Source organism: Meriones unguiculatus (assembly GCF_030254825.1).
Source record: "Meriones unguiculatus strain TT.TT164.6M chromosome X unlocalized genomic scaffold, Bangor_MerUng_6.1 ChrX_unordered_Scaffold_31, whole genome shotgun sequence".
Taxonomy (NCBI): domain Eukaryota; kingdom Metazoa; phylum Chordata; class Mammalia; order Rodentia; family Muridae; genus Meriones; species Meriones unguiculatus.
In genome coordinates, this window is record NW_026843707.1 from 40,634 (window position 1) to 112,722 (window position 72,089).

The following is a 72,089-nucleotide window of genomic DNA, read 5'->3' on the forward strand; positions in this document are numbered from 1 at the left end:
TCTCCTCTCAGAGTAGCATCATAAACTTTAGACCCAATATCGGCCATATTTCTAATCCATTCATTTCTTGGTGCTGATCTTGACTTTGAAGGCCTGATCACCCCTTTGCATTCTGAATCAGTATTTCCAAAAGCCAAAAATTTGATTATTTTCTTTTTTTCTGAATCTGATACTATTCTATTTATAGCTGAAGTAAAAAACAAAACAAATAAACAAACAACAACAAAAAAAAAAAACAGTGAATGGGGCTGGAGAGATGGCTCAGAGGTTAAGAATACTGACTGTTCTTCCACAGGTCCTGAGTTCAATTCCCAGCAACCACATTGTGGCTCACAACCACCTATACTGAGATCTGGTATCTTCTGGCAGAATGCTGTATAAATAATAAATTAATGATATTTATTAAAAATTCATTGAAGGCTTCTTTTGGGCCTTGCATAATTTTAGTAAATGACTCAGACCTTTTTCCTGATCCTTCAACCTTTCCTTAAGCATTTAGAGTTGCTTAATGTCATAGCGCCAAGATGTGATTATCAAATTCATGCTGCTTTGGAAGTCAGCATATGGACCTTCACCTAGCAACTGATCCTGGGAAATATTAATACCTCTAAACTTATGTTTTTGTCCAATGGCTCTAGCTTCCTCTTTCCATGATGTTCACCATTATAACTGAGGACCAGCTCCCAATATTGCTGTTGCCATATTTTTGTTCTGAGTTGCTTATGTATTTGGTATCTGCTTCACATAGGGTGAATGTGTATCATATGAAACTATTATTTCCTTAAATCTCCTCAAATCTTATATGTCTATAGGATTCTATTTAATGTCTTCCCAACCTTGGGGTTCCTTTCTTGTTAGGTCTTGTATAGTAACTGGATACACTAAAGGTTGGTTTGCAAGAACCTTGGGCCACCTTTCTTTACTTTCATCACACGGTGGCACATTAGGAATTTGTGTCTAAATTCCTCTGTCTGTGTCTGCGTATTTTTCTCATTTTCATTTGTAAGTCTCCCTAATTTTTCTTCTAAGGCTTGTATGTTATCAATCTACATTTTATATTTTTATTTTTCCTGTATCTCTAAAGCTTTTTTCTTGGAGTGTATACAGAAAGCCACAATGGCTATTTTAATTTTTTTCTTTTCTTTTCATTTATTTATTTATTCAATTTCCATCCAGGTCATAGCCCAGTCTCTCCTTTCCTCCCGATCCCACCTTCTCTCTCTGTTCCCTCTATCCCTCCTCCCTTACTTCTCAGAGAAGGGGTGATCTCCACTACCAACCCACCCCAGCTTATCCCAGTCAAATTAGGATTGAGTGCATACTCTTCCCCTGTGGCCTGGGGAGGTAACCCTACCTGGGAAGAGTGAACAAAAAACAGGCAACACAGTCCATGTCAGAGTCAGCCCCCATTCCTCTTACTAGGGAACTCATATGAGGATTGAGCTGCCTATTGGCTCCATCTGTGTAGGGGGCCTAGGTCCAGTCTATGTATGGTCCTTGTTTGGTGCTTCAGTCTCCACAGGTCACCCTGGGCCCTGGGCTTTTGTCGGTTTTCTTGTGAAGCTCCTGCCCCCACTGAGTCCTTCTATCCTCCCCACCCCACTCATCCACAAGACTCCCTGATCTCCACCCAATGATTGGCTGTGGGTCTCTGCATTTTTTTCCATCAGCTGCTAAGTGGAATTCTCAGAGGACAGCTATATAGCTTTATTTCTCGGTCTTCAATTCAATTCCATTAATCAACCAGTCTGTGACAGTACCATGCAGTTTTTATTATGATTGTTCTGTAGTACAGCTTGAAAGGGAGGGATGGAGATACCTCCAGTAGTTATTTTATTGTATAGGATTGTTTAAGCTATTCTGTGTTTTTGTTTTCTTTTTTGCTTTTCCATATGTGGTTGAGAGTGCAAGGTCTATAAACGATTGTGTTTGTATTTTGATGTGAATTGCATTGAATCTGTAGATTGCTTTTAGTAAGATGGCCATTTTTACTATGTTGATTCTACTGATCCATGAGCATGGGAGATCTTTCCATCTTCTGATATCTTCTTCAGTTTCTTTCTTCAGAGACTTGAAGCTCTTGTCATACAGGTCTTTGACTTGCTTGTTTAGAGTAATACCAAGATACTTTGTATTATGTGTGCCTATTGTGAAGGGTGTTGTTTTTCCTAAGTTTTTCCCAGACTGTTTGTTGTTTGTATATAGGAGGGGTAAATTTTTTTATTCACTTTGCTGAAAAAGTTTACCAGCTGTAGGAGTTCTTTGGTAGAATTTTTGGGTCTCTTAGGTATACTATCATATCATCTGAAAATAGGGTTACTTTTACAATTTGTATCCCCTTGATCTCCTTTAATTGTCTTGTTGCTCTGTCTGGAACTTCAAGTACTATATTGAAGAGATAAGGAGAGAGTAGGCAGCCTTATCAGTAGAATTGTTTTATGTTTTTCTTCATTTAATTTGATGTTAGCTATAGCTTGCTGTATACTGCTTTTATTATCCTTAGGTATGTGCCTTGTATCCCTGATCATTCCAAGACTTTTATCATGAAGGAGCATTGGATTTTGTCAAATGCTTTTACAGCATCTAATAAGATGATCATGTGTTCTTTTTCTTCTTTCTGTTTGTTTATATGGTGGATCACATTGATAGATTTTCATATATTGAATCACCCCTACATGTCTAGGATGAAGCCTACTTGGTTATGCTGGATGATATTTTTGACACATTCTTGAATTCAGTTTTCAAGTACTTTATTGAGTATTTTTGCATCAATGTTCATAAAGAAAATTGTTCTGAAATTCTTTTTCTTTGTTGGTTCTCTGTATGGTTTAGGTGTCAGGTGACTGTGGCTTCATAAAATGAGTTTGGGAATGCTCCTTCTCTATTTTGTGAAATAGTTTGAGGAGTATTGGTATTAGCTCTTCTTTGAAAGTCTGGTAGAATTTGGCACTGGAATCCTCTGGCCCTGATTTCTTTTTGAATGGGAGAGTTTTAATGAGTGCTTCTGTTTCCTTAGGGGTTATAGGACTATTTACCTTGATTACCTGATCTTGATTTAACTTTGGTAAGTGGAATCTATTAAGAAAATTGTTCATTTCATTTAGATTATCGAATTTTGTGCAATACAGGCTTTTGAAGTATTGAAGTATTGAAGTATTCCTAATGATTATTTGGATTTCATCAGTGTCTGTTGTTATGTTCCTCTTTTCATTTCTGTTTTTTTTTTTTTCTTTTTTCTTTTTTTAATTTGGAAACTCTCTCTCTCTATGCCTTTTATTTAGTTTGGCTAAGGGTTTGTCTATCTTGTTAATTCTCTCAAAGAAACTCTTTGATTCTTTTATTGTTATCTTTGTTTCTCATTAACTGATTTCAGCCCCAAATTTAATTATTTCCTGCCATCTGCACTTCTTGGGTGTGTTTGCTTCTTTCTGTTCTAGAGCTTTCAGATGAGCTATTAAGTTGATACTATGAACTCTTTCCAATTCAGTTAGTGATGTGAACTTTTCTTTTAGCACTGCTTTCATTGTGTCTCAGAAGTTTGGATATGTTGTGCCTTCATTTTCATTGAATATTAGGAAGTCTTTAATATCTTTATTTATTTTATCCCTGAGTAGGGAGTTGTTCAGTTTCCATGAATTTGTAGGCTTTCTGCTGTTTCTCTTGTTGTTGAAGTCCATCTTTAATCCATGGTTGTCTGGTAAGATCCAGGGTAAATTATTTCAATTTTATTGTATCTCTTCAAGTTTGTTTTGTGACAAAGTATATGGTTGATTTTGGAGAAGGTTCCTTAAGGTGCTGACAAGAAGGTATATTCTTTTGGGTTTGGGTGAAAAGTTTTGTAGTTATCTATTATGTCCACTTGATTCATGACATCTGTTAGTTTTATTATTTCTCTATTTAGTCTCTGTCTCAATAATCTGTCCATTGGTGAGAGAGGGGTGTTTGTGATGCTTACCTCCATAGTTCCTGTTCTTTTTCCTAAGTTTTCCATGTCCAGGATTTCTTCGGTTTGTGTTTTCCTTATGGATTCTATTCTGATTTTCAGGTCTTGAACTGTTTTATTCATCTCTTTTATATTTTTGTTTGCATTTTCCTATACATGTTTGAGTGATTTATTTGTTTCCTTTTTAAAGGTCTCTGTTTGTTTGTATTTTTTTGTGTATTTCTTTGAGTGATTTATTTGTTTCCTCCTTAAAGGCATAGATTTAAGGTCATTTTCCTGTGTTTCAGCTGCATTAGGATATCCATGCTTGCTGGGGTTTCTGGTGGAGCCCTATTGCCCTGGGTTTTTGTTGGTTGTGTTCTTATGCAGGCCTTTAGCCACCTGGCTGTCACAGGCATTGACTGGCTGTTCCTGGAACCAGCTAGAATGTTCAGACGTGGGGGAGAATCTCTGCCTGAGTTGTGTGCCAGGGGCTAGATATCTGCAGCTTTTTTCTTCTGGTTGTGTCCCAGTTGGACCTATAAGCAGGGAGATTAGGATGTGTGTGTTTAGCTTGTGTGAACCTGAGGTCCAGAAGGTCAACTCAGGACATTTGGTAGAGCTGTGAACCATAGGCTGGATCTTTCCATCTCTGAAATCTGGAGTCATCCTTGGGGTGTCAGGGTTAGCCAGGGAATAGGGGATGGTGCATGGGGGATGGGGGACTGAGGCCATATGTATCTGGTTGCCAGAATCTCCTCCTTTCTCCAGGGGAACATGGAGGGATGCTGGCATCTCAGGGTTACCAGCACAGCCACTTCCTCACTCACAGTTCCTGCTCTCCCAGGTACATACTCAATTTCTTGCTTGCTGGGCTCTGCCATCTTGGAACCAGACTTTGTATGCTCCTATTGTACAGCTGGTCCCCAGAAGGATATGGGTAAAACCATGAGCTAGAAGATGGGGATTGTGTCCCTGGTGTCCGGCGGCTGCAAGGTCCTCTGGGAAGCGTGAAGCAGGAGGAGTCTGGTACAGGACAGGGTGGAGTTGTGCATCCCTGGTACTAGGATGTTTTGTTCTGGGAGGGGGGAGGCGATGGCTGACCAGGTGTCCCTTGGGACCAGGAGTCATCCAAGATGGTTTGGGGTGAATTTTGGGGAGTGTGTGTGTGTGAGAACTGTGCTTCCCTAGCACCCTGGGATGCCTCCTTTCATCCAGGAAACATGGATATTGGTGTTTTCAAGTTCACAGCCTGGCTACACACTTGGTCCACAGTCTCTGATCTCCTGCTTCCCAGATACTGTGTGCATTGTGTGCTACCATCTTGGAGTTTCCCCACTATTGCTATTAAGGATAAAATATAAAATATCAAAATGATAATAACCCTAACTGGTATTGAGGAAAATTTAGGTAAGTCATTTAGCTTTTCATTTTCTGCTTCTATTTTAAGCCATCTAAAGTAGCACTCCACAGGGTCCTAGTTCCTTGTATTATGGTACCTCCCATCCTTAACACTCTCCTTGAGGACTTCCCAGCTGACTTACCAAATCTGAAGGCTTTTCAGTTTGCCTGCTGCTGGCCTGATTTCTCTGTTGTTGTGGTCTTGACACACAGGAGTGCCAAATGTTGTCCTTAACAAAATCTCAAACATCTAATTTTACCAATAAAAACTCGGGAGTCAGATGCTGTGATGAAAGCCTGTCAGCTCAACGAGGCAGAGAAAGCACCCAGCTGACCTTCCTCCTCAGCAGACGTTCCAAAAGGAGCTCTCCTTCTCCACAGAGCTTTAAAAAAAAGAAAAGAAAAGATCCTCAAACTCAATGTCCCTCTTACTCTCTATGGTTTTCCTACGTTCACTCCTTATCAACTGGTTTCTTGCTGCACCTCTTGAACCAGGGCAAACTTTATTTACAAACTTTATTTATTCATTTATTTACTGTTTACAATACTTAAGCAGAAAGCTCTTGGATTATAGGTGTGTACTAGGGTTGAGCCATACCACATATAGAAACAGGTTTTTTTCCTATAAACAACACAATTGGAGGTTCACAGTATGTTCAAATATCTCACAACAGCAGGAACTGCACCAGATCACTTATCTGTTGAGTTAGGGTATCCTGCAGAGTTAACTCAGGATCCTCCATCTCCCATCCTTGATTGTCAATGGCCTCACCAGATGATGCGACTACAATGGAGCCCATGGCAGTGGGATGAGCGGAGGCTCCCTTAGCACTTTAGTGAGAACTGGGTGTTCCTTAAGAACACACCTCCTACCCTCATGCCTCAGCCATGGAGACCCGGGCACCCTCTACGTCCCTTTCTTTCCTTTGGGCCCGAGAGCTCTCTGGAAAGTTGAAGCTCTGGCTGTTCTCAGGAGTGTCCATGCTGAGTTTCCTTGGACACCAGGCAGGTCACAGGGATGCCCACTTACAGGCTTGAGGGAGAAAGGTAAATGGTGAGTAGAATCTGACAACTGTAACTTGAGCTGCTCTCAAAAATGCCTTTCACAGGATTTTGCTTGGGTGTTGTTCTAGGTCCAAAGGACTCTATTTATGCATGTCCCTCCTTGAGCCTGAAAGGGAACAGACAATGGCTCTTTGGGCGAAACTTTGTTTTTGCCTGTGGCAAATTCTCAGAAGATTCTGTCTCTGAGATGGAACAGAAGGCAGGGAAAGTGCCTCATACTCCCTTAGGCCTGTTCTTGAACACTTGCAAGAGGCAGCCTGATTCATGTGGCCCATTAGTACAATGATTTGAGATCAGCCTGATCCTCACCTCACATGGTAAGGTCTTGGGAATTGCTGATGATCACTGTGCTCAATGCCCTTAAGACAAATTCCTCTTTCTGAGAGATAGGCTGAAGAGGAGGAGAAGGAAATCTACCCAAAGGGCCTAGGCATTCCCACAGCCAGCAGGAGGGCAGGGAAGGGACTGGAATCCTGAGTTTGGCCAATGAAACTTCCTCAGGTCTCAGCTTGATTTTTGACACCTCTGATATTTCCTCAGGTGACCTGGGTCAAATTGGTCTTAAGAAGTCTGAAAACAAAGCAGGGGGCTCAAACTGGCAGCCCTGCCCAGGGCTGGTTGAATGACAGTGGTTCTGGGAAACCTTATGTGAGATCCCTGCATTTGTGCTGAACTGGAGTTTCTTTAAACAGTCTCTGGAGTTCTCACCTAGAAGTGTCCAGATTGAGAACTCATGTGCCTCACTGAAGTCTTCAGCTCAGGTCAAGTTCCTCACTTCCCTGAGATCCTGAACTCTTCCAAGAGAAGTGAGCTGTGCCATATCCCTACGACCACCATGTGAGATCTTCAGTGATGCCCAAATGACCTAGGTATATCTCTTCTAAGATAGGGTTTCCTTACGTACACCTGATGTGCATTCATCTTATCTGTCCTTGACGTTTTTCTTTTCCATCTGCCAAAGACTCACTTTTCATCATGTGGAACTTTAAGTAAGAAAGGCACTGACTGCCTGTGAGAGTGGACTCCAGGACACAGCCACCCATTTATTCTTTGCTTCAGACAGCCAGTCTTTGGGGAAGGTCCAAACTTTGAATCCTTTTAGCTCTACAAAGATGGTCCCATCTGCTGATATGATACAAATCCTAGGTGCGAAGCAGTCTCATAAAAGACCCCTGTGCCCAGATATATTTGGTCCTTGTGGAGCTCCTATCTTCTCCAGGTCATATTAACTCCCTCTTCTTTCATATGATTCCCTGTACTCTGCACTCTAAGGAGATTGGTTTGGTTAAGAGTCTCAGTATCTGCTTTGATACACTGCTAGGTAGAGTCTTTCAGAGGCCTTCTGTGGTAGGCCCCTGTCCTGTTACTCATTTTCTCCTACATCCAATGTCCATCCCATTTGTCTTTCTAAGTGAGGATTGATCATCTTACCCCGGGTCCTCTTTCTTGTTTATCTTCTTTAGGTGTATAGATTTCAGTATGTTTATCCTATCTTATAGGTCTATATAAGTGAGTATATACCATGTGTGTCTTTCTCCTTCTGGGATACCTCACTCAGAATGATCTTTTCTAGACCATGTATGGATATAACCTAGAACCTCTGCTTGGATGTAGCCCATGGTAGCTCAGGATCCAATGTGTTCCCTAGTAAGGGGAACAGGGACTATTTCTGACATGAACTCAATGGAGGGCTCTTTTACACCCCCCCCAAGAAAGGAGCAGCCCTGCTAGGCTACAGAGGAGGACTTTTCAGACAGTCCTGAAGATACCTGATAAACCAGGGTCAGATGAAAGGGGAGGAGGTCCCCCCATCAGTGGACTTGGAAAGGGGCAGGGAAGAGATGAGGGAAAGAGGGTGGGATTGGGAGGGAATGAGGGAGCAAGATACAGCTGGGAAACAAAGTTTGTAAAATGTAACTAATATTTAAAAAAATGATAAAAAAGAAATTAAAAAGAAAAAAAGAGAAAGAAATGTGATATGTTGGATTTAATGGAATAAGAGCAACATAGTAATAAAATCAATTAATTTGAAAAAAATCCTAGGTGCAAGTCATCACTACCCAGAGATGCTTCACTCCAGTTTGAGAAGCAAAGAAGAGGCCATCCAGTACCGTCACCGAATCAGAGCTCCACTGGTATCAGAACAGGGGCATGCAGGATCTATGTGGGAGGGGTTGATTTGGCCCCATCACAGGTTCAGTTCTTACCCTGGTTGCTCACCTGGATGGGAGGCAGATCCTGGACACCTCCTCTGGTAACCTCTTATGGCTCCCCCTCTGCTGCTTTGGTATGTCCTTCTTTCACTGTTCAGGTTTAGCTTCCTCTGGGGAGAAGACAGGAGTGAAAATGGAGCCCATCTGAATATCCCTGGAGTATTTCTCAAGACTGGCAAGAGAAGCAGGGGTCCTCCTTGTCTTAGGGATTCTGAAGGATTTCCTATCGACTCCTCACAAGGACCCTGCTGACCTCCATCAATTATATGTATTCTTCAGGCCCAGCTCAGCTTTGATCCCCACCTCAGGGGAACTCTGAGCAGGAAGTCAGAGATGACATTTCTGGTCCACAGTCTTCCCCACAGCCAGTGTTGGCTGATGGTGGGGGTAGCTTTTACATGCCCTGTCTCAGAGGTCTCCTTGCTCTTCTTTCTGGCCCTGGTTCCTTACTTTTACATATCTTAGACCTTTCTTCGCAGGATAAGTCCCACTCCTCCCTCACCTCAAGTACTGCAAGCTGAAGCAAAGGTGTGCGTAGTAACAACTCCAAGGTTTCCCAAGGCTGATGTGAATATGGAAGCCCTCCTATGCTTTGTAGGCCGAGAAGTTGAGCCCCACTTGTTGCCAGGTTATATTGCCTCTATCTAGAACCTCTATCTAAGGAGTGTTTCTCCAGTCCAACTTGTGCTATCATTTGACCTTGACAGCATATACATCTCACCATCAGCACCCTCGTGGATGTGGAAGGGTGGGTGAGAGGCTCATTTCTGTAAGTCCACACTGAGGTACCATCTAAACACTTAGAACTCCAAAACATTGCTTAAAACCCATCCTCATGCCTTGCTCTGGAGTCCCACAAGGCAAATGTTGAAGCTTGGTGAGGGGAGCATTCATACAGGTCAGCATTGGATTGGTTCACCATGGTTAAACATATACAATGTAACCTGACTATCTCTGTCTGTGTGTCTGTCTGCCTGACTGCCTACTAGCTTGTCTATCTGTCTGTCTGTCTGTCTGGGGTATAGTTTCAGGGAAGGACTCAGAGTTCACAGCTTCACTGACAGATACTTGGTCACCTCCTCTTTCTGAAACCCTCAAAATGGCATCATTCACTGAATGCTTGCAGAGGGTGTGGGATAGAGTTATTCTTCCGAGTGCACACCAGTAGAAATACCATTTGGGTACCTTCTAAGATGGAGAGGGTCTTGTGCAGTCCTCTCTCTGGTCCTACATACATACTGAATGTGAAGCCACTGTCAAGGATAAATGGACCTCTAAAACCAGATATTGTGTATTTGTCCACAGTGATCTACTGGGCAAAGGTTCTGGCAACTGTGCCCCCATTTGAAACAGTGATCAGTCACCACAAGAGTACAGCTTAAATATTGTGGTGCCCTCTCTCTGCAGTGTGTCTTCTTCCATACACTCTCAGACCTGATTTTCACCATGGAGTTGATGTGATCCTCCTTCAGGGAAACTCCAAAACTCCTGTGCTAGGTCCCCAAGGAGGAGACAATGGCCTCAGGCTTCCCTTGCTGTCATGCTGACCATGGGATGAAGCATCATTATTGTGGCCCATCTGTCCTGAAATGTTCCTTTTCAATCCACCCTAAGCAGTCACCTCGACTCTGAAACTGCATCAAGGCTGTCTCGGTTCCAGAAATCTCACATAATGGTTCTGAGTAACCACCTACATGCCCAAGTTCCAAGATGCAGTGGGAGATACAGAAGCTTGGGGACTGGCCCTTTATCACAAGACAGTGAGAAATTTGTGCCAGACCTTTAACAGCATACAATGTAGTTGATTGGCCATGCCTGTGTACATAGGTTGGAGCTTCTGAGACCCAGTCCCAGCTTCCGTCTTGACTAATTCCTGTGGCCCCTTTCTTTCTGGCAACCTCTCAAATAACTTCTATCCCAGAGTCCCCAGAGTTGGAGGGGAGGGCCTCATTGCCACAAGGGTCAGATTGCCACAATCTGACTCAGATTGTGTGAAGTTGTTGTATCTGGAGCAGAGCTTCCACAATACACCCCCCAGCCCTCTGTTTACCCTGCAAGCTACTCGCCCCTCTTTCCCTCTGGGGATGTCAAAATTTGATGTCTTTGCATGGTTCCCAAGAATGGAGAGAAAGGGGGTTCATCTGTACAAGTTGGTCCCTTTTGAACTAGGCTGACCACAGGGGATATAGATGCATGACTTTGAGAGCCCCGGTCCTCAAAGGAACTGTTTGGGTCCTCCCCCAGTGCCTACCTTAATTCAGAAAGTTCAGAGTAGCCTTCTACCTTTCACAACCTTCACAAAAATGGTTCACATCCCCAACCCCACCCCAGATTCACTTATGTGGAGTTACATGTGGAAAGGTGGGCAGGGATTCATCTTTGAAATTAGTGATAAGGCATCCTCGAAGCCCCAGACTTCTCACAATTTCAGTGTTGTTCCATTGGTAGGGTGAGAATCCCTGGTTTCCTTTCGACATAGCAGTGAACCTTTGCCTGTGGTTCTCAGCTGTGCCACATCTGTCCACAAAAATTTTACAAAACACCTCAACAGGTGCATTGGTCAGTGTGAAAGACAGCCCCAGGGGAGGGCAGGGTCTCCATTCTAGCCCACAAAGGAAGTGTCAGGTTCATCGGGAAATGTGCAAAAGGTACAGGGATAGAACAACAAGCACATGGGGACATGGTCTATTTAAGGGACACAGGAAATGTGCAGAAACTTCCACACCAGGACACTCAGCTCTCCAGGATGCACTTGGGGACAATCTGTAAATCATGCTTGACTCATGCACTTACCTTTCTTCTAGGGCTGTTTTCAGTAGGTAACATTGGCCTCCATGAAGGTCCTTCTGGTGTTTTGTCTGACAAGATATTACAAAGAGCCCTGTCTTTGTTAGAGGGACGGACTTGGTCTGGTAAGTGTGGGAACTGCCTGGGTTACATGTGCATACAGACTCCTGGTCTCCTCCCAGGCCTGCCATTTGTTAGGCAGGAATCAGGGACATTCCCAATCCTAGGAGACTCTAGGTTGTTCACCTGGGAAGTAGGTCACACATCAGGATGGCTGGAATATGTGTGCTGCCTGTATAAAGCCCTGGTGCAGTTCCTTGTGTGGGGAGAACTGGAGCGAAAGGTGGGATGGACACAGGACAATCAAGGAGCCAAAATGAAATTTTGTGAATAAACTTCACTGACTGCCCCCCCCTTCATTGGACACATGTTAAAATCTGGGTCAAACTGAGCTAAAATGCTATCTTATGGCTGGGGAGATGGATCCCAGGATAAAAGGTAAGTAGCTGCTCATGCCTGAGGATCTCCTTTACTTCCCTGTAACCTACATAAATGGTAGGACGCAGCAGTTCATGCACCTGGAATCCTAGCGCTCCTTTGGCAAGATGGGAGGAGAGACAGGAGAATAGGCCAGAGTCTTGCAGGCCAGCCAGCCTGGACTACACATTGCAGCAGCAGAAACAAGTGAAGTCCTGCCATCACCAGGTGGAAGGAAGAACCAACTTGAATCCCCAGCAGCACTGAGATATGCATGCATCCTCCCCCTCACACTCATGTATACATGTACACAAATTATTTTTTTACAGTTAAATCTGCCTGGGGCTAGCGCTTTGGCTAAGCACTTGCTGCTCTGCAGAGGAGAAAGTTTCCAGCACTCACATGGAGACTTGCAACCATCTGCAACTCTGATTCCATGAAATGTGCCACCCTCTTCTGTCCTCTGGGGACACTAGGGTCACATGCGGTATGCTTCAACATGCAGACAAAACATTACAAACACTTAAAGTTATCTTAGTGGTCAGCTCAGTCTCTCCTCATGACAGAGTTAGAAGAGGCCCTGCCTAGGGGTTAGTTCCAGACCTCCCACACATTAGACCCTATGTGTGAGGAATCCCTTGAGGAAGGTGGAGGTAAACCATGCCCTACATGTGCTGTGTTCATCTGTGACTCTAGTGCCAGGACAGGATTCCTCACTGTATGTTTTTGGTTTCCTGTTTTGAGGTGATGGAGATGCAAACTTCCTGACTCTATGTGTTATCCAAGTGTTCAGTCCTCCAGGCCAAGTCCAGCTCCAGAAGTGATGGGAGCTCAGAACAGATTTCTCTTATCTCAGCCCTAAGTCATTTACACTGCCCAAGGGCCTGATCCTGGCTAAATATTTCTGAGAACCATAACTGCTTTGGTTTATGCCCCTTAGGGGACGCCTCTGGAGAATTACTGTACTTAATCTTGGGATATAAAGGGAATTCTTATCTTCTTGACAGGGCTGTTGCACTTCAACTTCACCTTTTCACAGAAAAGGGTGGACAAGCCTGTTCTTAAGTCTGCTTGCTAACATAAACCTCCCACAGAACAGCTGTGATATTTTAGGGAAGAGATCACATTCACCTGACACCTATGTTATCTTTCATTTTAATTAGTTAACCACAACAGGAGATTTAAAAAAAAAGGAGTAATCAGAAATATTTTTATTCTGTTTCTCACGAAAATGCTGAGTTTTTCCCCATTGCCTCGGTAGTTCCAATTAGAACGCCATGGTATCTTGAGAATAATTACACATTAGATATAAGTCATTGTCATATGTTTAAAAAAAATTATCCTAAAGTGGATCAAGAAGAGTAGATACACCTTTTTTTTTTTTTTTCAGTAGGTACATCTTGAAATAATGAAAAAAGTAGCAACATTTTATAATAACAAGAAACCCCCAGTTGCCTAGACAGGAAGAATGGAATGGTTCACATTCTCCTCCCACCAGCTCTCAGATGAGGGTATGGTTCTTAGATCACTGACCCTGCCTGACCTGATGTTGGATGGGAACTGCCAGTGCACTAGAATGTGTGCTGGTCAGAGCAGCCTAGGCCCTCTCTATCTCATCTCTCAATGCTTCTGCATATCTGAAGGGGTAGTCTTTGGGATCCTTGTAAAAGATGCTGGCAAAAAACCTCAATATATGCATGTTGGTGTTTTCAGCATGGGGCCATGGACCCCACCAGAGCCCATGGCCAGAAGGATCAGTACCTGGCACTTGGCTGTATTACATGTACCCTTCCTGCAGAAAATGCTCAGTGATGAGTCTCCTAGTTTCACCATATATGAAATGGTCCTGCCCCGCATACAGCCCCATGTTATTTAATGTACACCACAACACCTCCTCACTGACACAGTTATCCTCTAAGAAGATGATGCATAGTACAATGAATCCCAGGCCTGTCTTGTGTATACATGGAGGACCATGTTGAATCCAATCATAGGTGATCCCTAGTGCAGTGACAAGACAGTAGAAGTAGACAACGGGGTTCACTACCATGATGTCAATGCCAAACAAAAGCCACACTCAATCAGAAGCCTTGGTAAAGATCAGATGGTAGAATGGCGCATAATGTCTATTGATCCTATAAAGCAATTCTGCCTTAGGAACCATTGGGCTCATTTGATACTTAGAAAGCAGGAACCACATGAGCCTAACTATTTTTCTCCTTAGTGTTTCCAGTGAGGGGAACACTAAGATGGCCACTGTCCTTAAACAGTTACGAGAATCCTGGTCAGATGGTGTCCCTCTGACAGAGCCAGTGGCAGTGGGACAAGAAGAGGCTCTCTGGCCACTGTGGGGAGAAGCCAGCATATCTCCAACTGACACATCCCCTGAGGTGGTGGCAGCCCCCTCCCCCTCCTCAGCTATGGGGACCCGGGCACCCTCCAAACCCCTTGCTTCCCTTTGGGACTGAGTGATGTCTGGGAGGGTGAAGCTTTGGCTGCTCTCAGTAGAATCCATGCTGATTTCCTTGGGAAACACAAGCAGGACTTTCACAGGAATGAAGACTCACAGGCCTGAGGGGAAAAGGGAAAAGGTGAGTTGACTTTGACAGCTGAGGCTTGAGCAGCTCTCAAAAAACAGCTACAAGATTATGTTTGGGAGGGGGGTGCCCTATGGCCAAAGGACTCTGGTCCTGCATGTGTCTCTGATGACCTCAAAGTAGAAGAGGTGAAGCTCCCCCTGTGCATGCCTCCTATTACCCGAGTTAAAATAGTAGAACAGGTTTCTTTGTCTCTGAGGTGGACCAGAAGACAATGAAGACACTTCCTACCTCCTGACACCAATTGAGGTCTCCCTGAATGAGGTGGCCCAATTCAGTGTTGTTCATTTATGCTAAAACAGTACACCAGACCAATTCTAACCTTGAAGAATGGCTAAGTCTAGGGATCCCAGTGTCCATCTTCTTTAAGGCAAGAGGCTATTTCTGTGGAGAGAAAGAACAGGAGAGGGGAAGGAATCCATCCCATGTGACTGCATTTTCCCAGAGCCCTCAGCAAGGAAAGTATGTGGTGAGTAAGCTATGTGTGGCTGAAGGTACTCTCTCAAATCTCACCCTGTGCCCTCACAGACCTGACCCTCCCTCTCATGACCTAGGTCAGGGTGCTCTTAGCAGGCTCTTCAGCTCCTTTAGACTGTTGCCTGGAAGCAGGACAGGGACTCAGACTGGCAGCCCTGCCCAAGGCTGTTTTTGTGACCATATCTGGGGAGTCTCTTGAGAGGCAACATTGTGTGTGTGTTGGAGTGGAATCTCCTTCACCCGTTCCCTGGGATCTTTTCCTGGACCTTCCCAGGTGCCTACTTAACCAAGAACTGTGTTCAAACAGGGACTCCCATTCTGTTGAAGCACCATACCCAGGGACCCTGTAACGTCTTAGGATAACTGAGACCATGGCATAGCCCTCAACTCTTCTGTGGGATCTGCAGTGATGGCCACCTGTCTTGGACCCATCTGATGAGACAGGAGTTCCCAAGGTCCACTGGAAGTGCATCATAGCTCCCCTTCTTGGGTCCCTGTTTTCTATTGCAGGAGTAGAAGCCCCTCTCCCCCACATGCAGAGCAACCCAGACATCAGAACAGGGGCATACATGCTTTAGGTATTCTTCTCCTGAGGGGACCGGGGTCCTTCTCACATATTCACTCCTGACCATGACAGCTTACCTGGATTCCTGATCAAAAATGGATACCTCCTCTGCCAAAAACCCCTCACACCCGCTGGGCTCTGGTCATAGCCCACATTCCAAAGGCTCACCTTCCTGAGAGAGAAGACAGAAGTCATGATGTATCACTGTGGAAATGCCTGGGCAGGGCCTTCTCAAGAGTGGCAAAGGGAAAGGACACTGCATTTTTTGGAGATTCTGAAGATTTTCCCTCTTCCTTCCCCATAAAACCCTTCCTGACAGTAAGTTCCACCTTTCAGTCCCAGGCCTCCTCTGAGCCCCGCATTACCACCTCAACCACATGTTAGAGATGACATCTTTGGTCTTACCATGCACCCCCACTAACAGTCTGCATTGAAGCATGGGCAGCTTCTGCATACCTTGTATCAGAGGTCTTATTGTGCCTCTTTTGTGGCCCTGGTTCTTTACCCCTATACATCTGAGGTCTTATCTCCAGTATAACTCTACCTCCTCCTCCTCCTCCTCATACCACAGTCTGATGCAATGGCACTGTGAGCCAGTATAGATTCCTCCAGTCATCTCAGGACTAGAGTGTATAGGGCCCACCTGTGCTCTGAATTGCAGCGATGCCATGTGATTTTAATTGGGCCATGCTCGGTGCCAGGCTGCATTCATTGGGAGCTCACTATCTGGAAAGTGTCTATTTAGCCTAGCTTGCAATGTTCCCTTGCCTCTGAGAGCCTGGCTTTGCCCTCCAGGAACTTCTTTTGCATGTAAAAAGCATTGGGAAAGACACATGCTAGCAAGTGAGCACTTAGCCCACTCTAAGCAGCAAGAACCTAAAAACTTGGATCAACACTCTCAAGTCCTAGGAGATAGGCATGGATGCCAGAGAAGGGACTCATCAGTCAAGTCAGCTCTGCCTTGTTTCTTTCACTCTCAGAAGAATACAATGTAGCTTGAATTTCTCTGTATCCTTTTTAGGTCTTGCTTGGATCCCTTCCTCTTTCTGACACCACAATTTGGCTCCATGCCAGTCTACTAGGTGGGAGTGTGGCATAGATGTATTCTCCCAAATCTACACACTAATGGAAATACCATTTGGGTAATGTCTAGATGGAGTGGGGCTTCTGCTCTCCTCTTGAGTTCCACATACACCATGAATGCAAAGCCATTGTAAAGGATAACCTAACCACTAAAAATCACCTACTTTTCTTTGTCTCTACAGTGACTGTCTAGGCAAAAGGCTGACTCTGTCAAATGGAACTCTGGTGCTGTGCTTTCCATAGGGTGAAGAGCTGAACCACTGAGGGACCCTCCCTCTGGAGTTTGTCTTCCCCTTATCTTTTGGAACCTATGAGATTGGCTCCAACTATAGCTTTCCCCTTGGTGACACCCTAACCAATGTCAACACTGCATTATCTAAAACCTCTATCTCAAAACTCACTTTTGACAACCCTACAACCTCTCACCATGACTAGGAATGCGCAGCATAACTTACTCTCTGCTGAGCATGGCACAAAATGGCTGTCTCTCATGTCCCCAAGTTTCAGGAATACTTATGTCACAAAATGGCTCCCAGACCCCCTGCCTCCCTCCCTCCAGGTCCCTTGGTACCCATATTCAGAAAGAAAAAAACCCTGCCTCAATATTTCTCTTCCAGAACCTCACAAAATGGCTCAGAGTCCCCCAAGTTCCTGGCTTGGGATAAAGACATGGATGTAGATGTAGATGCAGAAGCTTGAGGAGGTTTAATCGCCATCAACTTTGCTATTGTATCCTCTGCAAGATACAAACTAACTTGATCCTTTAGGCCTATGTGCTTGGGTTCTGAAGACCTGATTTACACACTGACCAAGACATCTTATGTCCCCTCCTTTCTGGGAATCGCTGAAGTAGCCCAGGGGATCCATTTCAGAGGAATAGAGGGAGGGACTAGTTCCCACAAGAAGACTTCCATTTGTGGCAGCATACACCACAGTGAATAAACTATATCTGTGGAGTCCCTCTAACCCCAGCCGACCTTCCCCAGGCCACTCCCAGGACCTACGTGCATCCTGCCACTTAAGCCACCTTCTTTCCCTTGGGGCCTGCCTGAACATGGTGCCTTTGCAGAATTCCTAGAGCAGGAAGTTTAAGGTTCCTATTTAGCCATGTGGGCCACACTTGTTTCTAGGCTGACCATGGTCACTAGCTGCCTCTGTAAGGGAACCACCTCTCCTGAAAGCTCCTTTTCATTCCTCCTCAAGCACTCATCTCCACTCAGAAAGCATGACAAGACCATCTCCCTTCCAGAAACTTCACAAGATGGTCCTAAGTTTTCCAGGAACCAGGGTGTGGCTGCTGAAAGCTGGTGGAAGGGCTCCAGTCTGGCTTTAGCAAGGATGCATGCTTCAAGCTCCCATCACCTGACAAGATAGCTCTAGGCCCCCAAATCATGGATGAGGATACAGAAACAAACATCTACAGAGGGCTCATCTTCACAAGTCAGGCCCCTGTTGGTGGAAGATCATCTGCAGGGATGTTGCTGGATCAATCAAGATCTGTCTATCTGGGCTGGGGCTTCCATAACCCACCCTCTGCTCTCATCTTATCACTGAGACAGATCAGGCCCTGTCTACTCAGGGAATGTCAGAAAATGTCTCCTGTGTGCAGAGTTCTGGGATGCATAATGGGGCTGGGACCCAAATGATTTGAAGGCATGAGGGGGTCACGGAGAGAAGTTGAGGCTTGATACTGTGACAGGCCAGGAGAGGGTATTGGTGAAGGTGAAGCCTCAGTAGCAGTTGAAGACCTAGGATTTAAAAGTCTTGGAGAGAATTTGAGGCTTGGCACCATGAAGAGAGCTCATGAGAGGCTATTGGTGAAAACACAGTCCAGTTGCAGCAGAATACTCCAGCAATTTGGAGATGCCAGTACTATGGAATGACTGCCAAGGACAGCAGCAGGTATGGAGTGGAGCTGGCCTGAGCCTAGAAGACAAGTTGTATGTGCTCCAGAGGGCAGAGTTGGAGAAATGAGCCCTTGGACGGGCCCAGATCATGAGTGAATTCCAGATAATAGGACATTGAGTTATTTAAATATTTGGAGTTTATTTTTGTTTTGTTTTGTTTTGGTTTGGTTTGCCCTAGTTCATCCCTCAAAGTAAGGATGTATTTACTTTTTTAAAAGATTTTACAGGAGACCATAGTTGAGGGAGAGACCACATTTTAAAAGAGATTTTAGGTTTTAAAAGAGGCTTTGATTAAAAAAAAAGACTGAATTTTAAAGTGCTTGCTTTTGTAAAGACTGTGGGACTTTCTAAGTTTGTAAAGTGTCTTGGATTGTGATATTGATATTAATTTGTCATCTGTAGGATGAACTAGAAAGGAAAAGCTATGGCTTAGCAATGATGTGTTTATGTGTCAATCTGACAAGTGGTCATTTGTGCTGGATAGTTTTATGTCAACTCGACATAAGCTAGAGTCATTGGAGAGGAGAGAGCCTTGAAGAAAAGGCCTCCAAAAAATTAGGCTGTAGGCAAGCTTATATGGCATTTTCTTAATCAATGGTTGATGGGCAAAGGCCCACCCAGTTGTGGGCAGGACTACCCCTTGCCTAACGGTTCTGGGTTCTATAAGAAAGCAAGCTGAGCAAGCTATGAGGAACAAGCCAGTAAGTAGCAAGCCTCCATGGCTTCTGCATCAGCTCCTGCTTCCAGGCTCCTGCCCTGCTTAAATTCCTGTCCTCATTGCTTTTGATGCTGAACCATTATATGTACTTCTGAGTTGAAATAAACCCTTTTCTCACAAAAAAGAAAGAAGGAATCTGGTAGCTGTACCCTACTCCTATCAGAACCATCCAGAATCACCTGCCCTCCCCTATGGAACCCTTGTAGTAGAAATAGGACTTTTGACATAAAGTTCACTTTGGACAACTGTTGTGGTTAAGTAAAATCATGGCTAAATAATGTTTATTATTAGCCCTATGCTTTTATGGTTATAGTATCTAACCTGCTACAACAATCGATAAAAGACTCAGACACCTGATAGTTTTTAGAATAGCCCTATCTTACCTGGTACAGGGCAGGTATTAACCCTGTAAACTACTTTTACCTCCCAGACCCATCCCAGCCTACCTCCCATCCATAATTTCATAAATACTTGCTTATTCTTCATTTGGGCCATTCAGACAAAAACAAAACAAAACAAACAAGCAAAAATAACCACACAGATATTACCTTAAAGGTAGAAATAAGATGTCATTTATCATGAGCCAAATAAATGATTATGGCCCAGGCCTGTGGATTAAGTTGCTCGGAGTTTTGTTCTAACATGGGAGTAGTAATGTGAACCTCTGTAATTAGGGAACAACAGAAAGCCATGAACCAAAGTACTTTTCAAATACATTGGAAGGGGTTCTTAAGTAAGCAGTTTACAACAAGGCAGAGGAATGTCTGTTATAGATTTTAGATACTATTTTATGACGTTCTTAATTGTGGGTAGAGGTTGATGAAAACTAATAACCTGTTAAGTTACTGCATTCCAAAGGTTTTACCTGACATTTGAAAATATGGTAGGTCAGACACAGAGGTGTAAATGTATGGCTACCAAAGGGACTCAAGATAGCCCAAGATAATTTGTTAATGTATCTGCAACATTCCAAGTGTCTTAAGTCATGAAGCCCTAATCAATCAATCAATCAATCACCCTTGTAAAACTTTTAGCAGAGGTGTGGTTTTATGAGGGAGCTTTTCGTTCACAACCGTGAATCAAAACAATGAGAAAACTCTAAGTGTGCCAAGATGAAAGCATATTGTAAAAAGTACAGAAAACTGCCATTGAATGAAGATGAATAGATGAATCCTTCCTATTGATGTTTTAGAACAATTTGAAGATTTATTTTGTTATTGATGATGTTGTTTTGAGACAAGATGTCATGCAGCCCAGGCTGGCCTCAAGGTGTATAGTAGAGGATGGGCTTGAACACCTGATTTTCCTGCTTCTACTTCCCAGTATTGAGATTACAAATGTACATCACCTCATTCAGCTTTAGAGTGGTTTGAAAAATCAATTACCTTGTATTTGAACTATCTGTTGCTTAGCAGATAGGCATTTGGGAAAGTGTGGGAATTTCTAGGCATATTTGATTTTCTCAGAAATTTCTCTGAGAAATGAAGATTTTTATCATAACAAGTCATATTAGTTGCTTTGCGTTGACCAACTACTACATAACCATTTATTTCCTCCTAAGTGTCAATAGAAGGTGATGTTCTAAATACTCCAAATCCTTATTGTAATCGGAAGTTCCCTACTGTTGTGCTCACAGCCAGCCTCCACTCTAGGCCCACGCTCTGCCTTCTATTAACGTTAAGAAGCAAATATCTTTCTGTGGTGATGTTGAAGGTTAAACCATTAATAGGAAATTGATCTTCTTACCTGAGTGACTATAAAGCTTTGCTTTCTAAGGTAGATCAGAAAGGTGCAATAGGGGTATCCTGTCAGCCACCTACAAGACTGCTAGGGTTGTGCATTATGTTCCCATAGGACCAGGTATTCCCAGATGGGATGTTCAAGTAGACCAAAGGGTATAGCAAATAGTGGATTAGTGGTCATTAGCCCTCAGTCAGTAGAACGCTCCTCCAGATGCAATTTAGGAATTAGAAAGGGCCTGGACAAGAGAGGACTTTGATATACTGAGATGGCCATGAAGAGCACTGGGAGGGTCAGGAGGAGAAACCTTTGCCAGACCCATATCAACTTTCTTTGTCTGGTATAGGGAAGGAAGTAAGGGTCAGAGATGAGCTGGAGCCCTGGAGGAGGATGAATGAAATGATCATACAAAAATAAGGGCATCTTCCTATGTGGCACTCTAGGTTGGAAGCAAGGGACCTTGCAGAAACATGTATATCAAGTGACACCAAAGGACAGGTGCAGAAAATGCTCATTAAGGAGGCTAGGGATGACAGAGCTACAAGAGCCAGGATGTCCACTGTACTATATGTGTGTGTGTGTGTGTGTGTGTGTGTGTGTGTGTGTGTGTGTGATTTCCAACATCTAGTGCCCTCCACATAAAATTGCTGGGTACAGCTGTGCCATCCAGGGGGCTGACTTGTCTAAGGCAGAGCATGTAAGAGGCTCCTTCCTTCATGGCTACCACAGGAAGATGCTGACATTCCCTGGGGGTGTGATGCCTGTGTAACCTCATTTCTGAAAAAGAACTCTGTCTTAAGGGTAAATGACCTGAGCATAAACTCCAGTTTCAGAAAGGAGAACTCACCCCCCACCAGAAAAAAAATGTGCTTCGACCACTCATCTCTGGTAATATTTAACCATCACCCCTAGCAACATCTAATCAGTGAATATCTGGAGTTTACCCAGGTGTTCTTTACAATAGGTTGAGTAAAACAATTACGGTTTGGCTCTCCAGGCAGACAATTATGGTTTGATTCTCGGGACACCCAATATTTGCTAAATGTCAATCAATCATAGAACTACCAAGCTGGAATTCTCTGGACCTTGCAGTATCTCCAATAAAAACCCTTCTCTCCTGAGCTTAGGGCTCTATACTTGATCCACTGTGGTGGCCATGGTATGGGCCCAAGTTTGAGCTTGCAATAGACCTCTGTGTGTTTGCTTTGGAATCTGCTCCTTAGTAGTATTTAGGGTCTGATAGACTTGGGCACAACAAGGGCTTATTTGAGGCCTTGAAACCATAGTCATGTGCACCTAAGAAGCATATAGATGCCTTTCCTTTGTATATGTGTGTCCAGATTTCTCTTTTCTCATAAGAATATAGTCATATTGGAATACTGACTCATTCTAATGACCTCATCTCAACTGCAAAGTCCCTATTGTCCAATGAGGTTGCTTTCACAAGTTTTGTGAGTTGGAATTAAGATTTCAATTAATCTTTTTGGAAGGAATATTTTAAACCTGTTATATTATCTAAGTTCATACAAAGTAGGTGGCTTATACTGAATATAAGCCCTCTCTCCAAGATGGTAGTATGACTGAGACTGAGTCAGTATATATCATACAATTCATATTTACATTAGTTGAGGCAGCTGTTTTTCCCCTTTAAAATCTGTTATTAAATGGATGGCTCATCTCCCATCTTAGAATTGTGCAAGCATGTTATAAGTTGTTCTAGGCCTGGGGAGATAAGGGTGTCAGTAAATTGCTTGCTGCACAAGCATGATGACCTGGGTTTAGACCCTCTGCAGCATGTAAAAAGAAGAAAGATAGGCATGATGGTGTATGCTTATAAATGCAAGTTATATGTAAGCAGACATCAGAGGATCCCTGCAATTTGTTGGCCAGCTAGTGTTGCCTATTATGTGAGCTCCAGGTTCAGTGAGATACCCCATATCAAAAAATAAGATGGAGAATAATAGAGCAAAACACACCATATTGACCTTTGGCCTCCTCATGCATTTTCACATACATGTATACATACCCACAAACATGTGAACATTCAAAATACGCATATGCACATGCATACACTATGCACACACACACACACACACACATTTAAAAGTAAGCTATTCTATAATAAGAACAAAAAGCTTCTTTGTGTCCATGACCTCAAAGAACCTAATAGGAAAACAGGACTGTATGTGCCTAGAGATAATATCTACAGTCTCTAGCAACTTTGGAAGAAAAGAAGATGTGTGATAACCAATGCATTTCACAGCATGCTTCTGCATCTATTATACAAAAAACATCGGAACTGTAAGAAGGTGGCAAGAAGCATCAGACTTCCTGAGCTGGGTCCTCAAGGAATAGAGACCTAGCCATAGTACTTCAGACACAACTACCTCATAGGGAGATCTCAGAACAGGAAATAACACTAAAGTCAGGAATGACAGGGTCTCTTAGGAAAATGCAGGTTCCACTTTTTATGCATCTCTGGCTGTCTTGGAACTTGATAGGTAGACCAGACTGGCCTTGAACTCATAGAGATCCATCTGCCTCTGTCTGCTGAGTGCTGCTATTAAAGATGTGTGCCACCACACCTGGCCCAGCTTGCTTTTTGCAAGTGGACAAAGTATTGAGATCTGCAGCAATTCTCTACTTGGTAGCACTTAGGGTGGGACTTTAGGGAACTTAGGTTAGATTAGTCTTGGACACTAGCAGCTGTGTGTTTCCTGTCTGAAGAATTTGTCAATCTCTCGCCAAGGACAGATTGACCATCTTTAATAGGTCCAAAAATTGATGCTAGCTGTCACTTCTCACACTGAAATTAGTGGTAAAACTAGTGTTTAGTCAAAGTCTATACCCTTTCCACTCTACTAACGAAGCCCAGGAAAGAAGCTCTGGTACCATGGAGATCTGGACCACAAACAACCACTTTCTTCTTACAATCCAGGTCTCCTAATTTAAGTGTCATAATGCACTACAATTCTCTCTTCTAGGTCTCTGCTCAACAGAAATCTGTCATGGGGGTCAATGTGAATATTGAATACAAGTAGAGCACAGGACTAGTCCAATGGCAGTTAACTCATGTTAGCAGTGTAACCTCTGGTTTGCAGGAAGGTTAAGTTGCATCTTTGTTCCACCACCTTCATTAGCTAGGTCATACAGAGCACATTATGCAAACTTTTTTTGTGTGTGTGTGTTAACTCTTCTGCACTTTACTCTGCATTGGGAGAGCCCTGAGGGCTAGATATTAAGCATCATCTGGAGGATGGTTAGGGAAGGAGGATCAACATTTTTGAGAGTGGGTCATAGTGTTTCAGTAGCTGAATGCTTCATCGGGTTACTCACTCATAAACCAGCTCATATAATAATATCCATTCTCAGTGGGTGTTAGGGAGCATAATCACCACTTGTAAGCTGTTTTCAAGTTTCCAGAAGAAAGATGACACATCATGGCAAAGTATGATTCTCCCAACTGTGATCTTCACAAGCTTCCACTGGGGCAAACTAACATAAAATTGCCATTCACGAAACTCTGCTATTATAAAAGACTATTACCCGTAATGAATTCAGGTTAATGTTTAAGGTATTGCTGTGCTAATGAAAACAACTCTCAAATTGGCTGGAATGGTAAACTAAGTCCTCTGCTATGAGGTTGTACTGCTCTTAGCTTTGAAAGGCAAATAGAAACCTTAAGAATGATTGGCACTTAAAAGAACAGCTAGCAACAACATTCTTTGCGCATCTAACATATGCACATTCAGTTGGCTTGTCTTTCCATAGTTTCCCTCCCTATGTATCCCTATGCATATGCGTGATCTCTCTGAACTTTCCTAACCAGGTGGAAAAGCATGTTTTTTGTTTGTTTGTTTGTTTAGTTTCCATGTTGCAGAGGAGAAAATCTGAGCTTCCAAGATGTTTACTTGCCCAATAAAACAAACCTAGCAATCCTGAATAGTATGGCTGGGAGTGGAGGAAGTGACCACTAAGTCTAGACAGGAGCTAAGGAGACTGAACTAGATTAGAATTAAGTAAGGATGAATTCCACTTCTCATACCAGTTTGGGCATTCCAATGGATAGTTGCTAAGGGAAGTGAAGACTCAGGATGAGAATATAGCTGAGAGGGTAGATGACTTTGGTGCAGGACAATGTAAGTTTTGCATGGTCAGCATATCTGAGCAGGCTCGGGGCATGGGAAGAAAGTTGATGTGCAAACTGGATTTACTGGCAATTCTGGCAGGTGTGGCCCAAGGTTCAGTCAATCTGGGGGAAAACCTCCAGACCTTGGTATGGGTCTGGGTGACAGGCGGCCAAGGTGACAGGTGTCTGCGATGATCTCATCAAAGGACTCCAGTTTGGAGTTCTCCCTCTTTATAGACTTCCACCTAATCAGGTTCTTAATCCCCTTCCCTCTTCTTTTTGCAGTCCTTCTGCTCCGCAGGCCAATAGCTGGGAGAAAAACCAAACCAAACCACCACCATCAACAACAACAAACGCCAGCAGGTAACCTCCGGCTCTGGAGAGCGCGCGGTGGGGGTGGGGAACGGAGCGGCGCTCAGGGCGCATGCGCCTACCAACTACGGAAGCCGGAAGTAGTGTCAAAGACAGTTGGTTGCTGTGGTGTCTCCTGGCAGCGCCGTTGGCGACGAAGCTGCCTTTGGCAGCATGAACCGGCTGTGAGGCGCAGGCCTAGCGGTGCGGGGGCGGGGGGGAAAGAGGAGGACGCCTCGGTGAAGTTCTCCGCCATGAACCTGAGGGGCCTCTTTCAGGACTTTAACCCGAGGTGAGGCGGTTACTTTGGCAGCATCAGACTGGGGTTTGTGTTCGGGCTGCGGCTGGGAGGGGTGAGGCGGTCACGGTGTTGCAGCCAGAGGACCCAGTCACTAGCCTGGGGCTTCTCACCGCTGTCAGCTGCTCTCAGGAAAGCAGTGTCGGCCTTAGAGTCGGTCCATCTGCTTCTTCCTCCGGCACCAACTGGAACTAACCGACCGTGGCACAAGTTGCCTAGCTGGGATCTGTGTCCTCCGGGAGGGAAGCCCGTTGCTCTCCACTCGTCCTCTTTCATTGGTATTCCAACTTCTCTGTCTCGACTTCTTTTTTCTTACCGCTCTGCCTGTCACCATTCTCTGTGCCAGAACCATTTCTCTCAACCCTGTTAACCCCAGCCACCTTCCTAGATGTTTCCTTTAGTTCCAGCTCTTGGGGTTTTTCTTACATTTATGCCTGTCCGCCGTTACTTTGCTTATCTGTCGAACTGATGTCTGAGATGCTGAATTTTTAGAGTTGTTACCAGGCTATGGTAAATCTTACATAATGTCTTTGGGGATGCTTGTTTCCATACTCATTTTCTTAGCCCTCGCTATAAGTTTATTCGCAGGAAGTAGATCCTGGCCTGCTTTCCCAGACTTGAAATACCTAGTGGGCAGTGTGGAGAAAACACCGGCTAAAGTATAAATCTCTGCCCTTGCACTTGCCAAACTGTTGTAAAACTGTTCTATCTGCGGGCTGTGAGCTTCTGAAGCAGAAACCACTTCCTGATTGTTCCCTTCCACAGCACCTGCCACCCACCTCATCTGTCATATAGTAGACACTTATAAACGTCTTTGGAAGTAAAATGAGTCAACACCTAGATTGGGGAGACCAGGCCAACTAACTAAGGGATTCTTTGCCCTTTAATAAGCTGTGAGATGAATTCATTTCATTGATCTCTTTAAGTCCATTACTATTTATTTCTAAGTGGGAAGACATACAGTCAAGTAAGCTAGTCCTGCTCTGCGTGCTATGTCCTAAGCTAGACACTTAAGATGCTTGGCAGTTCCAGCCTGGAAGTGAAGGGAAGGTTAGATAATTTGCTGTATTGTGTATCTCTGAACTTTTCCAGCCCAGAGAAGTAACTTTCTTAGCTTTTGTTGGAGAGAGAGAGGAAGAAGGGATTATGTGGAATGCAGTCTCCTTGAAAGTGGTAACATTTTAAGTTATAAAGCCACTGTACTGGCCTGAGTGCTCTTATTGTTTTTGCATTCATATTCTGGCCTTGATCTATGGTCATCATTGTTGGCCTTGACTTTATTCTGCAAAGAGGATTTCATTTAGAGTAAATATCAGAGAACTAACTGTAGTTTTCCCTCTACTGCTCCTATGATTATGATTTTTCTGTAGGACAACTGCATTGGTACTGAAGGTGGACACATATTGTGTGTTATTATTGTTTGGATAGGGTTATAAGAAAGAAATATAGGCTGAATTCTTTTGTTGCTTTGCACAACTCATTTATCTGTCTGTTTCATCTGTAGAGTGAATATAATTGCTCAAAAGGCCTTTGTACTTCAATTAATGTGTTACTGCACAGTGTGTTACAAATAAAAAGTGCCATGACTTGTTTATTATGGGACAGATAGTCCGGAAGCTGCAAGGTGGTGTTCTAAGTTACCTAAAAGTTGTAAAAGCAAAATAGTGGTTCCCTGATCAAACTCTTAACGATTTTTTTCCTGTGTTTTTTACCTCCAAATACTAAAGCCTAAAAATTATACTGAAATACTTTGAAGATATATATATATATAATGATTATCAGTGCATTTATTAGTTATTGAATTGGAAGTGGAGTAATATGCATCTTTCCATGAAAAATTTAACAGTATTTTGTACCCCACCATTGTCCTGATTCAGTGTTTCCTAGTGGGAGGGGATAGTTGATGTTTCATGAATACAATGACTAGGTGATATTAACAGGTTAGATTTTCCTAAGCTGGTAGTATTTCATGTATTGTGGATGATCTAGCTTTTTATATTGTATTTTAATTTTGACCCCTGATGACAAAAGCCTTTAACACATCTCAAGAGCAAACTAACGAGTGTAGATAGGAAAACACCCTGTGCTAGGACCCCAGATCTTTGTGCTGCTGTCTTGTTCTCTCTCTCTCTAAATCTGAACCAATTCATGTATGTCCTCTTACTTCAGGACTTCATTATATACTGCTTATTTAGCAGGGGTGATTCCTTCTCTCCTTGATTTGGTTAATTCGTATTTATCATTGAAATCTCTGCTCACTTGGTAGTTGCTAAAGGAAGTTGTCCTGGCTTCCTCAACATGGTCCACTACTCCCTGTTTCTACAATCTCTGTAGAAGATCATAGTCCTCCTTTAGAGCACTTATCTGTGCCCTTTGTCTCTGTTTTCATTTAATTAATATTTCTTTTCCTTACTGAAATTCAAGCCATGTGAAGCCAAGCTTTTGTTGTTATAGTTTATATGCACGAGATAATAGCTGGCTCAGTAATTTGTGAAATGAATGATAACTCATCAGGGCTTGTAGGAACCATCTAGAACTGCTTTTTTTCAGTGACTGCTTTCATGCTGGAGTATGAACTATTTATTTTTCATCTCTCTTCTTCTGTCCCTTTAGAGTGCAATTGTTCCATTTACAAGATGATGACTTTAACAGGAGACTGTGCTTTCTTTACTCTGGAGATTATTTAGGTATCCCAGAAATCACCACTGCTATTGTTTGATTATCCTCAAAGCATGACTGTAGCTCCAGACCTCCTTTCATACCTTGCAAGTCTTGGTCAGTGAGAATTCATTGCAGTTTGTCAATTTTCTTGAAATAGTAGTAACACAATATGATTCAAAGTGTTTAGTACCCAGCTATGACAGGATGATAGCTAAGGCTATGCCTATTTCCATCTGCTGCAGAACTGGTTGATAACTAACTTTTCATAATTGTGTTTTAATTACCCAAGTTAAACTTCTTAAAACACAGTGTGTCTACCAAGAATCCTTCTTGGAGTGCCTGAAGCCTCCAACAGCTTTATACACTAAACAGGCTATTGGAAGTGTACAGAATTGGAAAACTGATTCCAGAATATCCCTGGGAGGTAGAGATCTGGAAGTACAAGGCTTTAAGTGGGCAACCTGAGTACATCACAAGGCCTTGTGGTTGTTCACTATTTTGGTAGAATTGTTACTTTTTAGAGAAGGCTCTTCAGCCTTGGTAACCACACAGCATTGAAAGGCTGTGAGAACTCTGCTTGGTCTACTGACTCATCTGTAGTTGGCTCTTGGTGGGAGTGTGGTATATCTCTTGGATATTCTAGACTGGAACAACGACTGAGAAATGCCTTTCTGGGGATTTCTTTATGTGGTCATGCAGTACTAATAAAGTAAATTATGTTTGCAAACTTCTTGTATGCTCCATCTTCTAAAGTCATTCTTTAGTCTTTGTCTTTTATTTGAAATGGGGGGAGGGAATGAATGTGATCGCTGGTAACAGTGTCTTCATGCACCAAGTACGCATATGGTATAGAAGACATATATACAGGCAAGATACCCATTCATATAAAATAAACATTTCTGAAAGAATTATTTGAAAATAAGGTTCAGTGTGGTGTGATTATTGCAGATAATGTGTGTAGTGTTTTAAATATAAATGATGTTGAGCTTAGAATATAGTTCAGTGGTAAAGCATTTGTAAAAGGTATTAGGTTTGATGCTCTAGTACAGTAAACAAATACATAGTGTTAATTATTCCAAATACTCCTTACAGATTGTATTTTTAAAAGCACGTCACTGATGTGTCAATATGAGTGCACTGTCAGTACTGATAATGAAGCCACTGATAGTCAGAATATTGTCTTGACTTTTATTCATTAATAGTTGTTAATAATAGCTATGACTTTGCATCCACCATGAGCCAACACAGGATTGGCACTTTATTTTTCAGTATCTTTACTCTTTATAATAGCCCTACAAATCAGATAGCAGCTGCATTTTATTTAATTTTCTAATTTTAACACATTTTAATTTATTGATTTGTATGACACAGTATGCATATGGAAATCAAAGAACATCTTGCAGGAGTCGGTCTTCTTCCAGCATATGGGTCCTGGAGATTAAACTCGAACCACCCATCAGGGTGGTGGCAAGTACCTTTACCTACTGATCAATCTTTCTGGCCCTAAACAGTTTCGTTTTGGAGACTTCTCTAAAGTCATAAAAGCTTTTGTGCACCAAATCAGGATTCTAATTCAGGTCAGGTTCCTTCTGAAGTTTTTTGCTCCATTCTTCATGCCCCTTCCTCCTATCACAGAGTAAGTCCAATATACCAAGGGTCCATTCTAGATGGTGTTTTGTTAACTTGACATCAGCTAGAGTCATCTGGGAAGAGGGGACCTCAATTGGGAAAATGCCCTCAACCAGACTGGCCATGGACAAGTGTTTAGGATATTTTCTTAATTAATGATTGATGTAATTGGGCTCATCCCCCTGTGGGCAGTGACACTTCTAAGCTGGTGTTCCTGAGATGTATAAGAAAGCAGGCTGTGCAAACAATAGGGAACAAGCCAGTAAGTAGCATACCTGTATCACATTTGTATCAGTTTCTGTCTCCAGGTTCTCTCTCTGTGTCAGTTACTGCCCCAACTTTCCTTAGTGATGGAATGTTTCCTATAAGTGTGAGATAAAATCAACCCTTTCCTCTCTAAGTTTCTTTTGGTCATAGTATCTTATTACAGCAATAGAAACACTAAGACAGGGACCTTCATGAGATGTAAAATGATTATACAAAGAACAACTTATATTAATGTTTATATATCCAAATGACCATTGCTTTTCAAAGAAGTTGGGGAAAATAACATATACCTATTCCAGTGCTCAGAGCCCTTGTTAATATTCTAGAATGCCCTTTAGAGTCAGTTTTACAAATCATTTAAAAGGTCTGTCTTAGTGCATTACAATAATCATTTTTGAACTAAAATAGGGCCACCTAGTTTGATCACATATCCTATTCACTAAATTTGGCTCTGGTTGCACTTTGGAAGTTTCCAGAACTCAAATCCATTCTAGGAAATATTTGGCCACTATTATATTCAAAAGAATGTACTTCAGGCTCTTAAGGCACTTCTGAGAGGAGTGCTATAAAGATGGTTTGAGAAATGACAATGGGAATGGTCAAAGGATGCAAGTTCTGTTTGCACACATAATTTTAGGTTTTGAAAATATTGCCATTACTTGATAATCTACGTACATCGTTTTTATTAGCTGTGATTTCTTTGAGGGCCAGGATTTTAAGGCACTGAATAAATAAATGTGCTGAATGAGTACATGTTGAGTACAAACAGACATGAGCCACTGGAAAATTCTGTTGTAGAAAGGAAGCAGTGTATTGGAGAAGTATTAGTTTTTTAGGACACCAAGAATTAAGTTTACTAATACTATGTTATGACTTTCTGATTGTTTTTCTAGTGATGGTTCATAAGTGTACAAGGTAACTAAAATTTCAGGTGAAGGTACTGAATTCTAGGTGTAGGTGCTGTATAACTGATAATATAATGAGCTATGAGCCAGTAGTGAGGAAAATGATTACAGAATGAGATTTTACAACTTTTTTTTCTTAAATAATACTATAGAAACTATATATATAATATTAATATTATTATAATATAATATTATCTGTACCATGCTTTCACTTACTTTTATCTTAATGAATAAATACATAAGAAATCAGATGAGATAAATATGAGATAAAGAAAGTGAGTGTCCGTCTTCTTACTGGCCTAGACTCTTTCTAGTATTATTTAAAAATGGTTTGTTTTTATCTGCTTTTTGTGCTTTCATATATATAGGTTTTTCTATGATTTAGATGTAGCATCAAAATTTTTGTGTTTTTTTTTAAACTTAATCCTGAAATTGGTATCTTTAGAAAATTTTGTTATTTTAATTTTATCTGTATGAGTATCTTGCCTGCAAGTATGTATATACACCACATGCATGCAATACCCACAGAGGACAGAAGAGGGCATTGGATCCCCTGGAACTGGAATTGTAGAAGGCTGTCGGTTCCCATGTGAGTACTGTGAACTGAGCCTGAGGCCTCTTTAAGAACAGAAAGTGCTCTTCACTATTGATCCATCTTTCCAGTTTTTTTTTTTAATTAAAATCTGAATAGCATTTAGAGGTAACTTGAGAGATTATTAAGATAACACATACTTGTATTTTAAAATGCCACCTTCAGAAGCAGGAAAAACACAATAATTTCACTCATCTTGACACCTGGGTACAAAATTAATTTAATACTCAATGTAATGAGTTGGGAAGAATAAAAAGTCTGCAGTAGATTGATACAGCAGTGACTGAATAGAGGAAAAAACACTGGTGTATCTGATTTTTCAAGAAGTTGTATACATGGAATAATTTAGAAGAACAGCTAACAGACAAGACTGGTTATTTGTATTAGGGTATTTGGCAAACACAATCTTTAAAAGACAGAGGTGTTCCTGACATTTCAAAGAAAAACAACTCATGATATTTTTTAAAATGGTAAACTCTGAAGTTTTGTAGGAAAATGAATTTTCCCACAGAGTTGTGCAGCCTTCTATACTGTATAAATTAAGAATGTTTTCATTATTCACCTCATAATTGTTAACAGTCATTCACATTCCTCAGACTCAAAAACCACTATAAAGTATGTTGTAGTTTGTATTCATTTCTCATGGAAGAAACATACATGTCCAGAGTATACTCTTTATATTCAGCCCCTTTATTCCTCTTTGTTGCTGCTCCTTATCTTTCTTCCTTTTTTTACTCAACATCTCTCATGTCATTTCTCTTCTACTTTCCACAAATAAGAAAAAAATATCAGCTCTCTTCGGGTGTCTTCCTTATTTCACATAAGAGGATAAGCTACAGTTCTATCCATTTTTTTCTTGCAAATGACAGTTTTATTCTTCCTTGTGGCCAAATAAGATTTCATTGTATACATATTCCACATTTTTGTCTGTATTAATTCCCTCGATGGGTACCTTGGCTGATTCCATAATCTTGCTAATTGAATACTGCCTGCCATAATAAACATGTTTCTTCAGGTATATTATTAGCATCTATCTTTAGTTATTTTGAGTCATATATGCTGTAGGTGAGTCATATTCAAGTTCTGTTTCAAATATACTAGCTTCCATAGTAGCTGTCTAGTACATTCCCAGTAGCAGTAAATAAGATCCTCACTGTCTGCATCTTAACCAATAGTTTCTTTTTATTTGCTTGAATTTGTTTTGGTTTTCTTGATGATAACCGTTCTGTTTGGGATGAGATAAAATCTCAATATAGTTTTAATTGGCTTTTACCTTTTATCCTGTATTCATTGGCTATGTGTATTTCTTCATTTGAATTTATTGGTTCAGTTTATTGGTTCATGTATTAATTGACTTATATACTCCTAACATTTTGGGTTCTTTATATATTCTGGATGTTAATCCCAGCAGGTGAATAGCTGGCAAATATTTTCTCACATTTTGTAGGTTGTCTATTCACTTAGTTCCATATGTATGTGTGCAAAAGTGCAAAAGCCTTTAAGTTTAATGCAATCTTGGTTTTCTATCCTTGCTATAATTTCCTAGATTATTTAATTCCTCTTCAGAAAATCTTTGCTTCTGACGACATCTTGAACTGTTCCATCTTTTCATATCTTTTGTTGAGGACTCTTAACCATTTTCAGTTTATTTTTGTGCAGGGTGAGAAATAGGGATAGACTTTCAGTTTTCTCCATAGAGTTATCCAGTTTTCCTAACACCATTTAACAGACTATTTTATATCCACTGTATATATCTGGTATCTTTTTCAAGAATCAGTTGCCTCTAGTTGCATGAACTCCGAGTTCTCAGTTTTGTTACATTGTTGTACATGTTGCTTTTGTGCTAGGACCACATTACATTTGTTACATGTGGCTTTGTAATGTAATTTGACGTGAGGTATTGTGATACTTTCAGCAATGGCAATATTTCTCAGGATTTACTTTGTATTTTTAGGGCATTTTCTGTTTCTATATAAGTTAGGATTTTTTTTTTTGTTTGTTTGTTTCTGTGAAGAATGCCATTAGAATTTTTATGAGAATTGAGCTTTGAATCTGGAGGTTGCTTTTGGTAACATGGCCATCTTCACAATAGGCAATCTGACAATTCATAAACATTGGAGGTCTTTTAGATCATCTAGTGTCTTCTGTACTTTTCATTATATTGTGTTTGGCATAATGGTTACCCAAAGATAACCATGTCCTAATTCTAGGAACATGTAATATATTAAATGACAAAAGAAATTTCATTGATATATTTAAACTTGCAGTATTAGTTTCTGTTGTTAATGTAAAAAATTTCTATAGGTCTAGTGACTTAACTTTACACAGAACTGTTTTACAGTTTTATAACCAAAAGGCCACAGATAGCATGTATTATTTGGATATTGTGTTTTGAGTCTGACATGGTTAAAGTCAAGTCATCTGAAAGCTCTGAGAGATTAGTCTATTTTGGCTGTTGTAAAAATTTAGTTCCTTGTACAAAAAAATTACAAAAATCATTCTGTTAATAAAAACAGAAAATGTATTTTCTTGTAGTTGTAGGGCTAAAGTGCTCTTTCTGCTGTCTGTCAGCCAAAAGTGATTCTCAGCTTTTGGAGGCTACCTCCATTCTTTGGCTCATTTTTTTTCTTTCTTTTCCTTCAAAGCCAGCAGTAGCTGATGGCAGATTGAACTCTTCATATCTGGAATGTTTCAGATATCCCCCTTCCACCTTGCCACATCTCTTTGACTCTGTCTTTTCTTTATGTTGTTTTTAAAATAATTAATGTATGTGTGTGTGTAAGAGAGAGAGAGACAGAGAGAGTGTGTATATGGAATTAAAATGGAGATATTAGTCCAGGGATGTGGCTCAGTTGAATATTTAGAATGTATGAGTCCCTGGAGTCAGTCCTTGGCACTGTAACAATGGGGAGGGAGCTTATTAACCTGATTCATCTAAGTGGACCCAATATAATCATATGAACTCTGAGAAACTAAGAAATATTCTTTACTGGCATCAGGAGAAATGTGGTAGAAAGAAAAGTAAAAGGAAAAAAAATCAAAGAATGAGAAAGTTTCGATAAGTTGTTGTTGGCTTTGAGGTACAGAAACCTATAATCAAGAACTGAAAAGTTGCCTATAGTATCAAAGGGTAATCTACAGCTGACAACAAAGAAACAAGGACCTTAGTCACACAATCACAAGATACTTGGGTCTTCCAACAACTGGAAATGAACCTGGAAGTAGATTTCACCCAGAATGACCTGTTGATAAACAGCTTGGTTTTGCAACTGAGCAAATTTCATATGAACTCACAGAGAACGAAGGAATAATCACAGGGTCTGCCAGGTATGCATCAGGTCCTCTGCATCTATATTACAGCTTTTGGTTTTATTAATAAAAGGTGGGGGCCAAACTTGATTTTGGTCTGGTGAGATTCTAAAACCCAATTGTGACAATTAGGCATCTGTCATAAAGAACTGTGAAATAGTAGAGACTATAAAAGATACTAATGAAGTTACTCTAGCATATTTGTTTGATATACCTATCTCCATCCTTTTGTTTTTAATTTATCTGACTTTTATACCAGATAGTATAGTATATAGTTTCTTGTTTACCCAACATAATCATCTTTGTCTTCATATTGACATTTAGACTGTTTACATTTAATGTTATTTAAATATGCATTGGTGTTTTACCTACATATATGTCTATGTGAGAGTGTCAGATTCCTCTGGAATTGGAATTAAACACAGTTGTGAACTGCCATGTGGGTGCTGGGAATTGAATCTGGGTCCTTTGGAAGAGCAGCCAGTGCTCTTAACCACTGAGTCATCTCTTCGGCACCTTAATGTTGTTTTTAAACATGAATGAAAACAGACTTTTAACTGCCTTTTTTCTACAGCCTAGAAACTGCTTCTTCTCAGTAAACTGGGTCAATACTTGTTTCCTTCCTATTTCCCTGTTCTTCACTACCTATTGTCAGCGTGTTGTATACTTTGTTCATTTCCTTTTTTATGGTAGGAACATAGTTTTTAATTTGTATTAGTTATGTTGATTATATTAAATAGTGGATTCTTTATAGCCTGTTCACACATATATAATGTATGTTTTTATCATATTCACTACGCATTACTCTTTCCTGTTCATTTACCACCCCCACAGATATCCTCTTTCTTCCCACCTATGCTCTCCTCCACTTTTGTGTCTTTATTTACTTTAGTCTGCCACTGTGTTTCATTGGGTTTGCTTACAGACTCCTGGGTGAGGGATTATTTTTAGGAGCATGGACTCTTTATGAGCAGCTCTGCCACTGAAGAAAGTATCTTTCCTTTCTGCAGGGACTACTTAAGTACCTGTAGGTAGTCAGTGAACGATAGGGCTTTATGAAGTCTCTATGAGCCTGTAGGTCCTGGGGAGAGGAAGGGAGCATCATATTCCTGTTTTTATATCAATGCTAGAAGTAGATGGGTTTGCCATTGTAATTTCAGATTACTTCAAAGACATCTACCAAAGTTCTTTCTACTTGTGGCATGAGTGTTTGTGTAGATATGTGTATAATTTACTCAGCCATTGAAAGTATTATATTTATATGTGAATGCCATAGAAATATAATGACTGCTCATTTTTCTTTTTGTGTATTTTTTGTGTGCTTTTGAAGATTTTTATTCATGAATATGTGTATGTTTATATGAACGTGTGCCGCCAGTGTGCTTTTGCCCTTAGAGGCCAGAAGAGGGTGTCAGATCCACTGGAGTTGGAGTAACAGACAGTTGTGACCCACTTTATATGCATGCTAAGAACCAAACTCAGATCCTCTAAAAAAGCAAGAAGTACTCTTTTGATCCAACTTTCTAGGCCCCTTTGTTTTGTCTTTGAGACAGGTTTTCTTGCTATTGTACAGGCTGGCTTGGAACTCACTATTTATCCCAACATCTTGAAAATCCCAATGTTCCTCCTGCCTCAGCTATCCAAGTGCTGGGATTATTGGTGAGAGCTACCATGGTTGGCTGTAGGATACTAACAGGATAGGATTTTTATGGGATATTAATGTCCAAGGGAGTACCCTCTTGAGAATAATATGAAATAATCAATGACAGACCTTGACCTTATCCTAAACATGTCAACCTTTTCCACTCTCCATGTTGTAGTATAACTAGTTCCTTCTACTTTGGTCTGGTGAGATTCTAACTTTTTTTCTGTCTGATAAACCTGCAATTACCTCTGGAACCAGTTCCGTGGTCACCACCTCTTTCTTTCCTACTGCCTCAGATCCCCTACTTTGTTTTTTAGCTCCCATCTCACTTTGTTCCCACTACCATTTACACAGGTATTATATTGTATTTTTACTGTGCCTTGCTATATAGACTTCTATTGGAAAACCCTTGGAAGCAGGAGACTTAATTACTCAAGTTTGTTTTCTCATCCCTCAAACAATATGTCTTCCACATAAAACTTTTAAATAAATGGTCATTGAATTAGTGACTTTAAAATGTGTTTTTATTTATTTTTATTTTATTTTAGGTGTACAAGTGTTTTGCCTGCATGTGTGTGTCTGTGCACTCTGTGTGTGCAGGGCCCTTAGAGTCTGGAAGAAGAGGTTGTACTTCCTGGAACAGGAGTTATAGACAGTCATTAGCTATCTTTTAAGTACTGAGAACTGAACCCATGTCTTCTGTTGAATCATCTCTCCACGCCTGACTTAGTGACTTTCTATGAGCTGAATTTTTTTTTATTTCACCTTTTTTCATTATCAGATATTTGTTAAAAAATGAACTTTTTCATCATTTTGCTTTTCTCCTAGTAAATTCCTCATCTATGCCTGTCTGCTGTTGTTCTCTGTGCTACTTGCCCTTCGTTTGGATGGCATCATTCAGTGGAGCTACTGGGCTGTCTTTGCTCCAATATGGTTGTGGAAGTTAATGGTCATTGTTGGAGCATCAGTTGGAACCGGCGTTTGGGCACGGAATCCTCAATATAGGTAATACTGCTTTATAAAACCCACTGGTCTATATCTTGAGAGAACAAAATCTTTTTTGTTTGTTTCTTTTTCAAGACAGGGTTTCTCTGTGTATCCTTGGCTGCCCTGGACTCACTTAGTAAACCAGGCTGGCCTCAAACTCACAGAGATCTGCCTATCTCTGCCTCCCAGAGTGCAGGGATTACAGGTGTGCATCACCACGCCTGGCTGAGAGAACAAAATCTTGATGGCTTTCACCAGAGATAACAGAAGGACAATTTCTATTTGAAATTTTATGAGAACTGTAGTACAGCAAACATTTCTCCTCAGGGTTTTGAAAACATTGATGCTTGCTGTGCATTTTTTTTTAAAACAGTTTTAGTTTGGATGGTTTAGGGCCTAGAAAGTCCACAGGTGTAACACCAAACACCCAAAATAAAGAAATGTTATTCCATAGCAGACTAAAAAGCACAGAAACATTCTTTATATAGTTCTCTGCCCATGTCTCCCAGGGATCTGGCTTCTGCAGTTTACTTTTAAAACTAGGGTTTACTTTCTCCTACTCTTCTAGGTTAGTGGTATCAAGGAATGAGCTTGGTCTAAAGGCTATGAGTCCCTTAGATAGGAACTGGGGAAGGAGGTAAACTGAGAACCAGATGTTAAGAAAGAAGACAGAGCTTTAGTTGTCATGAAAGTGGAGGCAACCTGTTATGGCTAGATTCTGTGGGAGTTATTAAAATTCTTGATCACCAGCTTTTAAAAGAAGCTATAAGGGAGGGGCATAGAGGGAGAAGAGGGAGGGAGTGAGGAACTGGGAGGAGATGAGGGAGGCCTACAGCCTAGATACAAAATGAATAAATTATAATAAATAAAGAAGATAAAGCTGTAGTTTAGACTGTGTAAAATGCATATCCCATAGGTATGTAGGACTTTTAAGAAGCTACACACAAAGAATCTTAGTAAATGAAAGACATTCTTGTGTGAATATTTCTTTTCTTTTGAGATTATAATATGCCAGGTTGTGATGGTGCACACCTTTAATCTTGCATTTGCAAGACAGAGGTAAATAAATTTCTCAGTTCAAGCCTAGCCTGGTATACAGAATAAGTTCCACGATGGCCAGGCTACTGAGAGAAACCCTGTCTCTTAAAACAGAGAGTCAAGATTTACTTTTTATTTTTATTCATGTGAATGTCTACACCATGTATGAGTGTACCCACAAAAGCCACAAAAGGGTGATGGATCCCTGTGGCTGAATTACAGGTGGTTGTAAGCCACCCAGTGTGAGAGCTTGGGACTGAACTCAAGTCTTCTGGAAGAAGAGCAAGTACTCTTAACCACAGCATCATCTCCTCAGCCCCAATCTGTGGCTGTATATCTCTTTATTTTCTTTTTCTTTTTTGGTTTTTCAAAACAAGGTTTCTCTATATAACAGCCCTGCCTGTCCTGAACTCACTCTGTAGATCAGGCTGTCCTGGAATTCACGCTGTAGATCAGGCTGACCTTAAACTCATAGAGATCCACCTGCCTTTGCCTCCTGAGTGCTGTGATTAAAGGGGTGCAACACCACACCAAGCTTGTGTATCTCTTTTTTATGAGAAAAACTTCAGATATTTAATATTTGTTTCTCAAAAAGAAACTCACTAATTGATACTTAAAAGTTATATGTACTTTTTCTCTATTTTGATATGCTTCAAGTAAAAAAAGGTGTTTGTGGCTGGCTGGATATATGGCATGAACAGGCACAGTCATTCCCCTGTGACCACTATTCATGCTACAGGAATTACCTGTGACTTTCTTTTCTGTTGTTCTAATCTCCAGAATACTTACCACCCATAGAACAAGGGTGTCATGAAATGCTTATCTATATTTTGAATGAACATTGTAGGCCTTTCAAATGATAAGCATTTCAATTTTAATTTATTAAAAGTTTGTTTGTACTTATACAGCTAATTACACTCATTTCTCTTGAGCAAAACTTTTAGCTCTTGTTCTTATTAATCTACAGGTTTTAATTTATTATCAGAGAAATAAAGATTAATAAAAGACTTTTATTACTTTTTGTTTGCATTTTAAAGTAGCACATAAGAAAATTGTCATACCTTGTTGAATGTAACCTACACTTGCAGATGAAGCTAAAGCTACATTTATAGTATTGTGTGAAATGTGATTTGCTTTTAATTCAGTGAAAAGTGAGGATCATGAGACTTCAGAGATATCTGAAGTTTTTCACAACAGAAGTAATTAATAGAATAATAATGGAAATAACTTCTTATAGTTGAATTTAAAGTTATAAACATAAGTGTTCCTGGATATGTGAAAGATAGTCTATTAAAGATACGTTTAAGTTAGCTTTTTACTTCATTTCCTTCAGACTGAATTGAGTTTTTATTTGCTCTGGACTGTTTACTTGTACTGAGGGTTCTGAATACGTTTTTTTCTTTCTTTTTTCCTCCTTCCATCCCCTTTTAGAGCAGAAGGAGAAACATGTGTAGAGTTTAAAGCCATGTTGATTGCTGTGGGCATCCATTTGCTCCTACTGATGTTTGAAGTTCTGGTTTGTGACAGGATTGAAAGAGGAAGCCATTTTTGGCTTCTGGTCTTCATGCCATTGTTTTTTGTTTCCCCGGTGTCTGTTGCAGCATGCGTCTGGGGCTTTCGGCATGACAGGTCACTAGAGGTGAGATTTGTATATTTAATCATGTTTTTAAAACATTTAGTTTAATGTCAGTCTCTTACCCTTTGTGAGGAACAGACTAATCCGTAATTCTAGATCATGATGTACAGGAGAATGAAGACATTCTGCTTTCTCCTAGTATTCTGTCTATAAACTACCTGTATTTGTCAGTCTTGTGAAACAACCAATAGGAAAGATAAAGATATAGATACAAAGAAAATGATTTTAAGGAATGGATCCACATGGTTGTGGAGCTGGCCACCTGTATGTATATAACAGATAGGCAGACTGGGGATTCAGCAGGAGCTGACACTCCAGACTGGCTAAATTTCTTCCTTTCTAGGAAACCACACCCTTTGCATTTAAAGACTCCAAAGGTTTTGATGAAGGTAGTTACTTACCCTACAGTAGTAAGAATAATCTCCTTTTAAAACTTGATGCTGTCATACTAATACACATCCTAGTATTATATTAAATAACTTGGTACAGTAGTCCATAAAAACTTAATTGTCTCACTATCTCATCTCTTATGCTGTTACTCCTTAGCTGCTCTCTAGTTGGCTTGTGCTGATATGCCCATGTATTTTTTAATCAAGTATTTATATATACAAATCCTTTAGGCCCCAGAACAGAAGGTATAGAATTAAATTAATATGCTAAGACTAGTAATAGTAATAAAGAAAACAACTGTGGCTAGAATTAATAGTCTTCTTAATCTGTACCAAGCATTTGGATGGTCACTTTACAAATATAGCCACTTAGTAAATATTTACAACAATCTGTGAGAGAGGTGTAGTATTTTCTCCAGGAAGGACAATTTAATCATGGACACATATTAAGGAGAAGGACCAGCATTCCATTTCAGTAAGCACAAATCCAAAGCCAGAGCCATTAATTACAAAGGAACAAAGAGCCCAAATCTACTAATGGAGTCAGAGGAGAATGGAAAGCAGGAGACCCCGACCTCCCAACACACTTCTTATCTGAGATCTTATTTTCAGTGGTTGTAGCTACTTATAGTCAATTGTGGTCTGAAAAATACAGTATCATAAAATAAGATGTTTGAGAGAGAAAAGACCACATGCATGCTGTTTTGATTATAGTATATTGGTCTGAATTGTTCTGTTTAGTGATTATTTCTGTTAACCTCTCCCACTGTTAATAATTTGTAGATTAAATTTAATCATATATGTGTGTATATTGGAAATAAAACAATATGCAAAAGGTTTAGTATTGTCTGCAGTTTGAGACACCCACAGGGAATTGTAGAACATATTCCCCATGAATAAAGTAGAGGGTGTGACTGCAAATGACTTGTTTCGACATTTGCAGATAAAAGAATTGGAAGCTGAACCTAGGTGTAGCTTTAAAAGAAAAGTTACCAGAGAGGAATAATGATAGACCTATGCCCAGGAGACTCAGAAGGAACAGGACCTAGAGTATTAAGAATGGCTTAGTTTTACTATCATAAAAGTAGTGAAAAGCCATGGAGTGAGTGTGGCTGGTAGGGACAGGTACACTTTGGAGAGAAAATACATTTTGCAGGCTACTTAAAACCATCAGTAAATCCAACCTCTCTCTCTCTCTCTCTCTCTCTCTCTCTCTCTTTCTCTTCCTCTTTCTCTCTTGTCTACTCACCTCTGGCTGCTTACCAGAGACTGCTGAAAACAATCAGCTAATTAATGGGCAGAATCATCATAAGATATAAGTTTATTGTCTGCAGCTTCAGCCAGACATTGAGCTAACAGGGCCAGTGAATTCTTGACCCCAAATAGTACATTTTAGTTTGTGGTTATAAATGGGGAAAATCATGTTCTTTTTATGGATAAAGCATAGGTGTGTGCACATTATATTATCTACAAAATAGATACAGCACTAAAATTTCATGAGAGGCACAACTAGGAAACACATGTGTGACTGTGTTTCTTAGGGTGGGGGAGTCAATATGGAAGCAATGAATCTAGGTGGTGCAGTCCATATCATCTGTATGTACATATTGTCCCTAATTTCCCAGGGATATTTGAGCCTTTGCCCTTTTTTAAAACTTCCGTGTTCTTCATTTTCTCTCTTTGCAGGTCTGTCTCTTTAGCATTTGTTGTGTAGCTTGGCCACACTTATCCTAGAAACTTTGGTCTCTCTCTGTCTCTGTCTCTCCTTCATATCTGAAAGAGAAAAATCATGTTTTCTCCTTCTATTCACAGAAGAGCTCCTTCAGATGTACTACTCTGTTTCCAATGCCTTATTCGCTGCCATATTTCTTACTTAATCCATACTCACTCAGCTCTACTCCACATTACCCAACACTTGGCAAAGTTTCTGGGGCCCAATGCAGTTGGTATTGGTACCTTTCAGTAATTTATCTTCTCACTCCACTCACCACTGTGTGTTAACTTTTGCATCTAGTGACCAAAATACCTCAGACAAACAAAAAATAATTAAAATATGGTAGACTAATGAATCTTCCAGAAGTGCTTTCAAGGAAAGTCCATCATTGAGTCTGTAGAATGAATATTGCCTGCAGCTTTTAGTCAGATTTACAGTGAGAATTGGGTACAATTCTCAGAATATAACAGAAAGGGTTGAAAAACTTGTAGTTTGGGTTTTTTTAATAGTTCTTGTCCTAGCTTTGAAGAGACACCATGACCACAGCAACTCTTATAAAGGAAAATATTGAATTGGGACTGACTTACAGTTTCAGGGTTTAATTCATTCTCAACATGGCAGAAAACATGGTGGCATGTAGACAGATATGGTGCTGGAAAGGGAGCTGAGATTCTACATCTTGATCTATAGGCAACAGATCTACTGCCACACTAATCCTAGTTTGAGCATAGGATACCTCAAAGCCCCCTCCGACAGTGATACACTCCCTCCAACAAGAACACACCTACTCCAGCAAAGTCATACCTCCTAATAGTGCTACTATATATGGGCCAAGCATTCATACACATGAATCTGTCGGGGACATTCCTATTCAAACCACCACAGTTACTTTTTTGTTGCTGTGATAAAGCACCCTGACCAAGGCAATTTATAGAAGAAAGAGTTTATTTAGGTTTACTGTTCAGGTAGATAATAATCCATGATGTCAGAGGCAGGAAGCTTACTGGCAGTAGGAACAATCTGAGAGGTCACATCCTCAACCTCAGTAATAAAGCATAAAGAGCAAACTAGAAGCATCAGGAAGCTTTTAATTTCAAACCCTATCCACAGTGACATCCTCCCTCCAGCAAGGCTGCACCTCCCAAACCTGAGACAGTGCTAATAACGGGACCAAATGTTCAAATATTTGAGACTATGAAGGGCATTTCTCATTCAAATCACCACAGGTGTAAAAGGCCATGTGAAATTAGGGATAAAGAATGTATGGCATCTGGAATATTAGATTTATTAAAAAGAGGTCAACTATTTTACACCATGACAATACAAAGGTGTCTCTGTGGACATGGCAGGAGTTACAGCTCCAATGGTGTAAAATTATAAACTTACTTGAAATATTTTCCTTTTTTGCAAGAGAGCACTTCAGGGTCCTCTTCAGGAAATCTGGGAAGTGTTTACCCATATTTTTCCTCCTAGGTACTCAGTGGAATCTAAAGCCACAGTGTGAGCAATGGTAGACCTTGATGTCTTCTACATGTTGCTAATTTTGTAGGCAGAATGCACGAGTACAGGATAATTAATTGGTGACTTGCTTATAGTTTCAAAGGTAGTCTATTATCACAGTGAGGAGTATGGCAGCATGCAGGCAGGTTTGATGCTAAACAAGTAGTTGAGAGTTCTACATCTCAGATCCACACAGAGACAGAGACAGACTGGGCCTGGGGGTGGGGAACCTCACCCCCCAATAACACACTTCCTCCAATGAGGCCATACCTCCCAGTCCTTGTAATTTTTTTCAAACAGTTCCACTCTCTAGTGACTAAGCATTAAACTATATGAACCTATGGGGCTATTCTAGTTCAAACCACTACATATTCATAGAATGCACAGAAAAGCCAGGCTACAGGCATATATGTAGCATCCCAGAGCAAGGACTCAGAAACAGATGGATTCTGAAGGCCTTGCTGGTTAGCCAGTCTAGGCAATAGATTAAGCTGAAGTGTTAATAAGAGACCATGTCTCAAAAAATAAAGAAAGAGTCTGACATTGTGGCACACAACTTTATTCCCAGGGCTTGGGAGACAAGGCCAGTGAATCTCTGGGGCCAGCATGCTACGCATAGTGAGTTCCAGGCCAGCCAGGGCAACACCGTGAGACCCTGTCTCAAGATAGCTAGATATCTATCTATCTATCTATCTATCTATCTATCTATCTATCTATCTATCTATCTATCTATCTATCTATGTGGGTAGATGCTACATGCACATATACACACAGTAAATACTTTCTTAAAAATATGAACTGAGGTGTTCTCATCATCCTAGTGAACTCACAGTGCACGAAGGATAGTATTCAATTTGAGGAAAACTGACTGATACCTGTTCCATGCACAGTTCTAGCTTGAAATGGTTTGTAGTTTTCATTTCTTAGGTTCCATTGTACCTGTGTTAGTGCAAGAGTATTAAAAGCAGACTTTTCAGCAGTTGTTATGATTAAAAACTGTTATTATAGGAAAATGTGGGCAAAGAGCTGATAGAGAGTTCTCTAGAGTAAAATTATATTTATAGACAAAAATGAAGACCCACCAAAAGAAAGGAGCCTGGGGACCTTTGGGAACAAAGGGCCATCTGACCTCAAGGGAAGAAAGCTATGGAACTGGGTTTTGGGGGTTGCTGAAAAAAAAATGGAGCAGACTTAGGAAGTCATAATGTAAATAAAGAATGAGTAAGGTCTTTAAGAGAAGTTTGAGTGGGAGAATGGACAGAATGTGATAATGGAATATGAGAATGTAGAGGCCACCACAGGCTGCTGTGTTGCCTTACAGTGATGGAAAGGGGAGGGACAGGGTTCGGGAAACAGTAAGCTCAGTTGGGGATCACTTTAATGGCAGGTGCTTCCAGGAGAGCCATGTGGTGCCTGTACACTGGACCTGTTGTGCAGCAGTAAGGCTAGCTTGCATGCAGATTTCAGAACTAATCACTAGGCAATACAGTAAGCTGCAGTGTTGTTGACACTGTTCCATCCCAGGCGGTCTGAATGAGTGTTTGTATGTGATTCAGTAGTAGGGATCAAGTTTGGTGTGCTGGAATTGTAGCAATTTAAGGAATGGAAAAGGAGCCCAAGAAGAACTTCTCTGAATATTCACAGCATGCAAAGTCTAGTTGGATTTTTGAAACTCAATAGTACAAGGAAGAAGGATTGGTCAACCATTAAATGTGCTCAGAATAGCCCAGTAAGATGCAGGTATGAGTATTTTGTTGTCTGTTGGTACTGAGGGCCTTGTTGAAGGAAGTTCCCGTGTGGGATGGAATTATTAGTAGTTTAGAGTAGAGGATGAAGGAACAGGGCTTCATGTAGCCATTTGCCTCACAAAGCTGGACTGTAGCAGAGAAGGGGGTTAGGCTGGGGATGCTGAATCACAGGAAAGGTGAACTTACTTGTACTTAGACATTTTTTGGTTTAATGGGGAATTGGGAACTAGTTTATTATTGGGAAATGTCAGTAGCATAGTCAGAATTAATTAATGATGCAACACCAAATCAATAATTGTTGGCCAGAAGTGACAAGGTCCTCAAAGAGCTGGAAAAGAAGGCATGGATTTAAGGCAGAATCTTGGGTAGAAGTAAAAGGAAATTTGAGGGTGGCTGTAAGTTTAGATTGTCAGCAGAGGCAAGAAGGAGGCTTGGAGGAAATCTACTGTAGATTTTTTTTTCTTTTTTTTTTTTTTACAAAAAGTCACTATCGGACCTACAACATTCAGATCTTAACAAAAGGGCCAAGGTATCAAGTGACCGTAAGGATGAGACAAAAGACCCGTGCACAGTTCCCCCCAGTATGGTACTACTGTGCTTTTCTGTTACCAAAAAATCTGACACATCCAGCATAACATCATTAAAATTTTGCCATATTATAATTTGCATTGCTTGTTAGTGTGTTAAACAGATAACCACTGTGTTAAATGCAATTTAATTGCTTTTTTCTTCGTTTTTAGCTAGAAATCCTGTGTTCGGTCAACATTCTCCAATTTATATTCATTGCCTTAAGACTGGACAAGATCATCCACTGGCCCTGGCTTGTATGTAGATTTTTAAATCTTTAAACATTTTATTATAAAAGTAATTCATACTTGTTTCAAGAAACTTGTAAAAAAAAAAAACAAGCAAGCATGAGCAACATACTAATGGTCATACATAGTACCAACGCTGAGAGCTAAGTAGCTGAGACTACTACTCTCTTTGATTATAACATATTACAAACATACAATGAAAGGTTCTACTGTTCCTCATAAACATATATAACTAGGGTATCAATTAAAAAAAACTTTAAAATATACATACACATGGGTACCTTTTGAAATCACAAACTCTGTAACATTCTGTAGCCTGCTTTTTTGTTTTGATAGATCATAATTATTTGCTCATATCAACAAATATTGCAAACATAGCACTTAAGGCTTTATTGATTCATAAGTTGCATTTATGAAACATGTCCTTGTTTCTAGATGTTTTAGTTGCTGCTAATATTTGTGATTTCAAAACTTTATTTTAAAGTTTTTTTAACTGACACCCTAGTTATATATGTTTATGAGGAACAGTAGAACCTTTCATTATATGTTTATAATATGTTATAATCAGAGCAGTTTAATTACCATATCTGTTACCCCAGACATTTATCATTTATTTATGCAGGGGATGTTCAAAATGTTATTCTTTTAGCTCTTTGAACCATTTAATTCTAATCAATCATAATTATCCCGCTGTTCAATACACATTACAAGATTTTCTATCTCAAACTTCTGATGTATTTTGTGTATATTTTATTGTTTTCTTAGAAGGTATTTTAGAAAAGGTATTATTCAGTTATAAATAATTTAAATTTTTTTGAGATTTTATTATTTGTATGTGATATACGAGTGTTTCCCTGAAAGTATGTCAGTGCACCATATATACCTTTAGTGGTTAAGAAATATAGAAGAGAGGTCATAAGATTTCCTGGGACTCTAACTACAGATGGTTATGAGCCACTATATGGGTACTAAGTATTGAAACCAGGTCCTCTGTAAAACCAGAAAGTACCCTATTCCACTTAACCATCTCTCTAGCCCCAAGATCCTTTTACAAAGGATTTCTTTTCCTTTTTAGCTATTGTACAAAATAATGTTTTTTATTTTGACATTTTCATTTGTGTATATCACTCATTGTTAATTGCCTAAATTTGCCTCCTAGTAATGTCTCTTGTCCCTGCATCCTGCCAATCCTTTCTTCTTTACAGACACCTTGTACTTTCATGTTATGAATACACATGTTTAAATCTAGATAAGAGAAAACATACAATATTTGTTTTTTCTTTTACCATCTATTGTCTTCTCTTGTCTCTGTATTTAAGCCTTTATCTTCCCAACATACTAAATCTCATGTCATTCATTCATTTAGTCAGTCAGTTAGTCAGTCAGTCATGCAGAGACATTTATACACATACTCTTTTTTTTGAAGATTTGTTTATTTATTATGTATACAACATTCTACCTGCATGTAAGCCTGCATACCAAAAGAGGGCACCAGATGGTTATGAGCCACCATGTGGTTGCTGGGAATTGAACTCAGAGACCTTTGAAAGAACAGCCAGTGTTCTTAACCTCTGAGTCATTTCTCCAGCTCTATACACATATGTTTAGATTATGGGGCTGGATTGATGACTCAGTGATAACTTGTGTTCCAGAGAATCTGATACCTTTTTCTGGGCCTTCATGGGCACAAACATGGTGCACAGACATACATGCAGGTAAAACACCTCATACACATAAAATAAAAATAAATATTTTTAAAAGAAAAGTGTAGATTGGATGGGAAGTTTTTGAGATTATTTAAATATATACATTGCATAGATGGCCAAGTTACTTTTCAGAAAATCTGTACCTGTTTCTACTCTTATAGGGTGGAGTTGTAAGTCATCTTTCTAAACTATGACTTCAGTTAATGGTTAAAAGTTGCTGTGCTGATAGAGAAGGTACACATATAAACTACATAAACTATACACTAGACAATACAGTATTTTTCAAGTAGTAATAGCTTAGGAAAGAAGATTGAGCTGAGGTTGTAGCTCAGTTACTAGAAGTTTCCCTAACCTGCATAAAACCCTGTGTTCATTCCCCATTGCTTATAAACTAGGTCAGGTGGTGTTGCTCCCAAGCGAGAATAGAGGTGGAGAAGTGAGGAAATGAGCTTGAGTAAGTGTGAGTGAATGGATATGTGACAGACTGAATGAGAGTGAGGGAGGGAGTCTGTAAGTGAATGTGAGAGTGGGAATGTGTGAGGGAAAATGAAATTTTGACAATGAGAATGTAAGTGATCAATAATTCTTATGTGAGTAGCTAGACAGAGTGAGCATAAGGGATTGTTTGAATAAGCAATATGTGAATATGTGACAGGAAGTGATGATGTAAATGAGAGTAAGTATGAAGAACTGAGTGAGAAAGTGACTGAAAGCAAGGGAGTGTAAATAAGCTTATGAGAGTGAGTACTGAGCAAAAGAAAGAGTGTTTCTGACAGTGAAGGAAGAAATGATTCTAGTGTTATAGAGTACATGCATGAGTGAGTGGGAATGGGAAAGAAAATTATATGAATGACCAAGAATGAGGAAATGAATGGAATGATAGTGGGGGTATATGAGGGACAGTGAGGAAGTATGTATGAGTGAGCATGAGTTAATGACTGTGGGGATGAGGAAATTACCAGATGTGCATGTGTGGTTTAATAAGTGATTGGAACTAAGGTGTGTGTGTGTTGGGGGGGGGTGTTTGTGGGTGTGTGTGCATGCTCAATAGAGTGAATATGTAAGTAACTGAATTAGGAAGCAAGAATCGTGAATGTGGGAGTAAGTGACTAAGTAAAAGAGTAGGAGTAACTGAGAATGAAGGAGTATGAGAGTGACAAAGTGAGGGACTGTGGGGATGATTGAGAATGAGGGAACATGAGAATGAGTGAATGACAAAATGGGTGCTTTGAAAATGAGGGAGTGTATTAAGAAATTTAAATTATGCCTAGTTGGAGGTCCAGATGGAAAGTTGTTACCTGAAAGGAAGCGAGCCTAACGACATCATTTCCTGAATGGAAGTCCCATTGTGAATGTGGTGTTTTCCATGCTATCTCCATGGCAGTCCTGGGCAGTAGGACTGTCTTTAGTCTTTCTTGCCCTTGACTACCTGAACAGACCCAGCAAAATGATAATGGCAGCTATCAGAGGCTGCAGGGAACCTCTCCAGACATTGTGTTTCTACTTCTCTGAAGGTTGTATGTGTCCCTCTGTGGATTCTCATGTCCTTCTTGTGCCTGGTGGTCCTCTATTACATCGTTTGGTCTGTTTTGTTCCTGCGCTCTGTGGATGTGATTGCAGAACAACGCAGAACTCATATAACCATGGCACTGAGCTGGATGACCATTGTTGTGCCTCTTCTTACTTTTGAGGTAAGCTTTCTACAGGAAATCTGTTGTGCTCTCACATCCTACCCCTAGCTGAGACAGCATGTATCATAGCTAGATAGGTATACTGCTAACTTTGTGGAAGAAAGTTCAGAGGGAACTTGAGACAATGAGAATGTGTGTGCACCTCTCTACCCATAAGGCATCTGCCCATGTCCAGATTCTACTTTCTAAAAGGGAGTGTTGGATATCTCAGTTTTGTATTGGAGTTTGATAGGGAATTCTAGGTTAGATACTATTGATTCCTTTGAACAAATCATGGGAGGAGTCTCTCATGAAACTCCCAGAAGCGGGAATCTTTCAACTGGGTGGACTTTTGTTTGGCCCTGGAGAAGGATGTGAAATTTTCCATGGTCTTTTTTTCCTAGATGGGTGGTTTGCTGCTTTTTCCTATGTTGCCCTTCCCTCTTCCCAGACATGACACAGGGAGGGACTACAGTGGGGACACCTGCAGACTTGGTCCATTTTCTGCTGATGCATCAATATCACCTTAATTTTGTCTTTTTCTAGATCCTGCTGGTTCACAAACTGGATGGCTACAATGCCTTTTCCTGCATTCCAATATTTGTTCCCTTATGGCTCTCATTGATTACACTGATGGCAACAACATTTGGACAGAAAGGAGGAAATCACTGTACGTCCACAGACTAAGAAACTCTCTCTCCCTGTCTCTGTCTCTCTGTCTCTGCCACTGTCTCTCTGTCTGTGTGTGGGGGGGGTATATGTGTGTTGTTTGCGCATGTGCTTTATGAAAGGATACTACTCAGGATCTCAGTTTAGAAGTTGTTATGTATACTTTAAAGATGAGGAAAGGAAGTGGTATTCCACAGGAAGGGTATGCTATTATATTTGCTCTGGGGTGCTCTTCTGTATTACACTTCATTCTTAGTGCACACTAAAAGTGGACAAGTGGAGGTAGGGCCAAACATGGCAAATTGTCTCTTTGAGTTCCCATTCCTTCGTCCTTAAAATGGGCTCAAGATCCTTTCTGGATTCATGAAAAGTCTCCCACCAGAATGCCAAGAGTCATTCAGGTCCCTTTCTGTCTCTCTCTCCTCAATAGAATGGATTCTTTTCAGTTTTGTGGAGCTTACTACTCTGTCTTGACTAATATTCCATGGCATGTACTTTGGAGGTGGTAGTCTTTGAGGAAGATACCATTCTTATAAGGCTGTGAGCACCACTTTGTGTAACCCAGAGAACTGCCCATCTGGCATCCTTGGAAAGAGAAAGTATAAAATATAGTGCATGTTGAAGTGCTGTTTTATCCTGGGAGAGCCAGCATCAAGCTTACAGTCCCCTATGAAACAGGGAGAGCACACCCCAGTGGCCTAGTTTGAGGGGTTCCTATGAGCTCAGACTTGACTTTAGCTAATTCCTTCTTATGTCTAATTAGATTTCAGATGGTTACTAGAACCCTTTGCTTAAATATCACTCTGCTACCAATTAGTTTAGCCTGGATCTAGAAGATTGGAAGAAAGTGGCATGATCTAGGTCTTGTCAGTATTTGAGAACTGCTATCATAGTCAGTTTTATCTGAATCAATGGCAAAACAGGTAGAGCTAAATTCTCTAGCCTACCTCACCATTTTTAACTATCTGCTCTGATTAGACGCTGGAGAATCACCCCTTAAGAGGGACCTGGGTATGCTGCTACCACTGGCCTGTGGTCACATTCTGAGGACTTTGTTGCTAAAGGTCTTTATTCCTCTGCTTATTGGGCAATTAGATCCTGACCAGCCTTCTCTTTTGAAGAACCTGGGTGAAGTGAACTTTTTGTTCAGGAAAGAAATGTGACACAAATGCCTGGTGCCTGAAAGGGAAAATTCTTATTTTTCAGGGTGGTTTGGTATTCGCAAAGATTTCTGCCAGTTTCTGCTTGAAATATTCCCATTTTTGAGAGAGTATGGAAACATTTCATATGATCTGCACCATGAAGATAATGAGGAAACAGAAGAAACCCCAGTTCCAGAACCTCCTAAAATTGCACCTATCTTTCGCAAGAAGGCCAGGGTGGTCATTACCCAGAGTCCTGGGAAGTATGTCCTCCCTCCGCCCAAATTAAATATTGAAATGCCAGACTAAATGGCCCCACTAGGGCCGGAGTGTGAGTGCAGTGGAACACACACTCCTACTTCCCTTGCCCACAACCCAGGCCTGGAACCTCGGACCTCAATCTGAAGCCTCATTTGCCTCCAATGCAAACCAGCTACTCATAAAAGAACATAGGTGGCAAAGACTAAAGGTATCTACCAATATGGATACCAGTGACACATGAGAAAAAAAAATCCCTTCCTTTCTGGATGGGAACCTGAAATGTGTTCTTATTCCTGTGGTATCCACCCAGGGATGACTGCTGCCTAGGCCTGCAGAAGGCACATCTGTAGCCTGGGCAGATTTTCTAGTCAAATTATTATTCCTATCAAAGTATTGAAAGATGTGGTTCTTATGAGACCACTTCTATTTGTGGCTCAGCTGTGCTGCTTATAGGTAGCCAGTGGGGACTGTAACTAAGACTGTACACACCTGCTGTGTTCAGATACAGCCCAGCCTTGCTTTCCTTGTTCCTGCTATACAGAAATTTCCCTTTAGGCAGGATGATAGCAGGTTTGCAGGGCCTCATCAATGAGCCCTTCCCAATGGCATGATTCCATGCCTGTATAGTATTTATACAGCTATTTTAGCATTGTAATAAACAGTGTCAAATCCTAGTTCTGTATAGCATATTCTGTTAAAGTATTTTTTTACAAGCTTGTGCTGGAGATGGATGGGTTAAGCCATGGTAGAAGCAGATGGCTCAACTGCTTTGTCTCAGACAGATGCCCCACCTTCACTTACCATAACCACTGACACCCTGGAATTCCTGCCAGCACAGTTACTACAAGTGAGGAAAGATTTGTGCTTTTCCAACATGAGGGGGTGGGAGAATCGGCTTAAAATCCCAACAAGTGCCACTTGAGACCAGGATCCTGGAGAAGGTTGCCAGGGCAGTTGAGAAACTGCTAGGGACTCCTGTCAAAGTCCAGAGCATTCTGCTCACTTTCAAGAAGAACACTACATACTGGGCATGCAGATACCATCATCCGTCAGCAGTTTCTCCAGGTTCTGATAATATAGCCAGTCCAGAACCCATCAAACAAAAACAATAACCTTCAGTCTAAATCAATTGATTCATTTCATAATGGAAGGGATCCTTGGTCTCCCTGATCAGGAGGTGCTATGGGTTTTCATGGCCACCTGATCAGTGGCTTCAGTCACACACAATTGAAGTCTACTATGACCCTGAACCTACCCCTGGCACAGGCCTCCAGTGAACCTGTTCTATTTCAGGAGAAAGGGGAAACAGAATGTAGCATTTTTTTTTTTTTTTTTTTGCTCGGTCTGTTAAAAATGTGGTTAAATCCACTATTTTTTTCTCCTGTAGTTCAATAAAGTGGTTCATTTTACATGTGTACTATGTTGTGTGTATTTCACTCTGTAGAAAAGCTGTAATTATTCTTGCCCTATGACAAGGACATCCTCTGGCTACCACAGGTAAGTAAAACAGGCAGTTAGGGTGAGCATCCTTTGTTGAGTCTCTTCAAGAAGCAGTAGAGGGTATCCAAAGGTGTGGGGAAGTACTCTTGATATTCATCATGAGTAGTTTGTGAAAGCCTTGGAGGCCTTCTAGACTGTTCCTGGGGTTCTAGAGCATGTCACTTCTGCACACTGCTTGTCTGAGCTCAGAGCAGGGATATTGCTGGATCCCATCCAGGGTACTCTTAGGCCAAAAGTAGTGGGAAGGATTTAGAAAGATTAGGATGGGAGTGTCTTGCCTGAGAAATCTTCCTTATGGTATAAGACTGACAAAGGAGGAAAAGCTTGATTGCTTGGGATCTGTGCAGTGGGACTTGCTCAGTCCACAGTCAGGATATTACAGTTTCCACTCAGTGAGCCAGACCCCTATTGCTCTTCAGATTCTAAAACAAGGCATACTTCCCATAGTCCTTTGAAGTGGAAGTGAGCAGAGTGCCTTCCTACAATTCTTTCTCCTTAGTGGGCAGGGCTACATTATTGAGGTACCTCTTTTGGGGATGAGTCTTAACCCTAACTTCAATTCATCACCATGTTCCCCCACAGATTCTCTCTCTCTCTCTCTTTCTCTCTCTCTCTCTCTCTCTCTCTCTCTCTCTCCCCCCCATAGACCTTAGAAAAAGGCAGCTGTGAGAATTCCTTCCTGAGGGAAATGCAATGAAAGTTAACCCCTCTTCATAAGGTTCCAACAACAAACTTTAGTATGAGTCTACCACAGCTCACACTGGGTCTCCAGTTCTACAAGGAGTTTATGATGGGTAGGTAGAGTATTACCAGCAGGTGTCTGGGCATGGAGAGCTAAGCAGTTACAGTGGAAAGTATGTAGCCAGGATGGAGCCTCCCTGCATTTTTCCACTCCCAGGGAACTTGGTGGGGCTGGCCCATGCTGCTCCACCCGTGGTCAAGGGAAAACGGAGTCATTTACTGCTTAGGTTACTTTCCTGGTACTAGAGGATCTGTGTTAGCACTGTGACTGTAGGTGCATCTGTTGCCTCTCCATTCACCACACACAACTGCTGGGAGACACCCAGGCTTGTCAAACCATCTCCACTCCTAACAGAGGAAACTATACCCTTCTTAGTCTTAGGGAGGATAATAACTCTGGGACAAGTTGATCAATCTTCACTTATTTTATTATGGATGGTTCTTTTCGGGGTGGTGTTTGTTTTGTTTGCTCATTCGTTTGTTTTTCAAAACAGGGTTTCTCTGTGTAGCCTTAGCTGTCCTGGACTTGAATTGTAGACCAGGCAGGCCTTGAACCCACAGATATTTGCCTACCTCTGCCTCCCAAATGCTGAGATTACAGGCATGTTGCACCATGCCTGGCTATGGATGCTTTCTTTGAAGAATTGCCTTTCAGACTTTAAAGTCGTCTAGAAGCTCATTAGCATAGATTTGGCTTTCAGTCAGTTTTCCATTTAGGAATTTGGGCTTAACACAAATCTTGCCACATTTGCCTTTAAGTAACTGAGATGGACCTCTTCTGCTTTATTTATTGATTTATCTATTTATTTATTTATTGTCTTAGTCAACTCACAGACATAATGTAAACACTTGTGGAAAGTCACTTAGATCTGCCAAAGCCTCTCCTACTTTATAAAGATCCTGCCCCACAAAAGGGCTCAGCAAAACCATGAAAGCTCATACTAATCTCGAAACCCCTGGTTAAACTTGTCTTTTAACTCTGGTGAATAGAGTTCTATTGGGCCTAGTGAATTGGACATCATCCATTGTTCTTCTCATTCAGTTCCTTCAGTAGAGCCTCTCCTTCCTCTATGGCCTCCAGCCCCTGATACCCGCAAGAACCTCCACCAATGATAACCCCCTATCTTTAATGACTCATAAGAACCACTCCATCAGAATGTTACCCTCATTACTCTCATACTCCCTCAGATTATGCAGTGTAGTGTCAAGGAAGGATGTATGGCTATATTGCTTAATTCCTCTACCTCTATAGCACTCAACCTGACCCCCTCTGCTCCCATCTCCCACAGCCTCACAAGACAGGGGATAAGAGGCTCCTTCACTACTTGTTTAAAGTGTTTCCCTATTTCAAGCATCCCAGTGCTGAATAATCTCTGATCACCATAGTCTATGCACTGGCCCATTGTTAAGATCATCATATAGCCCTGGCTGTCCTGGAACTCAGGCTGGCCTTAAACTCACAGAAATCTCCCTGCCTCTGCCTCTGGTATGCTGGGATTAAAGGTACATGCAGCCGTTTTCCTTTCTATCAAATATTGAAGCTGTGGTGAATTTCTGTTACCTCTATTTTTCTCTCCCTCTTCACCTGACTCCTGCCATAGCTTTAGTTTTTAGAGTTTTAGGAAAGGCTCATTAATACAAATCTAGCTTAGGTTCTCTTTACCTTTCACCTGCCTCTCTCCCCACTGCCATGAGAAGTGGCAAGCCAACATCTCCATTTCATCTTGTCATTTACCAATTTCCTGAAAATCCAGAGACTAACATGATGGATGTCCCTACATGTGATTTTTCTATTGGAATTTCTGTCTTGGGGCAACCACCTTGGCCTTAGATATATTTCTTACTACATGTATCAGAGATTAGGAAGCCTCTATACTCCATTGCCATGACACTCATTCCTCTCAACATACTAGTCTTAGAGACTGTAATATCTGTCCTAGATGTTAGCGGTTGATGAAAAGAATATAAGAGCCAAGCTGGAGGAAGGAATTTGTATAGTGTTATCCGTTGACTAAAACAGCCACTATCCTCATCAGAACAGCTGTGACTGCTTGCAAGCATCAACTGTGACTGAGCCTTTTGGCTCATTAGAGTGAGGGGATGGGTAAGGTCATTGGATTCTCAACTGAATGTCCAGGCATTCCTTTTAGCCATTTGTATGCAAATCTACCCTTAGTGCATGTGGCTTGTGGGTCTGCAGGAGGTGCTAGAGTACACAGGCTGGAAAAGACTAGGGAAAGGAGGCTCCATCTATGTGGTCATGGGGAAAACAATCATCTATGCTGACTGACGACCTTCCAATAAGCCTGCTTTAGAGGCACCCCCATTTCTGCCTACACAAAATCCCTAGCTCATATTTTGTAAGCAAGTTTAATAAACTGACTCACCAAGAGTAAACTATGGTGGAATCATGCTTTGGTTTGTCATCAGGACCATAAAAGAAGGTGGATCTTGTTAATGTCATCTCCATAATTCTCACAAGGGCTCTACAATCTGGAGCTTCCTGGGGTAGATGGGAAAAGTACTCTGACAAATTTGCCCATATTTGGTATAGGTCTAATAAAAATGCTAGATTATTTAGATTCCCTCTATTTGGGGTAGTTCTACCTAAGTTCAGCTTCAGCTTTTAGCCTTTTCTGAGACACCTCTGCTCTGCAGAATAGCTCCAGGGACCACAGAATAGGCTTTTATTTCACTATGATAAAGCAGGCAGAACTCAATGATTTATCATATCCGGAACCATGCTGAGGTTCCACCAGGGCTGGCAACAAGGATGGAATGAAATTATCTGGAACCCCCCAGCTCTCAGCATCTTTGCCTTGGTTTATTTTCTCAATGAGCCTCTGTCCAAGCTCTCCTGAGATGGCAGAAGTGTGAGGGAAGTAGTCAGGGTGACAGTGCTGGACAGGACAAGCCAGGGTGAAAAGAGGAGCTGATTGCAGTGTTCATGGTAGTTTTTGAAAAGCTCGGGGAGGTTTTTTTGGCAAGTCTTACTTTTATTTTATATTTATTCAACATGTTATAGTCTAGTGATTTGCATCTGCACATGTATAAACATCTTCGTACTATACATACAATTTATTTGTGTCTGTATTTATATACATGTGTTTTATACATCTGTACATATTTTATTAGACTTCACATATTAAGCAGTATCTACTCTATCTATGAGCCACTTATAATTCCTATTCTGTTCTAGTGCCTTCTTTATCTTTTGTTAAGACCATAATAGTTATGAAAAGTCACAAAGATAGCTACAGATGTTTATCAGCATAGACTGGAGCCAATGCATCAGAATATTTTCTCCTGTTCTTTACCTTGTCTGTTAACCATGGTTTTAAAAGAGTAGACATATTACATTTTGATGTAACACTATATAATTACTCATTAATTGATTATACTTTTATCTTGGCTAAGAAACTTACTATAGAGCAATATTTATGCATCTACAAAGTTCATTTATTTTTCAATTAAATTTAATTAAAATTTTTATTTATTACAATTTGTTCACTTTTTATCCCCACTGCAGCCCCTTCCTTGTCTCCTCCCAGGCCCACCCAACCCTCCATCTTCTCCCCCTATGCCCTTTCTCTAGTCCCCTGATAGGGGAAGACCTCTTCCCCTTCTATCTGACCCTAGCTTTTCAGGTCTCATCAAGGCTGGATGCATCATCTTCCTCTGTGGTCTGGCAAGGCTGCAACCCCCAGGGGGAGGTGATCAAAGAGCCAGCCACTGAGTTCATGTCAGAGACAGCCCCTGTACCCCTTACTATGGAACCCACTTGGAAACTGAGCAGCCAATGGGTTTTTTTTTTGAACAGGGGTTCTAGGTCCTCTCCATGCATGGTCCTTGGTTGGAAAATCAGTCTCTTCAGGGACCCCTGGGAAGTTCATTTATTAAAGCCTTAAATTCTAATGGGGCTATGTTTGGGAATGTGGCCTCTATTGAGATAATTAAAGTTAAATGAGATAATAAATGTAGGGCCTGATCTATTATAGTAGTGTGTTTTATAAGAAGTGTCACTAGAGAGTTCATTATGCATGTTTAACAGAAGACATTGGAGTAGTTAATAACAACAAAGTGATCAAGCCATGAAAAGAGCCCTTACCAAACACTCATAAAATTAGCCATTGACAAGGAACTTTTAACAGCCAGAACTGGAAGGGGAAAAAAAAAATAAATTTCAGGTAATTTAAATATCCAATCTGTAAGTGAGGCAAAGTTAAACCACTGACTAGACTGTTTCATGGGTAGAAGGAAAAGTTTGGGAAGCATACTGCCAGTCTGTTAGTATTTAGGCAGCCTGCTTCTGGATTGCCTAGCAACCTACGATGGCATCATGTGTCTGCCAGGTAGCCACACCCTCAAGCGTGGTTAACTTGTTCCTCAAAAGGACCAACCCGCCATTATGTCACTCTCTTGCTCTCTTGCCCTCTTGCCCTCTGATCTCTCTTGCTCTCCTGCTCTCTCCCCTTTCTCTGTCAGGGCACTCCCTTTCCTTCCCCCTATCACATTGCACTCTCTCCTCTTTCTCTCTTCATCTCCATCTAATAAACCTCTTTCATATAAAATCTGTGCACATCATCATTTTATTGGTCCTAACATGGTCAGACAGTGGCCAGTAGGAAAAGCCTTGCAATATTATTGGGAAGGCAGTGGTAGGTGGAGAGTGGAGTGAGGGCCAGAACACGTTGGGGATTAGCATGGGGTCTTTGATCTCTTGTAGACTGTTTGGGCTAATGGAAAATTAGATGTCCTAGATAGTTGACTGTTGAGGAGGAGAATAGAAGTAGTAGCTTTCCAGGAAAACAGAAACCCACCAGAGATCACTTGAGGAATGCTGAGTTCAGTTTTCACTTTTCACAATAACAATCGCTTTGTTTACCTAGACAGAATCCTGCCTGGGTTAAGTCCAAAGTGGCATCTTAGAACATTGTCAGCCACAGTGCTATTTGGGGGGCTTACTTTGGATCTAACTTAGTTTATGGTGTTTTGTTATGAAAATCTGATATGAGGCAGATTTTGGTACCATGATATGGTGCTGATATAGCCATACACTACAAAAAAAAGTGAGATTGGCTTTGGAACTGGATGATTAGTAGAAGAAACTAGAATAGTTCATGAGATATATGATAGAAAAAGATTATTTTTTAAAGTAATAGAAATTTAAATTATTCTCATAAAAAGTAAAAAAGAATCCATTGAAACACTATTATCTAAGAGAATACATATAATACCATGAATGGAATGTTGAAAGCCATTCTGGTAAAGTCTCAGATGAAAATAGAGAACATGTTTTGGAAAATGGAAAAATGGGCTATTTTTATTATAAATGAATAAGAACTTGATGATTTGTATCCTACAGTTTTGTAGAAGATGGCCTTAGTGAATGCCAAATTTGGTATTGGGCTGAGGGTTTTCCTAAACAAATGTTTAAAATATGATATGATCCTTACTTTTTGGGTTTTTTTTTTATGTTTGTTTTGTTTTGAGAGAGGGTCTTCAGTATACAGCCTGGCTGATGTGGAATATATATATATATATATTCCCTGTTGGCCTCTAGAGTGCTAGGATTAAACCTGCCTTTGCCTCCTATTGTTGGGACTAAAGGTTTGTTCCACCACACTTGGCCTCCTTCTGTTTCTTAAAAGAGAATGCCATCAAACAGAGATAAATTGAAGAATTAATTAAAAGCTAAACATAAACAGACCTAATTATGCCTTCCATAGCTTCAAGAGTAACAAAGGTCTCTGGAACCTCTTCTATAAGTACATTATTCCTCATGGGAGTTCTGCCCTCAAAGCCAAGTCACTTGTGAAAGATCCCACATTTGAATACCATTACCAACACCTTGGTCTTGGATGGGTGAAAATAGCCTGGACAACAAATGCATGCAGATCCCTGGTATCCTCCCAGGCTTGTCACTTAGTAGGCAGAGATCAGGGAAATTCCCAGTACTAGGAGCTTTGGGGTTTTTCACCTGGGAAATGGGTGTGACATTTGGATTCCTGTAACATATCTTGAATGAAAAAAGTACAGTGCCTTCAGTAAGAGGAACTATAGTGAAAGGCATAAGTCCATTAGGATTTTATTCCATCCCCTTCAACCCTGGGGTAGTGTGTTTTTGTTTGTTTGTTTGGTTGGTTGGTTGGTTGGTTTAGTTTAGTTTGGTTTGGGTTTGGTTTTTGAGACAGGATTTCTCTGTATGTAGCCCTGGCTGTCCTGGAACTCTCTGCTTCAGTTCCTGCCCGCAGGAATATAACCTGTAAGCCAAATGATCTTTACTTCTCCTAAGTGGTTGTGGTCAGTATTTTTCTTTTTACAACAGAGAAGCAAACTAGAACAGTTAAGGTCTGTCTTCTTGTTTTGCACTGCTGACAGAGCCTTGCTAAGAGAAGGTGCTCAGTGGAGGTTTGGGAAAAGGGAAAGGATTTTATTTAGTATAATTTAGTTTTTATTTTAATTAGCAAGAACTAGAGACTATGGCTGCCAAATATTAATTTTATTTTGTATTTTTATTGTAGTAGTAATGAAGGTTGAGAAAACAGTTTTATAAAGACATTAATTATTGAATTTTAATGACAAATTATTTCCCGTTGCTGAGAAAATAATGATTCAAATGCTATGATATCTTCTGACAGGTTACAATGAGATGGAAAGCACCTTAGTTTGTTTCATGAACTAGTAAACTTTCTTAGCCACAATATATGATAACAGATATATCACTAATGTAATCTGCAACTTAACTTACTGCCAGCTAATGAACCTGGCAGTAAAAGTAGGAACATTTTGTAATAACAAGAAACCCCAAGTTGCCCAGACAGGAAGAATGGAATAGTTCACACTCCCCCCCAACCTGCTTTCAGATGAGGGTATGGTTCTTAGATCACTGACTCTGCCTGACCTGATGTTGGATGGGAACTGCCAGTGCACTAGAATGTGTGCTGGTCAGAGCAGCAGTACCATCTGCTGGGAGACCATGGCCTAGGCCCTCTCTATCTCATCTCTCAATGCCTCTGCATATCTGAAGGAGTGTTCTCTGGGATCCTTCTTTTTTATTTTCATTTTTATAATTTTTTATTTTTTTCTTTGTTATTCATTATATATCTCGATTTAAACCCCTTCCCTCAACTTTCCCCCAGTCCCACAGTTCCTCCCTTTTCCACCTATCTCCTTCCCCTAGCCCACTAAAAGGGGGAGATCTCCATTATTGCCATCTTTCCATAGCTTGTTAAGTTTCATAAGGACTGCCTGGATCCTTTTCCTCTGTGGCCTTTAAAGGCCACATCCCTGGGGTCAAATGATCAAACAGCAGTCAGCTGAGTCTGTGATAGAGGCAGCCCCTGAACCCCTCACTGAGAGATCCAGATGGAGAATGAGCTGCCAAAGGCTACATCTGAGCAGGGGGTCTAGGTCCTCTCCATGCATGGTTCTCTCTTGGTGCATCAGTCTCTGCAGGACCCCTGAGCTCAGATATTTTAGTTTTGTTGGTCTCATTGTGGGGCTCCTGTCTCTTCCAAGTCATTCTATTCCCACCCCTTTCTTCCTTCCTGCTCTCTGCCTAAAGATTGGCCATGAGTCTGAGCATCTGCTTCGATCTCTTGTTGGGTGAATCCTTTCAGAAGACAAGCTATAATAGGCTCCCTTCCTGTTTCCTCTCTTCCACTGCTTCTGAGCCTTGAACTCATTGGCACAGGAGACAATTTCCTGAACATAACACCAACAGCTCAGCTCTAAGATCTACAATTAATAAACGGGAAATCATGAAACTGACAAGCTTCTGTAATGCAGAGGACACTTTAATAAAACAAAACGACAGCCTACAGACTGGGAAAAGATCTTGAACAACCCTACATTAGATAGAGATATCCAGAATATATAAAGAACTCAATAAATCAAACAACAACAAACGAAATATTCCAGTTACAAGAACCCTGGCCAGATGGTGCCCCTCTGACAAAGCCAGTGGCAGTAGGACAAGAAGAGGCTCTCTGGCCACTGTGGGGAGAAGCCAGTATTTCTCCAACTGACACATCCCCTGAGGTGGTGGCAGCCCCCTTCCTCTCCTCAGCTATGGGGACCTAGGCACCCTCCAAATCCCTTGCTTCCCTTTGGGACAGAGTGATGTCTGGGAGGGTGAAGCTTTGGCTGCTCTCAGTAGAATCCATGCTGATTTCCTTGGGAAACACAAGCAGGACTTTCACAGGGATGAAGACTCACAGGCCTGAGGGGGAAAGGGAAAAGGTGAGTTGACTTTGACAGCTGAGGCTTGAGCAGCTCTCAAAAAATAGCTACAAGATTTTGTTTGGGATGAGGGGTGCCCTATGGCCAAAGGACTCTGGTCCTGCATGTGCCTCTTATAACCTCAAGGTAGAAGAGGTGAAGCTCCCCTGTGTATGCCTCCTCTTACCTGAGTTAAAGTCGTAGAACAGGTTTCTTTGTCTCTGAGGTGGACCAGAAGGCAATGAGGACACGTCCCACCTCCTGACACCACTTGAGGTCTCCCTGAACGAGGTAGCCCAATTCAGTGTTGTTCATTTGTGCTAAAACAGTACACCAGACCAATTCTAACCTTGAAGAATGGCTAGGTCTAGGGATCCCAGTGTCCATCTTCTTTAAGGCAAGAGGCTATTTCTGTGAGGAGAAAGAACAGGAGAGGGGAAGGAATCCATCCCATGTGACTGCAGTTTCCCAGAGCTCTCAGCAAGGAGAGTAGGTAGTGAATATGCTGTGTGTGGCTGAAGGCACTCTCTCAACTCTCACCATGTGCCCTCACAGACCTGACCCTCCCGCTCATGACCTAGATCAGTAGGCTCTTCAGCCCCTTTAAGACTGTTGCCTGGAAGCAGGACAGGGACTCAGACTGGCAGCCCTGCCCAAGGCTGTTTTTGTGACCATATCTGGGGAGTCTCTTGAGATGCCACATTGTGTGTGTTGGAGTGGAATCTCCTTCACCCGTTCCCTGGGATCTTTTTCTGGACCTTCCCAGGTGCCTACTTAACCAAGAACTGTGTTCAAACAGGGACTCCCATTCTGTTGAAGTTCCATACCCAGGGACCCTGTAACATCTTAGGATAACTGAGACCATGGCATAGCCCTCAACTCTTCTGTGGGATCTGCAGTGATGGCCATCTGTCTTGGACCCATCTGATGAGATAGGAATTCCCAAGGTCCACTGGAAGTGCATCATAGCTCCCCTTCTTGGGTCCCTGTTTTCTATTGCAGGAGTAGAAGCCCCTCTCCCCCACATGCAGAGCAACCCAGACATCAGAACAGGGGCATACATGCTTTAGGTATTCTTCTCCTGAGGGGACCGGGGTCCTTCTCACATATTCACTCCTGACCATGACAGCTTACCTGGATTCCTGATCAAAAATGGATACCTCCTCTGCCAAAAACCCCTCACACCCGCTGGGCTCTGGTCATAGCCCACATTCCAAAGGCTCACCTTCCTGAGAGAGGAGACAGAAGTCATGATGTATCACTGTGGAAATGCCTGGGCAGGGCCTTCTCAAGAGTGGCAAAGGGAAAGGACACTGCATTTTCTTGCAGATTCTGAAGATTTTCCCTCTTCCTTCCCCATAAAACCCTTCCTGACAGTAAGTTCCACCTTTCAGTCCCAGGCCTCCTCTGAGCCCCGCATTACCACCTCAACCACAAGTCAGAGGTGACATCTTTGGCCTTACCATGCACCTCCACTAACAGTCTGCATTGAAGCATGGGCATCTTCTGTAAACTTTGTATCAGAGGTCTTATTGTGCCTCTTTTGTGGCCCTGGTTCTTTACCCCTATACATCTGAGGTCTTATCTCCAGTATAACTCCACCTGATGCAATGGCACTGTGAGCCAGTGTAGATTCCTCCAGTCATCTCAGGACTAGAGTGTATAGGGCCCACCTGTGCTCTGAATTGCAGCAATGCCATGTGATTTTAATTGGGCCATGCTCGGTGCCAGGCTGCATTCATTGGGAGCTCACTATCTGGAAAGTGTCTCTTTAGTCCAGCTTGCAATGTTCCCTTGCCTCTGAGAGCCTGGCTTTGCCCTCCAGGAACTTCTTTTGCATGTAAAAAGCATCAGGAAAGACTCATACTAGCAAGTGAGCACTTAGCCCACTCTAAGCAGCAAGGACATAAGAACTGGGCTCTAACACTCTCAAGTCCTAGGAGATAGGCATGGATGCCAGAGAAGGGACTCATCAGTCAAGTCAACTCTGCTTTGTTTCTTTCACTCTCAGAAGAATACAATGTAGCTTGAATTTCTATGTATCCATTTTAGGTCTTGCTTGGATCCCTTCCTCTTTCTGACACCACAATTTGGCTCCATGCCAGTCTACTAGGTGGGAGTGTGGCATAGATGTATTCTCCCAAATCTACACACTAATGGAAATACCATTTGGGTAATGTCTAGATGGAGTGGGGCTTCTGCTGTCCTCTGGAGTTCCACATACACCATGAATGCAAAGCCATTGTGAGGGATAACCTAACCACTGAAAATCACCTCCTTTTCTTTGTCTTTACAGTGACTGACTGTTTAGGCAAAAGGCTGACTCTGTCAAGTGGAACTCTTTTTGGTGCTGTACTCACCCCAGGGGAACAGCTGAAACACTGAGGGACCCTCCATCAAGAATGTGTCTTCCTCTATCCACTCTCAGGTCTCACTCTCACCTTGGAGTTGAAATGAGTCTCTGCGGGGTAACCCTGAAATTAGCTCCCAGCAAAGTGCTCATTCCAACTAGCAGGGTATGACCCCTTGGTGACATGGTAACCAAAGTATTAACAGTGGATTATTAAAAAACTTTCTATTCTAAAAGGGGCCTTTTCAAACCTTGAATTTGCTCACCTCCACTCAGAAAGCCTGGCCTGGCTTGTCACTATCTAGTCAGGTCACAGAATGGCCCCCAGCCCCCTAAGTTCCTGATGTTAGTAGCATGGTGTAACCTCCTCTTAGGTGCCTCAGAAAACATTTGAGCACCCCCTCCCCAAGTACCCAGATGTAGAGCGCCCTGCATGACTGTCTCCCTTTCAGAAACTTCACAAATGGCTTAGAACCCCACAAGGCCCTGTGTTGGTATAATGTTCTTTTGGGATGGATACAATTTACCCTTGTTCATTCAAATGCTGATTTCTTTCCCCCACTATCAGGTTTCAATCTGGACATTGTCTCAAGTTTGTGTAAACATGCCACCATTTGTTCTTTATATTGTCAAATAAAACAACCAGCCACAATGCCAAGCAATGGAGAGGATAGGGTGGAAATCCTGGTCTGGAGTGGGGAGAAGAGGAAGGAAGCAGGGACAAGAGGAGGAGAATGGGTAGGAGAGGTCCTGGAACCACATGGATAAATAAACTGGACCTAAGATATGACTAAAAGCAAGTATAATGGTGAAATCTGAATGGTAGGAAACTATGTAGGCTTGGAGGTTTAGGATGGAGTAACTATCGTCCAGCATTATGCTGTAGGTTAATTAAATAAATGCTAGTTTCTGTGTGGTGATTTGGGTATACAGCTGTTTAGGAATAACTGCTGCTTAACTAAAAGATATATCAATAATAAATATTAATAATCCCAACAGCCCTGCATACTAGAAACATAGTATGGCCTTTATCATTCCAGGTACATCAGAAAATGACTCTATGTCTCCAATTCCCTGATGCCCTGAACAGCTTTGTTATGGACCCCATTTCAGGTACCACAGAAAATGACTTTTAGACACAACTCCCCAAGTATGAAGCTCTGCACTCTAGTAATCTTACAAAATGGCCTCAAGCCCCACAAGGCCAAGATGCAAGAAGCTTAGTGTGGCCTTCACCCTTCCAGGCATGTCAGAAAATTGCTCTAAGCACACCCCCACCCCTATTCCCCAATCCTGAATATCAAAATCATGGCTTTATAGATGCCCTTCCAGGCTTACAGACAATTCAGAAAGTGGCTCTAAGTCCCTCAAGTGCCAGGATGTAGAATGCCTCTCTTTCTTGAAGATAGCCCTCCCAGGAGCCTCACAAAATGACTTCAGCCCCTAAAGACTGGGATGAAAGAAGATTAGTACCTTTCAGGTAATTTAGAAAATGGCTCAATGCCCCAATTCCCAGAAACCTGAAGCATGGTGTTACTGACCCCGCCCCCCCTTCCAAGCACATGAGAATATGGCTCTGAGTCCCTGCTCCCTAATTTCCTAACACCTGATGCATGGCTTTGCTGTCACCCTTCCAGACACCAAAAAAAAAAAAAATGATTTGGAGCCCCTCAAGTGCCCAGATGTAGAAAGCAGGGACTGACACAGTTTCCCTTACAGGACACTCACAAAATGTCCTGAGCCTCTCCCAGGTACTGGACACAAGAAGCCCATTGCAACCTTCACCCCTCCAGACATCTTTCCAGATATGAGAAAAGGACTCTGAGGCTCCTCTCCTATTCCTGAATAAATTAAGACAAGCATTACTGACGTCCTTCCAGACCTAAGAGAAAATGAACTTAAAGCCTCTTAAGGGCCCAGATGTAGAAAGCAGAGCTTGACTTCTCATTCCAGCAACCTCACAAAATAGCTACGAGCACCCCAAGTCCCTCATGCTGGGGGTGGGGACCCAGGAGAATGGCATCTCCTGCTCCCAGATACCTGAGTAGTGTGAGGTGACACCATTAGGTCTGTAGCCACACCCTTCTACACCCAGTTTCCTGAGGGCATTAAAATGCTGCTGCTGTCCATGAAAGGGCAAAGCCTTGTTGAGTACTTGAGCCTCTTTTGAATATATGCCTAGAAGTGCTATAGCTGGATCTTGAGAAATACTATTCCTAATTGTCTGAGAAAACGCCAGACTGATTTCCAAAGTGGTTTTACAAGTTTGCATTCCCACCAGCAATGGAGGAGGGTTCCCCTTTCTCCACAACCTCTCCAGCATGTGTTGTCACTTGAGTTTTTGATCTTAGCCATTCTGATGGGTGTAAAGTGAAATCTCAGGGTCCTTTTGATTTGCATTTCCCTGATGGCTAAGGATGTTGAGCATTTCTTTAAGTGTTTCTCTGCCATTCTGTATTCCTCTACTGAGAATTCTCTGTTTAGCTCTGTACCCCATTTTTAAATCAGATTGCTTTATTTGCTGCTTTTTAACTTCTTTAGTTCTTTATATATTCTGGATAGACATTTGCTCAACCATGTTTGTATCAGCTTTATTCATAATAGCCAGAACCTGGAAACAACCCAGATGTCCCTCAGTTGAGGAATGGATACAGAAATTGTGGTACTTTTACAAAATGGAATACTACTCAGCAATTAAAAACGAGGAAATCATAAAATTTGCAGGCAAATGGTGGGACCTAGAAACGATCATCCTGAGTGAGGTATTCCAAAAGCAGAAAGACACACATGGTATATACTCACTTATATAGACCTATAGGATAGGATAAGTATACTGAAATCTATCCACCTAAAGAAGATAAACAAGAAAGAGGACCCAGGGTACGTTGATCAATCCTCACTTAGAAAGACAAATGGGATGGGCATTGGATGTAGGAGCAAACAAGTAACAGGACAAGAGCCTACCACAGTGTAGACTCTACCTAGCAGTGTATCAAAACAGATATTAAGACTTATAACCAAACATCTGGCAGAATGCAGGGAACAAAAAAAAGTGGGGGGGGGGAGTTGATAGGACTTGGAGAGGACAGGAGTTCCACAAGGACCAAATATATCTGGGCACAGGGGTCTTTTATGAGACTGTTTCTCCAAAAAAGGACCGTGTATGGATGCAACCTAGAGCCTCTGCTCAGATGTAGACCTTGGTCGCTCAGTATCCAAGTGGGCACCCTAATAAGGAGAACAGGGACTGTTTCTGACATGAACTCGATAGCAGGCTCTTTGACTTCACCCCCCCCCCAGCGAGAAGCAGCCTTGCTAGGACACAGAGGAGGACTTTTCAGCCAGTCCAGAAGACACCTGATAAACCAGTATCCGATGTAAGGGGGGGAGGTTCTCCCTTATCAGTGGACTTGGAAAGGGACAGGGAGGAGATGAGGGTGGAAGGGTGGGATTGGGAGGCAAAGAGGGAGTGGGATACAGCTGGGATACAAAGTTAACAAACTGTAACTAATATTAAAAAAATAAAAATTTAAAAAAGAAAGAAAGGGTAAAGCCGATAGAGGATGTAGATGCCAGGCCTTTGGAATAGAGTGGAATGTTAGATAACATAGCACACAGACTCCAGGGCCAAGTTTATGATGTTTATTTACTATCACAAGATTTGGTTTTATTTAGTAAAAACTAAAATTGGTTCATTTCCAGAAAAAAGTGACTTTATCTCAGTCTTCAGTGGCCCGTGAATTCACAAACTTTGTTTTTGAACAGTATACAGTTAATGCATGTGTTCTCTTAGTTTTGCTCCTCCTTTTCCTCCATCTCCTCCTCTCCCTTTTCCTCCTCCTTCTCCCTTTTCTCTTTAGTGAACTCACTTAGGAATATTGCTGAGATGGCAGCTTTCAGGATAAAATGACAAGTGTTATACACACATCACATATCCATATCTCAGGTACACTGAGGAGCTACTGGGTGTATACTCAGCCACTTCAATCTTAACAGCAGTCAGTGGAGAAACTGTATCATTATCAGATATGACATTTCTAAATGGGCCAATCATCTCCTGAGGTGGACAGCTGTCTGAGGTGCTTACAGGGATGTTGCTCTTTTTGCATATACTAGAAGGCCCTGTTGAAAGTTTGCCTACAAGTGTCTGTCTGCTGTGAGCCTCCTGGTGAGACTTCTGCCATCTCCCTTGGCCTTACCTAACTGAGGAGAACTTCTGGTGGGTAAACCTTCATCTTCTTTGGACTTGGCCATGCACTTGTGAATGGAGATCATGCCTTGCTCACCACAGTTGAATTAATCAATTTGCTGCTTCAAATATTCTCCAGGAGCTCTGGTTTGTCTCACTGGAAGTTGAAGTTGCTGTAGACCTAAAAAAAAAAATAGACTAGGTTAGCCAGTTTGAAATAGAGCTACACTGACCCACCACATTCTACTGGCCTTTATAGTGATGGAGGAAATGACTGAAGTGGCTGGTGAAAGATGTAATGTGTGGCAGTGGGACCCCAGTACAGAGAAATGACTCCAAGGTAAAGGTGGTGACACATGTATGTGACACTAACTGCCTACCTGCCTGCTGGCATCTAAGGGGCAGCCACTGTCTATTTTATCCTTCAGTAAACAACATCCTCTGCTAAATGAGGAGCTTGAAGCACATGATTCATGGGGTGTGCAGAAAGGAAGATGTTCTCATCACGAAAAGTGGGAGACAACAAGTTTGTTCTTTACCATCATTTTCCTGTTTTCGCAAGAGCAGCACACAGAATCTTCTGGGCAAATGTTTCTAAGCCCATACAGGTGGAGCTGGCGAATAAAACTCTTCAAGCTATCTGTTTTAAAAATCTTCTGTGCACCCCTGCCATGAAGGACCTCTCTTTTAAACAGGTCTACCTGAATCATGATGATGTCTCCTTCTTCACTCCAGTTCACAGACATGAAGGCCTTGTTCTGCACTATGATCCACAGTTTCCTAGGGAAGGGCAGACTCAGGAGGTCGGTGACACATTCCTCATTCATTGTAGTTTGGTCTTCAGGTTGGAGTCTCCATTGGGAGGCTGCACCTTGTGCCCTGACACAGTCACCTCACCTCACCGAACCTCTTCTTGAATACACCCATGGCTCAGATGAAGAATTACATGGGATTTATCTTCCTGTCTCTTGCCCAGCAGGTAGGCACAGACTGGTAGCACAGTGCTCACCCACAGTCGGAGTGATCATCAGGCATACTATGGACTGCAGACCATGAAACATCCCTCAAGACAGTCCAAATAGAGTGAGCTTCCACTAGATATGTCCCAGTAATACTGGCCACTAAGTTCTGGTGTCAGTAGTGGGGCAACCGTCTGCTGGAGTCATCATCTTTTTTGTTTGTCACGTGATGGCACAATGTGACCCACAGCCAGTCTGGGAAGGAGCTCTGTCTCAGTGTAGGGGAGTTTTCAAAAAGTGTACAAAATTGTGCAGTTTTCTGGAATAGTCTTCCTGTGTTCTGATAAATTTAGCCATCCATGCATCAATTGAGATACAGATACTATTTCTTCTCCCAGGGTGCTGTTTCTTCTGTCTATGCTTTTTCCCGGGGCCAGCCTGCAGTTAGATCAAGCTTTAGCAATACCAAGGCTGCTAGATGACTCTCCTTTCAAAGCAGCATGGTCTAGCTTTGCTTTCGACATCTACTTGTGCCAGCACACACCCCTTCCTCAGACTTGCATTGATCTCTTCCAACTGCGCATGCAGGCTGGTTGTTTCTCTTCACGTAGGTCCTAAGAAGGAATGTGTTTCACTACAACTTGTTCAGGTTGTTCTCTGAGTAGGGCTGTGCCCAAGTAGAATGAGATGAGCTCCGTCCTCTAGTTCCTCCATGGTGAGATTATTCTAAGCACGTTTGTGTGATTAAATGGCCATATCCTCAGTAGTGTTTTGAACTTCCATGTACACTTAAGCTTGGCATCAAATCACTTTGTGCTGTGGATCAAAATGGAATTGCCACTTGCTTTTATTTTACCTCACAGATGTATTTCTCATATCCCAAGACACACTAATTTGAGACCTGATTTATAATTTTCTGGTTTTGCCCATCAAGACAGCTCAGCAAGTACACGGTGCTGACTGTCAAGTCTGAAATCTGAATGCAATCCCCTGGCCTTGTATGGTAAAAGGAAATGACCTGGATCAGTGGGTCATTCTTTAGTGACAGGGTCCTGAGAAGGAAGGTCCAGGATATCAGACATAAAGAGAACAAGTGAGCTCAATATGTTTTGCACAAGCTTTGTGTAGGGATATTTGTTTTATCTATCCATTTTATTAGGTTCTTATATCTCATCCTTCCCTCCATCACTTTTTTTCACCCTAATCTTTTTCAACTTTCCAACACCAGGTAGAAGAGACAGAAAGTTATTGGGGAGAAGGGCATTGAGATTTTCTTAGGACTACTTCCTACTTATTAGGGGCATTGATTTCACTGAAGCAAGTCCAATCTTAGTCTTGTCAAAATATCTCTAATATCTTCTTTTCGTTTTTCTTTTATTATCTATTTATTTGGTTTTTTTTTTTTTTTTTGAGACAGGGTTTCTCTGTGTAGCCTTGGATGTGCTGGACTCAGTTTGTAGACCAGGCTGGCCTCACAGGTATCCTCCCTCCTCTGCCTCCCCTACTGCTGGGATTACAATAGTCATCTTTCTCATAACCACTTGGCAAACCAGCAACAGCAGGAGCAGAAACAAGCAGGAGAAACACCTGTACTTTCTCACTTGGGGTTCTAGTCTTTTTATAGCCTCTCTAGAGTCCACAGAATTAAACTATCTTCAAGTGGCAGAATCACAACACTGCCAGAGCATTCATGAGGCAGTCTGCTGTTGTGGACAATCTGAAGCAGCCCTGTATCCCACACCTGAGACTAAAACAAAAACATTTTTACATAACTGGGTTTTTAAAGAAACCAAAATTCTCACTACAGGTTTGTCTTATGCCAAGCAGGTTTATAAGAAGTACAGCATCTTATATACTATTTTAATTGAGAAATGGAACTAAGTCAGTAGATACTATCATACCATGTGACAAAGTCAGCAAGAAGCTAATCAAACAAAGTTACACAGGGTATCTCATGAGAGCATTACAGACTGAGCATATAGTAGTCTTGATTCTGATAATCATAGCCCCACATGATGGGAAGATTTGGGTTTAGAGGATATGAAGCCATAGCTCTTCCAAGGCCCTGATCCCAGGCCATTACTAGCTCTACCAAGCATATTTCTGAGAATATT

At 41.4% G+C, this 72,089-nt stretch overlaps 1 protein-coding gene across 2 annotated transcripts; it reads left to right on the top strand.

The window, feature by feature from the left end:
* The first annotated feature begins 25,526 nt into the window (after nucleotides 1-25,526).
* Nucleotides 25,527-53,422, top strand: Tmem185a (transmembrane protein 185A). 2 transcript variants are annotated; one of them, XM_021663917.2, is made up of 7 exons: nucleotides 25,527-25,724; nucleotides 37,567-37,743; nucleotides 40,195-40,402; nucleotides 46,491-46,574; nucleotides 49,786-49,962; nucleotides 50,488-50,611; nucleotides 51,817-53,422. In XM_021663917.2, exons 1-7 carry the CDS (start codon nucleotides 25,687-25,689, stop codon nucleotides 52,059-52,061), a joined length of 1,053 nt encoding a protein of 350 aa, XP_021519592.1. In that variant the 5' UTR covers nucleotides 25,527-25,686; the 3' UTR covers nucleotides 52,062-53,422. The 2 variants fall into 2 exon arrangements, with proteins under 2 accessions (XP_021519592.1, XP_060232768.1); XM_060376785.1 differs by lacking the exon at nucleotides 46,491-46,574.
* Nucleotides 53,423-72,089: the final 18,667 nt, after the last annotated feature.

Bases quoted from the DNA above. Each gene is read 5' to 3' on its own strand.
- Tmem185a (XM_021663917.2), top strand. From the start codon at position 25,687: ATGAACCTGAGGGGCCTCTTTCAGGACTTTAACCCGAG. The intron at 40,403-46,490 runs GTGAGATTTGTA...CTTCGTTTTTAG, and splicing joins GGCATGACAGGTCACTAGAG to CTAGAAATCCTGTGTTCGGT. The intron at 49,963-50,487 runs GTAAGCTTTCTA...GTCTTTTTCTAG, and splicing joins TGCCTCTTCTTACTTTTGAG to ATCCTGCTGGTTCACAAACT.